General features: G+C 45.9%; 1 long non-coding RNA gene across 1 annotated transcript; it reads left to right on the top strand.

The window, feature by feature from the left end:
- Positions 1-3,731: 3,731 nt before the first annotated feature.
- LOC147109364 (uncharacterized) lies at positions 3,732-7,276 on the top strand. The gene is made up of 2 exons (XR_015080425.1): positions 3,732-4,697; positions 5,283-7,276. It is a non-coding gene; the product is annotated as an uncharacterized LOC147109364 (long non-coding RNA).
- Positions 7,277-72,089: the final 64,813 nt, after the last annotated feature.

Here is a 72,089-nt window from a genome sequence, read left to right on the forward strand (position 1 = left end):
GCCACTGAACCTCCGCCTCCCCTTCACAGGCGAAGTTCCCGAGCTGTGTGCCTCCTGTGCTCATGTCATTAAATTCAGAAGCTGAAGTTAAAAAGCTTGCTAAGGGTCTGATAACAAGGATTTAATGGGGGAGAAATTCGGTTGTTAGCGCCACCGATTAACGCCTAGAGAGGCCGAGAAGTGGGGCGCTAGCCAATTTCCGGGCGGGCGCAAGGCGCCTAGCGCCTCGCCCCATATTGAGCATGCATTTAGCGCCGGCGCTAAATCTTAGCGCCCGCTCATGGATGCAGGCTGATTATGACGTCATTTGAGTGTGCAACGCCTTTTGGGCGCCCCGGACTGGAAATTCAGTGGCGCCCCCCTCCGTAGCGCCTGGCGCTAATAGTGACAGCTTACCTGGGCCTTACCAAGTCGCTCTCGGGCTGGAGGAGCGTTATTTAAAGGGGACTGGTGTGGTTTAAAAGCGGCAGCCATTTTTGGAGCACAACTTCCTCGAGAGCTACAAAGAGTTGCTGAGCTGCACACTGAGAGCCATTTGACCACTGAGCCAGCGCAGGCAGACGATCTTCAGCCTTCTGACCATCACCTTGCTGTTGGTGAGCCTTGACAACGGGGAACCTTCCTGTGGACACTTATTATGGGGGCTGCATTGGAGGGGAACGTCCTGCTGCTGAATCATCTGGAAAGGGCACTGAGACGCTGGGAGAGGGGGGCGGGCATGGCCAGATGGAGGAGGGCCAACAGACGTCGCCACAGCAGACCTTACGCTGGCAGGGTTTTCCGACAGCAGTTTTCCTGCATGAACATGCCGGAGGAGCAGTGTGTCAGAAGGCTGCGATTTAGAAAGGAGGTGGTGACTGAGCTGTGCCAGCTGCTTCAGCCAGATCTGCAGCCTCCGATAAGGTGCAGGACATCTCTGTCGGTGGCTGAGAAGATGCCTGCTGGCCTGAACTTCTACATGAGCGGCTCTTCTCAGGCTGCGCGTCAGAGGCTGATCAGAAGTAGCTTCTAGGCCCCTCTCACGGAATGTTTGCTGCCATTCCAAGAACAGGAATGGAACCGGTATGATATCCCCAAGCCTGTGAAGGGCAAGATGCATGTAAATAGAAGGCATGGCCATTGTAAATGAAGAAAGTGTTTCATTACACAAAATGTGGTTCCTTCAAACATGAGAAAGCCATGGCAACTTGCCTCTCACACCCGGGAGACTGTCCAAAACATAAATCACATTCTGACCATCTTCCTTGGCCTTGATTCTACTACGCCAACCAAAGCATCCAATGCCCCATCAGTGAGGCGTTCCGCCCTCTGCCTCACACTTTCCATGTCTTGCTAGGCTGGTGCACCACAGGTAGGCTCCCACCGCTTTGAAGGCCTACAAGGCAGTGAGTGTGTCTGGTGAAGCCAATTGACCTGCCCCTTTAAGAGCTGGCTGGCGCCAGTGTGTCTCAGGGAAAGTGATTATTGACAGCACCCTCGCTGCGCCCCGCCGCCGCGAAATTGGGTTGCGCCGCCGGGTTAGCGCCTTAAGAGTAGAGTGCAGTGCCTGATTTAGCGCCGCAATCACCTTCAGGGGCACTGCAACCCAATATCGCGCTAGGTGGCGCTAAATTGCGCCTGGCGCTAAACTTTGCGCATCACCAGGACTAGCGCCCCAAGCGTGGCTATACCGAATTTCTAGGCCAATGAGTTTAATTAGATCACCCGCCTCTCCTGATTGGGTCAGTGGCACGCTGGCAAACGCACCCGAGTTAATGTGAGGAGGCGGGATGAAGGCGGGTTCCCAACCCGCTGCCTATTTTTGCTATTTTTACAGCTGGCCTACCTCCAAACCTGCACGCATGGCAATGGGAAAATTCCGGCCTCAGCTTTTCAGGGCCAGAACTGTTGTTCAGTAGTCAATACGCTGTTAAAACCCCAGTCACGCCTATTCCAAAAATGCTTAACATTTTATGGGGTGTTTAACAGCGATATGAGAGCAGAAAAGCGGAAGTTTTTGTCAGGTCAACTGATTTCACTGATTGCCAGCTATGGGGAGTTCCACAGCACAGCAGGAGCAGGGAATGACTAACTGCAACTTCAGGATTTCCACGTTTACCTGCGCATGCGCTAAATTCTGAAGTTATGGTCAGTTTCAGAGCATTAATGACGACTAACGCTGACAGTTTTGTCATCATTACCACTGCAAAATCTGGGCCTAATATTATATTTGTGGAATGTCAAATTTCTCTATTATGATAAATATAGATTTTATAATAATAAAACAAAATTTTACTTCAAGTTTGTTTATGATAGTTCAGCCTCTTGCTTAACCCCACGCGTAGGTCCCAATCTTTATTTTGCTCTCTGTAAATTTTATTAAAAAGTGAATTGATAATCGGTGCTTTTTATTTCCTGGTTTGCTGTCTGCGAGAATTCTTCAATGTGATTGGCTGCTTAGACAGCTTGATGACATCACTGCTAATGTACGCTGGGAATCCCCTTTTGACAGCGCTACAATCAAATTAAGGTCGAGAAAGCTAAGGTTTTCACCACAGAGATTGCAAGATCTTTGTGGGCAGCTTTCTTTGAGGTCAGCAGCGATCGCTGTCGCTTCGCCGCTGACCGCAAATTCCGGGTCATAGACTAGTTGCAAAATCACATTAACTATCTGAGATACTTTCAATGTGATCTCATGTTCATTTGCAGTGCCAGTTTACTGTACAACAATGCTTAACTTTTTATGGCGTGTTTAACAGCGATATTAGAGCGGAAAAGCGGAAGTTTAAGTTGAGCAATAGTCAAACAAATAGAATGGCCACTATCTGTTGGAGAGAGGTGCTAACTACAGTTATGATGGTTCAGGAAATGGGATAGACGTATCGATGGATGCAATTGGCTCTTCAGGGGACAAGAATGCAGTCTGCAGTTTTCTTGATCCTTGGGTTTTAAAAGAAGAAGCAAATCTGCAGTTTAAGTTGTAGGGTCAAAACTAGGAGTCACGCTGAAGGAGTGTGGAGTCAAGGCAACGGAGGAAGGGGCGGCTTTACGGGTGACTGGCGAACGGGACATTTTGGTCGTACCCAGAATAGGAGTGTGGGTAATATCAATTCTTGCACTATTCTGTAAACTATTGCTTAAATACTTGCATGTATTGATCTTTTACTTGTTGACAAAATAGACACTATAAACCGTATTGGTGTCAGTCTCGAGCCAGTTGACCTTTCCTCCGCAAATTAAGAAGGCACAAACTGGCGAGCCAGCGTAGGAGACTGACGAATAGCGGTTTCGTTGTTCTCAAGTTAAATTCCAGGATTGACCTATTCGGCCAGAAAGTCAGTTTGGAAAGGGAACCCTTTGGGAAGTGTGGGAGACACGCGTCTCAAGAAGGTCTGTGTGTGTGACCAACTTGACTGATGTTGAGAAGGCTTTGCTTAAGATATTGGAGAAGTCTATGTGACCGATCTGATCTCCGTTCTTATGAGCGACGAGCGAAAAACTTACAGAAAGGCTGAGTTTCATTCAGAAACAGGTAGATGATAAAACGATTAAGTTAGACAAGGGTAGAAATTGTTGTTCTTCGCCGTTCACTTTTGTGCACACAGGAGTGATTGAATAGTTGAGGAACAGGAAGGAAAAGAGAAACAACTAAAAGTGAAACAATTAATTGAGCAGCATTAAAAGGAAAGAGAACTATTAGAACAATGAAATGCAGATCTGAATTGCATGATTTAGCAGTTACAGTCAGGAGTTGCCATCGCCGCCGCGCAGGGGCTCGGGACGCAGCAGGTGAAGGAGACCATTAGGGAGTTAGAACAGATTAACAATAATCTCAGGGGGAAATTAGAGGACACCCGTGGTGCCCGCCATGAAATGGTCAATCGACCGGGAGGCGGACCATACTAAATGTCGGTTATGAACTTACGGGATACAGGGCAAATTGGAACAAGTAGCCCGAGTGTCAGCTTTTATTACAAGGGGTCCGGGAGATGGGGCAGATTGGGATAAGTTTAATAGAAAGACAGCCTGTTCCGATGACCCAGGTTGTGGAGTTTGTGAACCATGGTCAAGACCAGTTAACGTTGGAACTATCCGGGCTAGTGGCGCCCAAGCCGCTGCAGGTGGAGCTGCTGGGCCGGTCACCACAAGTGTGGTAACAGCCCCTCTGACACCTGAAGCTGCACAGGCTTTAATCAGGGAATTAGGACCCATTAAAGACGGTGATGACCCGATAACAACCCCCAGGGCGTGGGGAGATTTTAGACGACACCGCACTGAATTGGAAGATGTTGATCTTAAACAGGTCCTATTAGCTGCCCTGGCCATGGGAATGAAGCGGTGCATTCCGACAGCAGCTATGTGACCCGGTGCCCATTCACAGAAATTGTCGACATTCTGAGAATAGTTGAGCTGATGGCTCTCCGCTCCCAGACGCTCCAAGGACCCAAGCAGCACCCAGCGGCTTTTGGCAATCGACTGCCGGACCTCTAGGCGAGGACCCAGCCCACGATTCCGCCAGGAAGAAATGCAGTGGCCCCGGGATGATGTCCTGTTTAAACAAATGTTGCTAAGTCAGTTGCAACCACCAGTCCGAATGACATTGCCGTCTGGCCCACTCGCGCGCCAAGCAATGCTGAGTTCGCGGAAGACGCCGATTTGCGCATGCGCGGAAAAGCCCGCCGATTGCAATGTGGAACAATTGAATGGTCGCGTTGAAGGTACATTTCCCAAAGTGCGTCTCCCTCCTGCAATCCGGCCGTCCGGGCTCTTTTTTATTTGCACATCCAAATTAATACTATAACTGGGAAGGGTTCGTACTGCCAAAAAAAACAAGGAGGGAAGATTTTTTTTTAATAAATAGAAAAATACGCAAGATGCAGTTTGCAAAATGAATTGGGGTGAAAGGATAAGGAACGCAACAGGACTGCATGAAAGTGATCTGGAAGGTGGGAATGAGAGAGAGAGCATTGTATTTCATTAGCAGCCATCTCAGCACTGTAACCGTGGTTTTTTTTACAGAGGGGGTGAGAGGGAGAGAGATTTAAATGTATTAATTAATGTGCATTGGATCGATGTGTGTTTCCTCCTGAGCCGCTTTAAAAATATATCAGCACCATCGCAGTTATAACACCATCATCACCATCGTGGCCTGAGGACAGTCACTGCAAATAAAAGAGGCTAGATCCTAAGCCAATAAGCAAGCAATAAAAATATATTGTGTGGCGGTACCACCGGTTGTCCCTTACATTGAGATACATAATTCCCTTTAACTTACCTTTAAATGTATCTGTTACTGCACTCAGGCTTCATTCCTGTACTCTGCGTGATGACGTCATGACATCAGAGCTTGGAACCCTCTGGCAGTTGAGCTCGGAACCTGCTGGCAGTTGAGCTCGGAAACTTCTAGTCAGTCCTCATGGTGTCCCCGCTGGGGAAAGACCTACACCACGGTGCTCCTACAGTCAGCCATCTTACCTGCTACCTTACCTGTTGTATTTAACCTGTTCCTGTAAATAAACAACTTATTTATAGTTCGTCGAAGTCGAACTTGATTATTTAGTGTGATGCACACGAATCTACATTGGTGACCCAACGACATGAGTACGGGAGCTCATCAATTCCAACACTACAATTGGTGAACCCGTATCCGTGAACGATTTTCACGGTAGCAACGCGCGCCTGAACCTCGTCTTCCCACAAGACGACCGACGAACAACCATGGAACAGCAACCGCCTAACACCGATTCCTCCAAAGGCGACCCCGTCTTTGCGAACGTATTCGCAAGGTAAGCGCAGTCTGGAGCAGATCCCGTTTGACACGGACAAAACTCAACCGGACCCCATTTTTTTGTGAGCAATTTTCACAAAAGAAGCACGCCATGGAAGCACCAGCCGTTTTGCTGTCGCTACCGCAATCCAGGGAGCCACAGTCTCCCTCGTGCTTTATAAAGGTAGAAGCCCTGTTTGACGAGAACATTGAATCAGCGCCGACCACGCACTTGCTTACGGTCCCCGTACTCATCTTTCCTACTGCCACACGGATCGTCCGCCTCTACGTCCAAAGCAACAGCAAGTATACATCTCTCCAAGCGCGTGGTACAGCATGTTCGGGCCCACAAAATCGGAGCGCGCCCTGCGGGGATACCACGAGGACTCACCCCCACGAAACACGAGGACGCACTCCTCGCGCACGAGGACCCATCCCTTGCAAACCACGAGGACCTATCCCTCATGAAAAACGAAGACTCCTTCCCCGCCGACGACGCACCAGCCCGTCATCCTGCTGGTTGTGTTACCTACTACAAGTTTCGGCGTGAACGAAAAGCGTTGCTGCCCTCACGGCTGTTTTCTCCTAAATCTACAACAACTACAAGTGTTGCCGCCCTCCAGGCAGAGTTTACCCCTCTCGAAAGCAACAACAACCTGGACCGTTGCCGCCCTTTTCTCCAATTTTCCCTTTAACAAACACAAACGTCTACTGAAGCTGCACACATAGAGGACGGGTCCAACGGGCATCCTGCAGCCGCGATCAGCCACGTGAAAGTTGCTGGCCTCACCGATCGCTGGTCAACGCAGTAACTCTTCACCCTCTGTTGTGTTAACGTCGTAGCACTATGGCACGCACCGTTCCGCGTGTTCCAGCCTCCCTGAAGGTTTTGCTCACCTGTCAGCGAGTTCACCGACCTCGCCTGTCAAGTCCTTCTGGATCGCCTGTCGGCATTCCTGCAGATTTCGTCAGAACAAGGACTTGTTCCAACATCAACAGAGTCATCGCCCGACCTGCCCGTCACTCTGACAAGGCCTGCTGTTTCGCACGTTTCCATGTTCCTTCGCCTGACCGATACGTTTTATTCACCATGACGTACGTAAGGATCAGCTTACCTCGCCCGCCAAGTCGAGACAGCACAACTGCCGAGACCACCAGCTCGTCAGACCATCTCATCCTTGGACTTTCGTTAAAGTGAATTCTGGGGGGCCTATGTGGCGGTACCACCGGTTGTCCCTTACATTGAGATACATGATTCCCTTTAACTTACCTTTAAATGTATCTGTTACTGCACTCAGGCTTCATTCCTGTACTCTGCGTGATAACGTCATGGCGTCAGAGCTTGGAACCCTCTGGCAGTTGAGCTCAGAACCTGCTGGCAGTTGAGCTCGGAAACTTCTAGTCAGTCCTCATGGCGTCCCCGCTGGGGAAAGACCTACACCACGGTGCTCCTACAGTCAGCCATCTTACCTGCTACCTTACCTGTTGTATTTAACCTGTTCCTGTAAATAAACAATTATTTATAGTTCGTCGAACTCGATTATTTAGTGGCGATGCACACGAATCGCTACAATTGCGCGTTTATAACTAGAGGGCTGAGTAACTGTTTTATGGAAATTAGATCCACGCTTGCATAAATCCTTTTTTACTTTTTGTGATCAGAGGTGCAAGGCGCCTATTATTTATTAGTTCATGGGATGTGGGTGTTGCTGGCAAGGCCAGTATTTATTGCCCAGCCCTAATTGCCTTTGAGAAGGTGGTGGTAAGCCGCCTTCTTGAACCGCTGCAGTGCATGTGGTGAAGGTACTCCCACAGTGCTGTTAGGGAGGGAATTCCAGGATTTAGACCCAGTGACGATGAAGGAACGGCGATATATTTCCAAGTCAGGATGGTGTGTGACTTGGAGGAGAACTTAGAGGTAGTGGTGTTCCCATGTACCTGCTGCCCTTGTCCTTCTAGGTGTCTACTAGGATTGTCCTTACACCCTTGAACAATGGTGTCACATTTGCCACTTTCCAATCCTCAAGCAGTGCCCCCGTATCTAGGGAAGATTGGAAAATTATGGCAAGTCCTTCCGCTATCTGCTCCACCAATTCCCTTAGCAACCTGGGATGCAAGCCATCTGGACCAGGCGACTTATCCATTCTAAGCATACCCAACCTTTCTAGTACATCCTGTCCCATCAATTTTCACCCCTTCCATTGCTTCTACCTTTTCCACTTCTACCGATATTTTGTCAGCATCCACCTCCTTAGTAAAAACCGATACAAAGTACTCGTTGGGTATTCTAGCCTTGCCCTGCACCTCTAAGCATATATCACCTTCTTTGTCTCTAATAGGCCCCACCCTGCCTCTTACTACCCGCTTACTGTTTACATGCCGGTAGAAGATTTTTGGGTTCCCTTTTATGTTAACTGCCATTCTACTCTCATATTCTCTCTTTGCCAATCTTATTTTCATCTTGACATCCCCTCTTAACTTACTGTATTTTGTCTGGTTCTCCCTTGAAGAATTCACCTGACATGCATCATACACCCTCTTTTTTTGTTTCATCATCATCTTTATCTCCCTTGTCATCCAAGGAGCCCTTGCATTGGTTCCCCTACCCTTCCCTCTTTAACATCAGTGGTGGGTAAAGTTTTAACATCAGTGGTGGGTACAGTTTTAGAAACAATAATCAAGGAAAAAATTAACGGGTACTTGGAGAGGTTTAAGTTAATTAAGGAGAGCCAACACAGATTTGTAAAAGGCTGATGGTGTTTGACTAATCCAATTGAATTTTTTGATGAAGTAACAGAGAGGATTGATGAAGGGAATGCAATGGATGTTGTCTATATGGATTTTCAGAAGGCGTTTGACAAAGTACCACATAGAAGGCTGGTTAACAAAATTGAGGCTCATGGAATAGATGGGTCAGTGGCAGCTTGGATAAGGAATTGGCTTAAGGACAGAAAACAGCGAGTTGTGGTAAATGGCTGTTTTCAGACTGGAGGATGGTAGACAGTGGTGTTCCCCAAGGGTCAGTGCTGGGGCCACTGCTTTTTTTATATATATAAATGACCTGGATATTGGAATACAGAGTAGAATTTCTAAATTTGCCGATGACACCAAACTTGGGGGAGTGGCAAACAGTGATGATGCAACAGGACATAGAAAGGCTAGCAGAATGGGCAGACAAGTGGAAGATGGAATTTAATAAAGAGAAGTGTGAGTTGATGCATTTTGGCAGAAGAAATAGGGAGAGGCAATATAGACTTAATGTCACAGTTTTAAAGAGTGTGCAGGGACAGAGGGACCTGGGAGTTAATTTGCATAGGTCCCTGAAGGTGGCAGGTCATATTGAGAGAGTGGTTAGCAAAACATATGGGATCTTGGGCTTCATAAACAGATGTATTGAGTACAAAAGTAGAGAACCTTTATAAAGTGCTGGTTAGGCCACAATTGGAGTATTGTGTCCAGTTCTGGTCACCACACTTTAGGAAGGATGTGATGGCCCTTGAGAGGGTGCAGAGGAGATTTACCGGAATGGTTCTGGGGATGGGGGATCTTAGCTACAAGGACAGGTTGGAGAATCTGGATTTGTTTTCATTAGAGCAAAGGAGGTTGAGGGGTGATTTGATAGAGGTGTACAAGATTATGACGGGTTTGGATAGGCTAGACGGGGAAAGGCTGTTCCCACTAGTTGATGGTACAAGGACTAGGGGACACAGATTTAAGGTTTTGGGCAAGAGGTACAGGAGGGAAGTGAGGAAAAACCTTTTTACGCAGTGAGTGGTGATGACTTTGAATTCGCTGCCGATGGAAGTGGTGGAAGCGGAGACACTCAATGTTTTCAAGGGGAGACTGGATAGGCACTCGAGGGAAATAAACTTGCAGGGCTACGGGGATAGAGCAGGGGAATGGGATTGATTGGATTGCACTACAGAGAGCCGGCATGGACTCAATAGGCCGAATGGCCTTCTTCTGAGCCGTTATGACTCTATGGCAGAGGTCGCTGGTTTGGGAGGTGCTGCCGAAGTGCATCTTGTAGATGGTACACACTGCAGCCACAGTACGCCGGTGGTGGAGGGAGTGAATGTTCAAGGTGGTGGATGGGGTGCCAATCAAGTGGGCTGCTTTGTCTCAGATGGTGACGAGCTTCTTGAGTGTTGTTGGAGCTGCACTCATCCTGACTTGTGCCTTGTAGATGGTGGAAAGGCTTTGGGGAATCGGGGTGAGACACTTGCCGCAGAATACCCAGCCTCTGACCTGCTCTTGTTGCCACAGTATTTATGTGGCTGGTCCAGTTAAGTTTCTGGTCAATGGTGACGCCCCAGGATATTGATGGTGGGTGATTCGGCAATGGTAATGCCGTAGAATGTTAAGGGGCGGTGGTTAAACGCTCACTTGTTGGAGATAGTCATTGCCTAGCACTTGTGTGGCGCAAATGTTACCTGCCACTTATCAGCCCAAGCCTGAATGTCGTCCAGGTCTTGCTGCATGTGGGCATGGACTGCTTCATTATCTGAGGAGTTGTGAATGGCACTGAACATTGTGCAGTCATAAGTGAACATCCCCACTTTTGACCTTATGATGGAGGGAAGATCATTGATGAAGCAGCTTAAGATGGTTGGGCTTAGGACACTGCCCTGAGGAACTCCTGCAGCGAAGTCCTGGGGCTGTGATGATTGACCTCCAACCACCACAACCATCTTCCTTTGTGTTAGGTATGACTCCAGCCAGTGCAGAGTTTTCCCCCCGATTCCCATTGACTTCAGTTTTACTAGGGCTCCTTGATGCTACACTCGGTCAAATGCTGCCTTGATGTCAAGGGCAGTCACTCTCACCTCACCTCTGGAATTCACTCGTGTCGATGTTTGGACCAAGGCTGTAATGAGATCTGGAGCCGAGTGGTCCTGGCGGAACCAAACTGGGCATCAGTCAGCAGGTTATTGGTGAGTAAGTGCTGCTTAATAGCACTGTTAACGACACCTTCCATCACTTTGCTGATAATTGAGAGTAGACTGATGGGTCGGTAATTGACCGGATTGGATTCATCCTGCTTTTTGTGGACAGGGCATACCTGGGCAGTTTTCCGCATTGTCGGATAGGTGCCAGTGTTATAGCTATACTGGAACAGCTTGGCTAGAGGTGCGGCTAGTTCTGGAGCACAAGTCTTCAGCACGACAGCCAGGATGTTTCTTATGTTCTTATGTAAGTAATCGGTTAGTGACAGCTGAATGCACTTCCTGTCTGGGAGCAAAGGTCAGCGAGGGGTCAGGTTGGGAAAAAAATAGCAACTCATTATTTCTGTACCAAATCTCATGATTTTTAAGATTTTGTCTCCTGATTAATGAGATGGTGGGATTGGCATTACTGGCATTGGGAGTGTCGATCTCTAAAAACAGTACCTGGGCAGCCATTAATATATGCACCCTTCAGGCATGGGTGAGTCACTAACAAAATGAGTCCAACATGTTACAACTGTTTTAAGGGAGGACATTTTGTGTCCTAAGAGAGGGCTTTAAACTAACTAGTGGGGGGGAGGTTCCTAGAGAGCAAATAATAAAAATGACAACAGAGAAGGTCATAGACTTAGGTAGCAGTGGGGAAATTAAAAACCAGAGTGTGTCAGGAAGGGGCAGAAGGTATGGAGTAAAAGGTAAAGTAATAAAAAGGGCAAAAGCAGGAACTAAGTGTCACAAAACATCTTTGAAAGTTCTCTATCTGAATGCACGTAGCATTCATAACAAAATAGATGAGTTAATGGCACAAATAACTACATATGGGTATGATCTTGTGGCCATTACAGAAACATGGCTGCAGGGTGACAATGCCTGGGAATTAAACATACCAGGTTATTTAACGATCAGGAAGGACAGGCAGGAAGGAAGAGGAGGTGGGGTGGCTATGTTAATAAAGGAAGGAATCACTGTAATACAGAGAAATGATATTGGGTCAAAAGATCAGGATAATGAAACAGTTTGGGTGGAGGTAAGGAATAATAAGGGGAAAAAACACTAGTGGGCGTAGTCTATAGGCCTCCGAACAGTGGCAACTCTGTTGGACGGAGTATCAATCAGGAAATAGTTGAGGCTTGTAATAAGGGAACATCTATAATTATGGGGGATTTTAACTATCATATTAATTGGACAAATCAAATTGGGCAGGGCTGCCTTGAGGATGAGTTCATTGAGTGTATTAGGGATGGGTTTCTTGAGCAGTATGTAACTGAACCGACCAGGGGGCAAGCAACCTTAGATCTGGTCCTGTGTAACGAGACAGGATTAATTAAAAATGTCCTAGTAAAGGATCCCCTTGGAATGAGTGATCATAACATGGTTGAATTCCATATTCAATTAGAGGGTGAGAAGGTTGGATCTCAAACAAGCGTGCTAAGCTTGAATAAAGGAGACTATGAAGGTATGAGAGTGGAATTGAGTAGAGTGGATTGGGAAAATAGATTAAAGGGTAAGACGATACATGATCAGTGGTGTACATTTAAGGAGTTATTTTACAACTTCCCAAAAAAAAATATTCCACTGAGAAGAAAAGAGTGTAAAAGAAAAGACAGCCATCCGTGGCTAAGTAAAGAAATTAAGGATAGTATTCAACTAAAAACAAGGGCATATAAGGTAGCCAAATCTAGTGGGAGGATAGAGGATTGGGAAAACTTTAAAAGACAGCAAAAAATAACAAAAAGATTGATTAAGAAAGGGCAGATAGATTATGAAAGTAAATTAGCAAAAAATATAAAAACAGATAGTAAGAGTTTTTATAGTTATATAAAAAGAAAAAGGGTGGCTAAAGTAAATGTTGGTCCCTTAGAGGATGAGACCGGGAAATTAATGGTGAGAAATATGGAGATGGCAAAAACACTAAATGAATATTTTGTATCAGTCTTTACAGTAGAAGACACTAAGAATATCCCAACACTGGACAAACAGGGGGCTATAGGGGGGGAGGTGCTAAACACGATCAAAATCACTAAGGAAGTGGTACTCGGTAAAATAATGGGACTCAAGGCGGATAAATCACCTGGACCTGATGGCTTACATCCTAGGGTCTTGAGGGAAGTGGCGGTAGGGATTGTGGATGCATTGGTAATAATTTTCCAAAACTCCCTGGACTCGGCAAAGGTCCCGGCAGACTGGAAAACTGCTAATGTAACACCCTTATTTAAAAAGGGCAGTAGACAGAAGGCTGGAAACTATAGACCGGCTAGCCTAACATCTGTGGTAGGTAAAATTTTGGAGTCCATTATTAAGGAGACAGTAACAGGACATTTGGATAATCATAATTTAATAGGACAAAGTCAGCATGGCTTTATGAAGGGGAAGTCATGTTTGACAAATTTGCTGGAGTTCTTTGAGGAAGTAACATATAGGGTGGATAAAGGGGAACCAGTGGACGTAGTGTATTTAGACTTCCAAAAGGCATTTGACAAGGTGCCACACAAAAGATTATTGCTTAAGATAAAAAATCACGGGATTGGGGGTAATATTCTGGCATGGATAGAGGATTGGCTATCTAACAGAAGGCAGAGAGTTGGGATAAATGGTTCATTCTCAGAATGGCAATCAGTAACTAGTGGTGTTCCGCAGGGGTCAGTGCTGGGTCCCCAACTCTTTACAATCTATATTAATGATTTGGAGGAGGGTACCGAGTGTAACATATCAAAGTTTGCAGATGATACTTGATGGGCCTTCAATAACCACAAAACTAGAAGTTATAGACTTAAACAAGTTGGCTTTTAATCACTAAGATCAGAGCTAACATCTCAACACGCCGACTGGTTCACAGGAATGAGTCATACAGATCCTGGGATCTTTATGTAAGAGAAGTCAGGGGCGGAGCCAAGAGCCAAGACCTGGAACCTCCCAGGTTAGTCGGGAAAGAGGAAGTGAAACTATACACAGTGGGGGAGGGTAATATACATGAGTGCAAAACGAATACAGGACCAAGACAAACAGATTTCATTACATTCACCCCTTCTATAGATTTAGTACATCGGGGTGATGTTTCTTAAGAGTTGGTATAAGTGAGTCTGTCAGGAGGTTTTGCAGTTCTCAGTGATCGTCGCAAAGCCGGTTGGGGTGCCTCTAGGGGAGTGGATTCTGGTTCCTCCGCTGTCCGGGCCTCCGCAGTGTCTTCCAGGTTAAAGTTGGGTATTGATACCTCTGGGCGTCCTGTCTCTTTGTAGTGTAGGTCTTCATCGGGTAGTCTCCCATCGTTCTCTCCGCTCCCCGAGGGAGCGAGGTCTTTTATGGAAACAGTGTCCTCTCGCCCGTCAGAGTATTCGATATAGGCGTACTGAGGGTTTGCATGGAGGAGCTGTACCTTTTCCACAAGGGGGTCCGTTTTATGGCCTCTCACGTGCTTCCGCAATAGTACTGTCCCCGGAGATGTCAGCCACGCGGGTAGAGATATGCCCGAGGTGGATTTCCGGGGGGAAACGAACATCTTTTCGTGAGGGGTAGCGTTAGTGGCAGTACATAACAGAGACCTTATGGAGTGGAGCACGTCTGGGAGGACTTCCTGCCAGCGGGAGATCAGAAGGCCTTTTGACTTTAAGGCTAACGTGACAGCCTTCCAAACAGTAGCATTCTCCCTTTCCACTTGCCCATTACCCCGGGGGTTGTAGCTAGTGGTTCTGCTAGTGGCTATCCCCTTCGAGAGTAAGAACTGGCACAGCTCGTCACTCATGAATGACGTCCCCCTATCGCTGTGTATGTAGTTCGGCATGCCAAACATGCAGAATAGATTACAGAGACACTTGATGACCGTGGCACTGGTCATGTCTGGGCAGGGAATGGCGAAGGGGAAGCAGGAATATTCATCAATGATATTGAGGAAGTATACGTTATGGTCGGCAGAGGGAAGGGGTCCCTTGAAGTCCAGACTTAGGCGCTCAAATGGCCATGTGGCTTTGATAAGGTGTGCACGGTCAGGACTGTAGAAACGAGGCTTGCATTCCGCACAGATGCGGCAGGCTCTGGTCATTGCCCTGACCTCCTCGATGGAGTGGGGCAGATTGCGGGACTTTATAAAATGGTATAGTCGGGTGACCCCTGGGTGACAGAGGTCGTTGTGGAGACCCTGTAATTTGTCCGTATGAATGCTGGCACACATTCCCCGCGATAGCGCGTCTGGGGGTTCATTAAGGGCTCCCGGCCTGTACATAATATCATAGTCGAACGTGGATAGTTCGATCCTCCACCTGAGTATTTTGTCATTCTTGATTTTCCCCCTTTGTTTGTTATTAAACATGAAAGCCACCGACTGCTGGCCGGTGAGCAGGGTGAAACGTTTGCCAGCTAGGTAGTGTCTCCAGTGCCGCACTGCCTCCACTATAGCCTGTGCCTCCTTCTCGACAGAAGAGTGCCTGATTTCAGGTCCCTGAAGGGTTCGGGAGAAGAAGGCCACAGGTCTCCCAGCCTGATTGAGGGTCGCAGCTAAGGCAAAGTCTGACGCATCGCTTTTGACTTGAAAGGGAATGCATTCGTCCACTGCACACACTGCAGCCCTTTCAATGTCCTGTTTAATACTGGTGAAAGCCTCCCGAGCTTCAGCTGATAGTGGGAAGGACGTCGATTTAATGAGGGGTCGGGCCTTATCAGAGTAATTGGGCACCCATTGGGCATAATACGAAAAAAATCCCAGGCACCTTTTTAAAGCTTTGGGATTGTGTGGCTGGGGCAGTTCCTTTAGGGGGCGTAATCGGTCAGGGTCCGGTCCAATTACCCCATCTTCCACCACACAGCCGAGGATACAGAGACGGGTTGTGTTGAAGACACATTTGTCTTCGTTGTAGGTTAGATTCAGCTTTAGGGCAGTTTTTAAAAATCTCGCAAGATTTAGATCGTGGTCTTGTTCGTTGTGCCCGCAGATAGTGACATTGTCCAGATAGGGGTAGGTAGCTTGTAGTTTATTCTCGTCAACCATGCGGTCCCTCTCACGTTGGAAGACCGAGACCCCATTTGTTACCCCGAAGGGCACTCTGAGAAAATGGTAGAGGCGCCCGTTCGCCTCGAAGGCGGTGTATGGGCGGTCCTCCATTCTAATGGGGAGCTGGTGATACTCGGATTTGAGGTCGATAGTCGAGAAGACTCGGTATTGCGCAATCTGGTTGACCATTTCTGATATGCGGGGTAAAGGGTAGGCGTCCAGCTGGGTATAAATATTAACAGTCTGGCTGTGGTCAATTACCATCCGTTTCTTTTCGCTATTTTTAACTATGACTACTTGGGCATGCCACGGGCTGGTACTGCATTCAAAAATGCCTTCCCGCAGGAGTCTGTCCACTTCCGCCTTGATAAAGTGTCTCTCTTCCAGACTGTACCGTCTACTTTTGGTCGCTATGGGCCTACAGTTCGGAGCGAGATTAGCGAATAAAGAGGGCGGGCTGATTTTTAAGGTTGATAGGCCACAGACTGTGAGTGGCAGCTGGGACCCGCCATATGCTAGCGTGACACTTTCATGGTGGCACTGGAAGTCCAGGCCCAAGATTACATTAACACAGAGTTCTGGCATCACGAGGAGTTTAAAATCCTTGTAGTCCGTGCCTTTTACAGTCAGTGTTACCACACAGTAGCCCAAAATGTCCGAAGTGTGGGGCTTAGCAGCCATAGCAATTCTGCTCCGTGTAGGGGTTACCGTTAATGAGTGCCGCCGTACCAGGCTAGGGTGGATAAAACTCTCGGTACTCCCACAGTCAATTAAACATTTAGTTAAATTCCCGTTTACCTGTATGTTCATCATGGATTTTGTCAACGGGTGTGGCCTGGATTGATCCACCGTGATCGAAGCCACTGTTGGGCCCTGGGCGGCCGTTGAGTCGGGAAAAGATGGCGGCCCGCACAGCACGCACGAGGCGGTGACGGAGTTGGAAATCAGATTCCCCCTGCAGACTTTGCTAAAATGCCCCTTCTTCTTACATTTGAAGCATGTAGCGTCCTTCGCTGGGCATCATTGTCTGGGGTGCTTGGCCTGGCCACAGAAGTAGCATTTCGGGCCTCGAGACATTGCCACTGTAGTAGGACTCCTGGGTGAACTTCTGTGTGGGGACTCCGGCGGCGTCGAGCTGGTCTGAGACCTGGATGGGGAAGATGGCTGATTCCAAGATGGCGGCCCCCTCGGCACGCACGAGGCGGTGAGGGCCGCATGGCCGGAAGAATAAGAGTCAGAGTTTCTCTGGGCCACGTCCAGCGATCGCGAAGTGGCCACTGCCTTTTTTAAGTCCAGGACTTCCTTCTCCAGCAGTCTCTGCCGGATATAATTCGATTTGAGGCCCGTGATGAAGGAATCGCGGACCAATTCGTTAGAGTACGCGTTGGCCGTCACGGCCTTGCAGTTACAGTCCCGGACCAGGTCCTTTAGGCCCTGTAAGAAATCGTCCATTGATTCCTCTGGTCGCTGCCTGCGTGTAGCCAGCAGATGTCTGGCGTACACTTCGTTTACCGGCCTCTGGTATTGGGCCTTCAGGATAGTGATGGCCTCCGTGTAAGAGGTGGCATCCCGGATGAACGAATAAATCCGATGACTTACGCGAGTAGTCAGTAGACTCAGTTTATCTACCTCGCTAGCGGATGAGGCCCCCGCGAAGAGTTCGAAGCATTTGAGCCAGTGTCCAAATTGATTTGATGCTTCAGCAGAATGTGGATCCAAGTCCAGACGCTCTGGTTTTAGGAGTCGATCCATCCTAGTATTCTTTAGTGATTAAAATTGATGGGCCTTCAATAACCACAAAACTAGAAGTTATAGACTTAAACAAGTTGGCTTTTAATCACTAAGATCAGAGCTAACATCTCAACACGCTGACTGGTTCACAGGAATGAGTCATACAGATCCTGGGATCTTTATGTAAGAGAAGTCAGGGGCGGAGCCAAGACCTGGAACCTCCCAGGTTAGTCGGGAAAGAGGAAATGAAACTATACACAGTGGGGGAGGGTAATATACATGAGTGCAAAACGAATACAGGACCAAGACAAACAGATTTCATTACAATACTAAGGTGGGAGGGAAAGTAGTGAGTGAGGAGGACATAAAAAACCTGCAAGGGGACATAGACAGGCTAAGTAAGTGGGCAGAGATTTGGCAGATGGAATACAATACTGGAAAGTGTGAGGTTATGCACTTTGGCAGGAAAAATCGTAGAGCAAGTTATTATCTTAATGGCAAGAAACTGGAAAGTACTGAAGTACAAAGGGATCTGGGGGTCCTGGTGCACGAAAATCAAAAGGTTAGTATGCAGGTGCAGCAAGTGATTAAGAAGGCCAATGGAATGTTGGCTTTCATTGCTAGGGGGATAGAATATAAAAATAGGGAGGTATTGCTTCAGTTGTAGAAGGTATTGGTGAGACCGCACCTGGAATACTGCGTACAGTTTTGGTGTCCATACTTAAAGGACATACTTGCTCTCGAGTCAGTACAAAGAAGGTTCACTCGGTTAATCCCGGGGATGAGGGGATGGACATATGAGGAGAGGTTGAGTAGATTGGGACTCTACTCATTGGAGTTCAGAAGAATGAGAGGCGATCTTATTGAAACATATAAGATTGTGAAGGGGTTGGATCGGGTGGATGCGGGGAAGATGTTCCCGATGATGGGTGAAACTAGAACTAGGGGGCATAGTCTTAGAATAAGGGGCTGCTCTTTCAAAACTGAGATGAGGAGGAACTACTTCACTCAGAGGGTGGTAGGTCCATGGAATATGCTGCCCCAAAAAGCTGTAGAAGCTACATCATTACATAAATTTAAAACAGAAATAGACAGTTTCCTAGAAGTAAAGGGAATTAAGGGTTACGGGGAGCGGGCAGGAATTTGGACATGAGTCTAGGTTCAGAATGGTCATGGCCCTGTGGGTAGCGGAGCGGAGCGGGCCCAGGGGCCGTGTAGCCTGATCCTGCTCCTATTTCATGTGTCTAATTCTGTTAGATTCAGGAGATGGTTCTGTGGTAGTGGATTGGCGGTTAGGATCAGATCAGCCATGATCTTATTGAATGGCGGAGCAGGCTCGAGGGGCCGATTGGCCTACTCCTGCTCCTATTTCTTATGTTATGTGATATATTACAGATAGGCTAGAGGGCTCCTTCCCCCATATTCAGGATCTAGCTAGCAGAAACCTAGCCCAGGACCAGCACCAGGAGCGATGGAATCTAAAATTGACAAACTATTGGCCTTGATGACTGCCAGTAACATGACTGGAACTTTTACTGGTCAAACAAACTAACAAGTGGCGACGGTAACTATACCATCTGCCACCCCCCTGTCCAGAGAGAGGGACAGTGGCCTCAATCTCAGAGCCAATGAAGGGAGTCAGCCCCCTGCCCCCCGCCCCCCCACCCCCAACAAACTCAGTAGTGGATGATGGCCATGCTAGACCTGTAATCTCTGTTGTTATTGATGGGGGCGAACAACAGACTATGCTTGTAGACACAGGATCAGCAGTGACCATCATTCATGTACCATATCCCGAAGGCCACGGTGCGGCCTGAGGGAAGTGCATGCTTTTAACAGGCTTTGGTAGCTCATCACAGCTTGGGTTCAGCTCGACTATCATTGCAGGGTACGGAATGTAAAATAAGCTCTGTGGTGGCAATGTGAACAAACAACGGGACAGGTATACTGGGAAATGATGTGTTAAACCAGTATGGGTTTATTGTAGACTAGCTGAAGTGCCCGGCGGTGGGGGGGGGAGGGGGAGGAGGGGGGGGAATGGGGGGGGTGGTGAGGTGGGGGGTGGGGGGTGGAGAGGGAGGAGGGTGGGGTGGGGTGGGAGGAGTGGGGGGGGGTGGGGAGGGGGAGGGGAGGGGGGGAGGAGGGAGGGGGGAGAGAGGGGAGGGGAGGAGGGGGGAGGAGGGAAGAGAGGGGAGGGGAGGAGGGGGGGAGAGGGGAGGAGGGAGAGAGAAGGGGGGGAGGGGAGGGAGGAGGGGGGGGAGGGAGGGGGGGAGCTACACATACTTGGGCTTAAAAATCAGTTCTACGGGAAACTTCAAACTGGCTGTGAATGAACTGAAAGAGAAAGCAAGAAGGGCTTTCTATGCCATCAAAAAATCAATCCAAATAGAAATCCCAATTAGCATTTGGCTCAAAATTTTCAAATCAGTAATTGAACCAATTGCACTCTATGGCAGTGAGGTATGGGGACCGCTAACTCAACAAGATTTTGCAAAATGGGACAAACACCCAATTGAGATCCTACATGCAGAATTCTGTAAAAGTATCCTCCGGACTCAAAGGAAAACAGTAAACAATGCATGCAGGGCGGAACTAGGCCAATATCCATTAATAATCACTATCCAAAAAAGAGCCACCAAATTTTGGAATCACCTACAAATGAGCAATCCCCAATGCTATCACTACGACGCCCTGAAATGCCAAGAGCTGACCATAAAGAAGAATACCCTCAGTCAACTAGTCCTGGGACTCAGTGAAGTAACTACTAACAATACTAACAATAACCAGCCCCAGGACAGTGACAGGGTAACACAAAGAATTCGACCCAACACAATCGTCGCTAAGCAAAAGGAAAAATATCTGACATTGGGCAGAAACAACAAAAACCCAAAGCAAACTCAATTGCTACTTGGCCCTAAACAGACAATACAACATAGCTGATTACCTGACCATGGTAAAGGATAACAAACTGAGAAGAACCTTGACAAGGTACAGACTTAGCGAACATAGCCTAGCGATCGAAAAAGGCAGACACAGGCAGACCAGGCTGCCAAGAGAAGACAGGATATGCTCTCACTGCAGTCAGGGAGTGGTGGAGACAGAGATGCACTTCCTCACAGCTTGTGGAAAATATCAGGGCATCAGGGAGAATTTCTACCAAAAATTCTCACAAATATGCCCTGATTTCAGAAATCTGAATGACAACCAAAAACTCCCATACCTACTGGGAGAGGAGAGAAGCTGTATAACACTGGCGGCACACTATGTTACAGCTTGCCATGAACAGAGGGACAACCAGTAAACTAAGAAAAGAATATATATAAACAATGCGAATGTATATTTATACACTCAGGGATATACCTGTTTATACACTGTATGAATAGAACTGCGTTTATGTGCTAAACCATAAATGTATTTTGATGCTTTGGCAACATAAGATGTAACTTATCATGCCAATAAAGCGATGTGAATTGTGAATTGGGAGGGAGGGGAGGGGAGGGGGGGGAGGAGGGGAGGGGAGGAGGAGGAGGGGGGAGGGAGGGGGGGGGAGGGTGAGGTGGGAGGGGGGGTGGAGGGAGGGAGGGAAGGAGGGGAGAGGGGGGAGGAGGAGGGGAGGGGGGGAGGAGGGGAGGGGGGGAGGAGGAGGAGGGGGGAGGGAGGGGGTGGGAGGGGGGGTGGAGGGAGGGGGTGGGAGGGGGGGGTGGAGGGAGGGGAGAGAGGGGGGGGGGAGAGGGAGAGGAGGGGGGGGAGAGGAGAGGGGGGGGAGAGGAGAGGGGGGAGACGGGGGGGAGAGGAGAGGGGGGGAGAGGGAGAGGAGAGGGGGGGAAGAGGGTGGGGAGGGAGAGGGGGGGGAGAGGGTGGGGGGGGAGGGAGAGGGGGAGAGGGGAGGGGGAGAGAGGGAGAGGAGAGGGGGGGGAGGGGGGGAGAAGGTTGGGGTGGGGGGAGAAGGGGGGGTGTAGGGGGGGGAGAAGGGGGGGTGTAGGGGGGTGGGGGGAGAAGGGGGGTGGTGGGGGGAGAAGGGGGGGTAGGGGGGGTGGGGGGGAGAAGGGGGGAAGATATGGTGGGGTGGGGGGAGGAGAAGGGGGGGAGAAGGGGGGGGAGGAGGGGGGTGCGGGAGGGAAGGGGAGGAGAAGGGGGGGAGAAGGGGGGGGAGGAGGGGGGTGCGGGAGGGAAGGGGAGGGGAGGGGGGGAGGAAGGGGAGTGGGGGCGGGGGGGTGCGGGAGGGGAAGAGGGGGGGAGGGGGGGTGCGGGAGGGGGGTGCGGAAGGGGGGGAGGGGAAGAGGGGGGAGGGGGGGTGCGGAAGGGGGGGAAGGGGAGGGGGGTGCGGAAGGGGGGAAGGGGAGGGGGGAGCGGGGGGGGTGGAGGAAGGGGAGGGGGGAGCGGGGGGGGAAGGGGAGGGGGGTGCGGGAGGGAAGGGGAGGGGGGTGCGGGAGGGAAGGGGAGGGGGGTGCGGGAGGGAAGGGGAGGGGGGTGCAGGAGGGAAGGGGGGAAGGGGAGGGTGTGCGGGAGGGGGGCCCACCCCCCAGGTGAAGACCGCCGATTGCGGCTGTGCGAGACGGCCGGGGGGCCGGTTGCCAGGGTGACGGTTGACGCTCAGCAAGCCCCGCCGAGCCAGAGAGAGACGCCGCGTCCCAGCTCCTGCTGCGCGCGCACCCTAGCGCCGCTGGGCTGAGGCTCGGCCCTCCAGCCTTCGAGTGGGGCCGGGAGGTGTCTAGCTCGGGCGTGGGTGCGGAGGAGAGGCCGAGGCTTCGAGGCCTACCTGGAAAAATGGGGAAAGGTAGGAAAATTAATGAGATTAGATAAGTTAATGACTTTCTAAATCATTTTTTTTTAAAACAATATGTGTTTTAAAAGCAACGTTTTTTTTAAAGACGCAGAAAGCAGGAAAAAGAAAGGAAAAGTTTGGAATCAAGATGGCGGCGACTCACCTCGGTTCAGAACGATAAGGCCCGGCCACACACGCACCGATTGGCCCGGCGGCACACGCCAGCAACCCGGCGTACGATTGGTCGAGCTCGAGGTCACTCTGTCGCTAATGAGCGGATAATGAGATGCTAATGAGCGGAACGTTGAAGGTTTTTGGGATACCGCGGGCGCGATTTTAGCCCGGCCGAAACGTAAATACGCTTAAAACTGTCTCGGAAGCGTAAGCTTTCTTTGGAGGTAACGCGCGCGTAGGTACGCCCTGTAACTTTCGAGCGCATACCCGACAGACGCACACGCGATGACAGACAGAATGACAGACAGAAGTACCGATTTATATATATAGATTATGCCAATAGATGTTGGTGATTCAATACAATTGGTAGTGATTCGGTTGTGGAACTTTCAGACATATATTCAGTATTTGTTATTTAAAAAAAGCAGAAGCACATGCTTCTCTGGTTCATGAGAACCCAGAGGTAAAGAATATGCTCTAAAAATGGGCAGATGCATTTGCCAAAAGTAAATATGATTGTGGACAAATGGAAACAGAGGAGTGTAGCGATTCGTGTGCATCGCCACTAAATAATCGAGTTCGAATTCGATGAACTATAAATAATTGTTTATTTACAGGAACAGGTTAAATACAACAGGTAAGGTAGCAGGTAAGATGGCTGACTGTAGAAGCACCGTGGTGTAGGTCTTTCCCCAGTGGGGACGCCACGAGGACTGAGTTCGCAGTCCTGTGGAGAGCATGATGACGTCATCGCGTTGTTCGCGTTTCCCGCGCTTACGGCGTCACGTGATGCGTGTCGTTGCATCGCTGGCCGCTGAGGCTGAAGTCACGAGCACGGGAGCGGGAGCTGGAGGCCAGGCTGAGCCGGTGCTTGCCGCGGGAGCGGAAGATCGCGTCGCTCCCGTCGGCTGGCCGATGCGGCCGAAGTCGCGAGGCTGGGCTGTACCGGCGGCCGTCCTGGAAAGCCGAGTCGGGCCGGCGGCCGCCGCACGTACGTCACGTGGTACGTGACGTGACGTCGGCGCACTAGGGCGCGTCTTAAAGGGGCAACGGCCCAAACAGGTAGGTTAAAGGGGCAACGGCCCAAACAGGTAAGTTATACATACAGTAAGGTAAGTTAAAGGGAATTATGTATCTCAATGTAAGGGACAACCGGTGGTACCGCCACAGGAGTCTATTAACGGACCTCCACACCCATTCGCCAAACAATTTCAGATCCCCAAAGAAAGCCATCTGTATGCGGAGGCTACTATTCAATCATTGGTACAACAAGGTGTTGTTAGAGTCAGCACATTCACTACAAATTCTCCAATTTGGCCTGTAAAGCAACCAGATAATAGTTGGCATTCGACCATTGATTATCCTAACTTAAATTCTGTTATGCCCGCCTGCTCACCCGTGGTAAGGGAGACACCAACGTTGTTATCCCAGGTACCGATTGGTTCCAAGTATTTCTCCACCCTGGGTATTGTTAATGGATTTTGGAGTATTCCCGTTAAACAAGAAGATCAGTATAAATTTGTCTTTACCTTTGAGGACCAAAGTTATACATGGACTTGCCTGCCCCAAGGCTTTCATAATGCTCCAACTATCTTTCATAAGCAAATGGCTATTAAGGGTTTTTCTAAACCAGAATGCCTGCTGCAGTACGTAGATGATTTGCTGCTAGCTACAAAAACAAAAGAGGAACATTTAAGAACATAAGAATTAGAAGCAAGAGTTGGCCATACGGTCCTGCTCCACCATTCAATAAGATCATGGCTGATCTTCGACCTCAACTCCACTTTCCTACCTGATCTCTATATTCCTTGATTCTCGTAGAGTCCAAAATCTATCTATTTCAGCCTTGAATATTCTCAATTTGCCGTTGTTAGATGAGCTGCTTGAAATGTTAAAATGGGCAGGACTAAACCTTAACCCTCAAGGCTCAGCTGCTACAAGAGCAAGTAACATTTCTCGGCGTGTCCATCTCTGCTGCTGGACAAACCCCAGAAAAGCATAAAGTAGAAGTTATTCAACGACTACCCCTGCCTGTGTCTAAAACAGCCCTCCAATCATTTCTGGGCTTGATGGAGTACCAGGGCTTTTATACCATGTTTTGCTGATCTCGCTAAACCATTTTATGAGTTGCTTAAAGGAAAGGAAGGCAAGGTGCAATCACAATGGACGGAACAACACACTGAGACTGTACAACAACTAAAGGAAGCTGTGATGCAAGCGACTTGCCTGATCACCCCAGACCCGAGTAAACCCTTCCATTTGGAGTTAGGAGCAACTGATCAGAGCTTAGCAGCTGTCCTGTGCAAAGCTGTGCAAGGTAAACTCTTACCCATTGCTTAGGCATCACGAATACTGACTGGGGTGGGAAAAACTTACGACCCATGCAAGAGACACCTGTTGGCTACCTTCGGGGCAGTCAAACATTTTATATACATTACCAGGCTGCAGACGTTGGTACTCCACTCTCCGCACACTACGCTGTTTGCTCATGAAACCCGGAGACACCCTTGTCTCCTCGGCTCGGCTGAGCCACTGGACACATTTTGTTAATGGAGCAACATTTGAACATTACTGCAAAACAAACTACCCTACCACCACAGTTGTTGCAGTGTAGGGGCAAGTCACACGAGTGCCCCCTATCGTTGTTGGATTTCGAGGCACACCCAGTTCAGAAGACTGCAATAACTGGTGCCCCACATGTCTACATGGACGGATCATCATCGCATTATGAGGGAAAACCAGGGTTTGCAGTAGCTCTCCCAGATCAAGTTATCCAGCATAAGTGTGTGCCACACGTGGTGCAATATGCCAAGATTGCGGGCCATTTGATAGCTCTAATTCAGACGAGGGACCAGTCGGTTAATATTTGGTCTGACAGTGCCTATGTTATCAACACCATGTTGTCACTTCCTTTGTATTGTAAAAATGATTATAGAACTTCTGATGGCAAATTATTGGTACATGGCAATTTGTTTAGATCATTATGGGAAGCATTGAGAGATAGGAAGCAACCGTGCTCTATTGGTAAAGTAAAAGCCCACAGCAAGGCAACTAACCCACACTCAATTGGTAACTCGCAAGCTGACAAAGCAGCCAAAGAGGCCGCACACAAACTGTAATGTATGTACCTTTAAGGGGGGAACTACTTTCTGCAGCTCATGTATACTGTAGTACCGGCAGTGACCACACCTGTATATAACGCTGAGTAGTAATCTGTTGTTTCAGTTGCAGTTTGAACCACGTTGAGTAAACACCTGTTGTACCGTTCTCTGCAGTCCTTTTCTTATTATTACACGGACGTAACACAAACGTTATTCCTATGGCCCATTTTCCTCTGGTGCCCCGTAAACAAAATCGAGCCACAATTAAGGCACTTTGACTTAATTACCATATAAATGTCATGGCCATCATATGAACAAACCATAGCCTGGCATCAAGCAGGAAAACCGTTACTCCAACCCACTGCATGGGCACACCACACTATCTGTATCTCAAGGGGAGAGTCTCACCACGCATAAAACCCCCCTCTTATGTACCAGGCTAAATAAGACTCATTCCCAGTAGTGTGTGTTCCACCCACCATAGCAGAGGACTTCTTTGACATGTTCCACAGCCACGCTGTCGGAGGACCCTGTTTGGCAGAAATCACTGCTGACAAAATACAAAACGTAGCATGGTGGCCCATCTATAAGGAGATATCAGTCGGAGGACAGCACCCTGTCTAGTGTGCCTGCAGCACATCCCAGCATTGCACACAGATAGAGCATTCCTCAGAAGTGGTCCGCCCCCTGAGGGACTGTGGACACACTTACAAATTGATTTTATAGTCTCTTTACACCAAGCACCTGCAGGCTACTTACATTGCCTGGTAATTATTGATACATTTACAAAATGGATGAAAGCATTCCCATGCAGAAATATTACGGCTATCACTGCAGCCAGAATTTTATTGAGTGAAGTGATCTGCAGGTGGGGAGTACCTATACAGGTAGATAGTGATCAAGGATCACACTTTACGGGAATAATTTTCATTGAACTCCAAAAACTTATGGGCATTAAGCCCAAGTTACATACTTCGCATCACCCGCACTCTTCGGATGTAGTAGAAAGGAGAAATCGGACCCTGAAAACTGTGTTAAAGAAAATTTGTGCAGATCACCCCACTCAATGAGCAAATATGTTGCCTATGTGTCTGATGGCAATCAGATCAACTCCACATGCTGCCGCAGGTATCTCACCATACCAGGCAATGACGGGAAGACTGATGCACATGCCAGGACACTTGTTGGTACCCACAGCAACTCCTTTGCTGTTGGGGGCAGTAAGAATTAAATGGTTAAATCAGATGGCAGAGTATGTAAATGAGACCAATCAATTTATGGCTAAAAACATTGGAAAATCTAAACAACAATAACAACTTGTATTTATATAGCGCTTTTAACAGTAAAAAGTCCCAAGGTGCTTCACAGGAGTATTAAAAGACAAAAATTTTGACATCGATCCACATAAGGATAAATTAGGGCAGGTGACCAAAAGCTTGGTCAAAGAGGTAGGTTTTAAGGAGCGTCTTAAAGGAGGAAAGAGAGGTAGCGAGGCTGAAAGGTTTAGACAGGGAATTCCAGAGCTTCGGGCCTAGGCAACAGAAGGCACGGCCACCAAAGGTTGAGCGATTTATAATCAGGGATGCTCGAAGGCAGAATTAGAGGAGCGCAGATATCTCGGGGGTTGTGGGGCTGAAGGAGATTACAGAGATAGAGAGGGGCGAAGCCATGGAGGGATTTATAAATAAGGATGAGAATTTTGAAATCGAGGCGTTGCTTAACTGGGGGGAGCCAATATAGGTCAGCGAGCACAGGGGTGAACAGGACTTGGTGCGAGTTAGGACACGGGCAGCCAAGTTTTGGATCACCTCAAGTTTACGTAGGTTAGAATGTGGGAGGCCAGCCAGGAGTGCGTTGGAATTGTTGTCCCGTGATTCACTGGTTTCAGTCTTCCCAATATTTAATTGGAGAAAATTTCTGCTCATCCAGAACTGGACGTCAGACAAGCAGCCTGACAATTTAGAGACTGTGGAGGGTTGAGACAAGTGGTGGTGAGGTAGAGCTGGGTGTCATTAGCATACATGTGGAAACTGACGCTGTGTTTTCGGATGATGTCGCCAAGGGGCAACATGGAGATGAGAAATAGGAGGGGGCCAAGGATAGATCCTTGGGGGACACCAGAGGTAATGATGCGGGAGTAGGAAGAGAAGCCATTGCAGGTGATTTTCTGGCTATGATTAGATAGATAAGAATGGAACCAGGCGAGTGCAGTCCCATTCAGCTGGACGACGGTGGAGAGGCGTTGGAGAAGGATGGAGTGGTCAACAGTGTCAAAGGCTGCAGACAGGTCAAGAAGGACTAGGCAGTATTTTGAGGTTGGTGATGTAGGATGGTACTAAATTACAGTAAGAAAGCACACGTATTTGAACCAAAATGCAAAGAAGGTTTTCCTATTGTGGACAGAGCAAGTCCAGCCATTTACCTAATCCGGCGTATAGGTAAAGGTAACTAAATGGTACCATATCAACCAGCTTAAGTCAGTCAGAAGTGAAACTTTTAATTAACGCATAATATGCTTGATTTACAGAACTAAAACTGGAAATGGAGATTGGACGGTATCTACTTTTCGGAATGATATCCGACTTGGGGGAGGGTCCACAACCAATGGCTCAAGTGTGCAACGCCATGGTCGACGAAGATGAAGTTTAGAGAGGAACCAACATGCAGCTGGACCAGTCACTACCGGGGCTATAAATATTGGGGACAGAAAGCTTATGAGTTATGCACTGAATGAAAACATAGTAACGACTTAACAGATCCCTGAAGGGTCGGGTCTTTGCATTCAATGTTTAGAATCGCATCACATGTCTTGGTGGTGTTGCAAGTGGCTGTTATTGTTATATTTGTATTATGATATACTGTTTAAAGTGTATGCTTAGAAGCTAACCAACATGCTAATAATCTGGAGCTAGCTGCCCTTGCATAGGAAGGTAATTGTTAAGTCTGTGTGTTCTAGTTGTATTTAAGATTAATTACTGACACAGACTACAAGAATAACGTTTCAACAGGTCTTTACTAGTTGGAGGTCAGGGCTATACTAACAGCAATATCACTACACAGTACTTATATACCGGTGGTCACCACCGGTATTACGTATACAGCAGCCAGAGAAAGTAGTACATCTCTTAAGGTGGAACAGGCTTAAGTTCTCTTAAGGTGGAACAGGTTACATACACCACAGTAATGACTGGTCATCCTGAGGCTAATCGGGAGATAATAATTATGAGAGATTGGCACCAGCAGTTCTGCACTCTCAAGGTGGGGAATGTAAGAATATTGGACATAGCAGCAAAATGAACACATTTTGCTTGGCAATAATTCTTCCTGCATTGCAAATCATCTAAGTAATATTGTTTAAACCCACAGACTGCAAGTCAGAAAGCTGATCACATCATGGGATCGTTGATTAGGATATGCTAATATTGTTGATTAGGGACAATGGGGAAGCAGGAACAAACAGACGAGCCGGCAACATCCCATGTGAGGTGTTAATATCAGATTGGCCAGAAAAGTGGAGACACTAAAGATAGATTAGCTGCAAAATCACATTAACCATCTGAGATAGTTTCAATGTGATCTCATATGCCTTTGAAGTTTGACTCGAAATTACAGTTTAAGTTAAGCAAGTCAAACAAAGAGGATGGCCACTATCTGCTGGAAAGAGATTGTTAACTACAGTTATGATGGTTCAGGAAATGGGATAGAGGTATTGACGGATGCAATTGGCTCTCCAGGGGACAAGAATGCATTCTGCAGTTTTCTTGTTCTTTGGGTTTTGAAAGCAATAGCAAGTCTGCAGTTTAAGTTGTAGGGTCAAAACTAGGAGTCACACTGAAGGAGTGTGGAGTCAAGGCAACAGAGGAAGTCACAGCTTGATGGGCGACTGGTGAACAGAACATTCGGTCTTACCCAGAATAGGAGCGGGTAATACAATTCTTGCCCTATTCTGTAAACTTCCGCTTAAATACTTGCATGTATTGATCTTTCACTTGTTGACTTTAAAATAGCTACTATAAACTGTGTTGGTATCAGTCTCAAACCATTAGATCTTTCCTGAACAAATTAAGAAACCACATTAGATGTGTAATGATTATAGAATGACGAGCTTAATCAAGTTAAAAAAAGAAATGAAGAAAATCCAATGTGGAGGCAAGAAATGGAGTCAGTGGGCACATGATGGACTGGCACAGCACGTGACCCTTCCTCCTTCATGGCTGGCAAAATGGAAGTGCTGCTGTATGAGGTAGGTGCAAGAAGAGTTTGGATCTCCGCCATCCAAAATTTATCAGTCTCAGGACCATAACTATCTTCAGTATAAAGGCCAGTGAGGACAGTTCAAACCCAGAATTACCACCCCTTCTATCAGTATTACCTGTGGAACTTGGCTCCCAACATAACATAGGGTGTAGTTTTTGTCCTGACCACCTGGGCGCCAAGGATCACCTAAAAATAAGAAAAACCCAGCAGGTTCTGTATGGGGCCTGTGATACGCCCACCAGTTTTTCCTTTCTGCTCTCCACCCAGGTAACACTTACCCCTAGATGGCAGATGCAAATCTATCCCCAGGTCTCTTGGCTGGTTCAAAAATCACAAAGGTCACATCTGTTGTTTGAGATTATTTCATCATACAATGTTATGATGAACTGAAATTATTTGAATTGCAACCAAGATATTAGCAGAGATGGGCCAGAAGCTACTGTCAACAGATCCATTAAAGTGATGCTTTATATTGATAGATTTTTGTTAGGCAAGGGTATTAAGGATTATAGAACCAAGGTGGGTATGTGGAGTTAAGATACAGAGCAGCCAGGATCTAATTGAAAGGCGGAACAGGCTCGAGGGGCTGAATGGCCTGCTCCTGTTCCTATGCTTGCAGAGAGTGCTATGAGGCAACCACTGTAGATGGTAGTGATGACAATGTTGCAAGGTTTATTGGCAAACAACCATGCAATTGTTCCTGGGGTGAGGCCATCACATTTAAACTGCTGGGGAATTTTACCAACAGTGGGGAGGGACCATGGAGGCAACAGTGAGGGAAAAATTTAGATGATTTCAACAGCACTTATTTTCGGTCTCAGTGTTGTTTAATTCTAAATCTTAAAAAAAGGGGAAAGTAGAAAAAAAAACTGTCCATGCTCTAATTCCCTACAAACATGTTGTACACTGCTTCAACTTTCTTTTTGGCTCTGTCTTTGAACTACATTGAAATGAAGTAAAACCAAAGGATAAATACCATTGAACATGCTTGAATCCAATAAAGAATAGAGAGGGCGGGATGGCTGACAGTGGCTGTTTTCATTTGCACTGCAGATTAACCGGTAGAGTTTGCTGACGCTTTTACTGGTGGAAGCTGCCTTTTTACAAAACCAGAAAGATAAATTTCATTTCATTGGAATGGTTTAAATTCACTGGTCTAGAAATTTGGATGGTTTGCATCACCCGTTATCGCCAAGAAATGGTGAAAAAATGGCGGCTGGAGCTTTTCTGTCAGCTGGTGGCAGGTCCCGTGGCAGCTGCCTCTTTCGGCAGGTCAGCAGCACTGCCATTGCCTGCTATCAGCGAGAGTATTTTAATGAGGTGGAGCGTGATGTCGTGCAAGGCCGAGTTGACGCCAGCTCATCCATTTTGGAGTTCTCCTCTCACATTGCCACCTGCACTAAATCACGCCAGTGACTGGTGCCGCTAAAAGGTCTTTCAGCAGCGTTAATGGCCATGAGGAGTCTGGCAGGACTTATGAGGATGGATGCCGGAACTTCAAATGCCCCCTTTGCCAAGGTTCTTCTTTTAAACTTTCACTTTTTGTTCATCAGCGGTGGGGGGAAGAAAGTGAGGTTTGCATTTTCTGGCAGCTTTCCAGGAGGCCTACAGTGTTTGTGGGTCAGTAAATAATTTCACCCCTCAACAAAAACACAGCCATTTCCTATCAATACTCGACTCAACAACTGAACCTAAACAGTAGATGTTGTTCAACGTCCGCAAGAAACATAACACTCGCAGTGAAATTCACATCCACTTCCGTTGATGCAGCCCTTGGTAATTAAATGTTATTCCATTTATTGAAACAGGTCAATAGTATAATTCCATCTGCCTAAACTGAAAACCAAACATGATCGCAATACATTGGCAACCTGTGGTGGTGGATTCAGACTATTATATGACAAACCTCACGGTTGGATTTCAGATGGATAGACCCAGATAAACAACAGGTCCCATTAGGCACAGAAGCAAAACTAAATCTAATGATGAAACTCTACTGGACCTGTTCCCAGATTAGATACTTATACAAGTATTCTTCATAAACCCTTTAATAAATGAGCAGACACCACAGGATTCATTGTTGGGAACTACATTTGCAGTCATATGCCTTTCAGTCTTTGCAACACAACAGGGAATATATAATTTCAGTTACTCATTTATTATATGAAGAAATATATGTAATGAGCCAGCATTATATGTTCCAGGATATGTATTATCTAAGAATAATTTCACATCATTATTGAGCCTTCATGAATTATGCAATGCGAATCGACCATATGTTTTTACCAATCAATCAATGGGTGAACTCTATTGCAACAATTGAAGGTGATCTGTGATAAGATCTCTTTTATCTGCATTCATGTCATAAACAAATAAAAAATCGACATCGGGTGCATGCTAATATTTTTGGAGCATGTACGGCAACTGTTCGGGACGCTCCTTTCTTCCCCATTCCATTCATTGCAAGGGGGAGACAAAGGCAACCTTTGGCCTCCTTCTGAGATTAGCACTGCAAGTTTTGAAGAAGGGTCAAACCCGAAACGTCAACTCAAATTTCTCTCCACGGATGTTGCCTGACTTGCTGAGTTTTTCCAGCATTTTCTGTTGTTATTTCGGATTTCCAACATCTGCAGTATTTTGCTATCGTACTGCAAGTGGCACGTTGCACTAGAAAATCACCACCACACTGTTAGAAATTAGGGGTACCTAAAAATACATATCGTTATGCAGATGAAACTGTAAAGCAAATAATACCGTGTTGAAATGATTGTATTAGTACTCGAGACAAGTAAGGGGTTAATGTATAAGTTGAAGAGATCGCAAAGTCTCTGAAGAATGGACTCAGTCGAGAATATTTTTGTGGACTTTATGGGATTTTTCTGAGGGCATTTTCCCTGTGGTGGAATTGCCCTGTGCAAATGCGTGGGGGACTGGTTTGTTAAAACTCCAGAGAACGCATGGCAGTTGGCTGTGGCAAAAGAACCGTCAGTCATCCAGAATGTATGGGTTCGCCCGACAGTCCTGGAAAAAGGAAGGGGGCCATTGAACTTGAACTTATTAGAAAGCCACTCTAATATGCAAATGCACTTCTCACCTCCATCTCAGAAGAGAAGCAGAACAATGAAGCCACTAGCCTCAGCCAGCCGAAGAGGGGCCAGTTTTTCCCAACACAAAGACCGAAAGATATGTCCCAGACTTAAGGCCATTCGTCCAATCATGGAATACTCATGGTCCGATGATGACCCATCACTGATTAAGCACCGGAGTGCTTAAAAACAAAAGGATTTTAAAGATTGGCGGGAAAGATAGGGGTAGTCAGACTCCGATAAAGATAGATTCTTTTCCACCATTCTTTCTTTCTCTCGCTCCCGCACCAACAAGATCGGCCTAACAAGAAGCACCAGAGAAGCCACCGAGCGGAGTGATCGAAACCGACCGTGTGTGGAGGTAAGCATAGTCTCGAGTGACCCAAGCCGGTAACCCGATATGCCAGGCGAGCTGGGTGAGCTGTAAGGGCTCTCAAAAGTGACGTTTTTGGGCTATTCCGAGGGTGGGAACTTCGTTTGGTTCAGCCAGGCGAAGGGGTTTATGCGACTGGGTAATTCATTGGTAGGGGTGGAATTAGAGTCCACCATAGCAACAAGGGAATTACTGCTTGTTATAGACCCCAGTTTTGCACTGTATGTATGTTGTTTGTAACACAGAGACAGTGATTTCATTTAGTAGTGCATGTTTTAGCCAGTGTATGTTAGACCAAATAAATATAAGTTTGATTTTTCACCGAGCATTCCTGCCCGTGACTTATTCCATTTACACTCTGAATAATAATTCCCGGGTATCGAACTTTCGTAAGGCAGGGGCGATTCGAACCGTCCATCTAGCAATTGGGCTAGGATCAAAAACTACTTACAAAGTTGTGTCTTACTGGAACTGTGTAAGTTTAGTTTTCCTGGAGACTTGTATTAGACTTTGAGACAAAATGTCTTCAGTTAGTTAGATTAGATGAGGCATAACATCCCACATAGGGACACACAGCATGACCTTACCTCAAGGCTTAGCTGTCTGGTGTTTGTAAGTTTTGGATTTTGACTTAATCTTTCATTTGGCCAATGAAGGCCCAACCTATGTTTCTTCCATTATTACTAATAACCTTATTATAATGCTAAGGTAGAATTTGGAGTTTGTTTAACAGAACTGCTTGTGAAGATAATTAAAAGTTCATTAGTATAAAGGACATAGAATAGAAGGAATTTATAGGAGTTAAGGTACCATCTCAGGATGGAATAGTCTGTTAGATTAAAGAGAGATAGTTTGGATTGCAGCTGGTTGAGTAAGACAGCTCTAGCTTGGGACCTCTGATTTAATGGCTCAAAGCTGTGCCTGCTACTCGCACTGGCTGCACCGGGGGGACAAGACAGGATGCGATAAGTGACTATTGCTTTGGAAGGAAAGGGCCAGATGAGATAAGGGAAGACAGTCCTCAAGATGCTGTAAGGCTATGATTGGTTAAGTACAGATTGTGGTCTGATCTGATGGACTCTTGCATTCGAGCTTGGGACCGAGTTAAATTGCCCCTCACTCCTACTGAATCCAAAGTGTCAGCGGTGGAGGGTCCTCTGACTCCACAAACCCCTCCCCAGTCGGGAGACAAATGCCACGTAATTTGTTATAGCTGTTATAAGCTCAGATATTATGCTTGCGACCGCCACGATAGTCGCTGTCTGAATAATGGCCCACGCTACCAACCCCCAATCTATGAAGGTAACAGGTCTGATTTGAACTCTGTGCAGCAGCTAGAACGCCTTTCGGTGGTAGTTAAGGCCATGAAGCACAGACAGGCAGCGGGGGGGGGGGGGGTGCAGGGGGGAACGTTTCAGCTGCTTCTTGTAGTGGAGATGCGCTCCCAGACTCACGGCCGCAGTGACGGTCAGAGGCCTCTGTGGTGACCACGTCTTCTCCTGTCTGGTACAGGGAGGATGGACGACCCTTTGTCCGGGCCACTGATCATGGAGGCCACTGCCATGTTATGTTTGTGGATTCCGGTTCTGCCATGACTATTTTACATCACCCCGCTCCCTTTTCCCATTCTGACACCACCCTAAACCTTTCCGGCTTTAAAGCTTTTACTCAGTTAGCTAATCAGGGATTGAGCTCCATAGTCTTATCCGTCGATGGGAATTCCGTCGATGTCCCCTCTCCTGTATATATGGTCACCCATGACCAGAAAGGTATCCTCAGAAGTGACGCACTGCATAAACACCGTGCTGTCCTTGACTATGCTAATAATTGTCTTTGGTGGAGGGACCACCAACACCTATTTTGGATGCCAATTCGGAATATGCGATTAAAAAACCCAAGGACCTCATAGTCAATACACTAATTCATAAATTTTCAGAGGTTTTTGCTAAGTCCAAACATGATTGTGGTAGGATGTCGTGAGATGAGAAGATTAATGGACCCTCCCACCCTACTGTTAAGCAGTATTCCATTCCGGCTGAGAGTAAACCTTATGTTCGGTCTACTATTGATTCCTTATTAAAGCAGGGCGTTATCTGCACTGGCACTTTTACCACTAATTCTCCAACCTGGCCAGTTAAGAAACAAGACGATAGCTTGCGTCTAACAATTGTTTATCATAAGCTTAATTCGGTAACCCCAGCTTGTGCCCCTGTTGTTCAGGAGACCTCCACTCTCCTGTCCCAGATTCCACCAGGTAGCTGCTACTTCTCCACATTTGACATTTCAAGTGGGTTCTGGAGTATTCCTGTTCAGGCGGAGGATCACCTTTGAAGATCAAAGTTATACATCGGCATGTTTGCCTCAAGGCTTCCACAACGCCCCGACTATATTCCACAAATGGATGACTCAGGCACTGAAACCTTTCTCGAGACCTGACTGTCTGCAGTATGTCCATGACCTTTTGCTTGCTATATCTGACAAACAAACTCATAATGGAACTGTTACTAGACCTTCTTCTGAAGGCTGGACTAAAAATTAATCCAAAGAAGGCACAATTGTTACAACCAGAAGTGACATTTTTAGGGGTTACTGTGGAACCGAAGGGGCTTAGTCCCGACCAGCATAAGATTGATGTGATTCAGCGTTTACCATTGCCAGCATCCAAAACCGCACTTCATTCCTTCTTGGATCTGATGGGATGCCAACGCTCGTTTATTCCCAGATTTGCGGAGCTGGCCAAACCTTTATATGAACTATTAAAGGACAAAGAGGAATCTGTGGCCCGTGACTGGACACCCGAACATACCACAGCTGTGTCCCTCCTTAAGACTGCCATTATGCAAGCCACATGCCTGACAAGTCCTGACTGGGACAAGCCTTTCCACCTGAAGGTGGGATCCACCGATCAGAGTCTTGCTGCCGTTCTGTGCCAAGAGGTACATGATAAACTTATGCCAATTGCGTACGCCTCTCGCACTTTGACTGGCGTGGAGAAAAATTACACTATGTGTGAGCGACATCTGCTGGCCACTTTCTGGGTGGTTAAACATATCACATTTATTACCGGATTGAACAAAATGATCATCCACAGCCCCCACACTCCTTTGAATCTTCTACTCAAACCAGGGGACACTTTGGTCTCCTCTGCCCGACTCAGTCATTGGACTCTTCTGTTAACTCAGAGAGATTTGGAAATAATGCCAAAACAGACACTCTACATTTTTTTTATTCATTGATGGGATGTGGGCGTCGCTGGCTGGCTAGGCCAGCTCCCACTGTATGAGGGGTGAAGCCATGAATGCCCCTTCCACCACTGAAGTTCGACCGCCACCGCATCTCTCCTACTTCGCTGAGTGATGCCCAAGACGTCTACATTGATGGATCATCCTACCACAGGGATGGAAAGCCCCTTACTGGATTTGCGGTAGTTTTGCCTGACCGAAAACTCATGTATAAATGCATTCCTGACTCGCCCAATATGCTGAAGTTGCAGCCCTGGTGACTGCAATCCAAATTATTCATGACATACCTGTCTGGTCAGATAGTGCCTATGTGATTAACACTTTGCTATCTTTACCGCTGTATGCTCGGAATAATTTTTGTACTGTCGATGGTAAGACCCTATTCCATGCAGACCCCTTTGGGACTCTTTAAATTCACAATCAGCTCCTGACTATGTTGGTAAGTTGAAGTCCCACTCACTTTCTTCAGATGTACACACCCAGGGTAACTCACAGGTAGATCGTGCTACCAAGGACGTCGCTGTTAACTATGACCTCTGGCAAGCCCCTACCCCTCCCTTAAGGTCAGTCTCAAGTATCCTAGGTGGTGACATCGACCTCCCCTCCCTCCAGTCCAGTTATCTCCCCTCTGCGGTTGTTATCGCATGGCATCAGAATAGATGTCCGTTACCTCAGCCCAGGGCTGCGAACACACAATTGGCTCCGGATCAGTCTGGGGAAGCTGCTCCCCTGTTAATGTTCAACCCCCCGCTTGCGGTGGCTATCGCCTGATCTCCCAGTTGTCTGTGTCCCCCCATCCATGGCACCTGAAATTTTTGATCTCCTCCACTCACATCCGGTAGGAGGACACTATTCAGCTGATGTAACTGTTCAAATTTGCATAGATGGATGTTACTCATAGGGTGAATCATTGCCTGCCCTGTTTACAGCACAATCCAAGTGCCCACACTAATCGGGCACTGTTGCGTAGTTTCCCTCCTCCCGATGGGCCATGGACCCACCTTCAAAATGATTTTATAGGGCCCTTACCTACAGGACCTTCTGGTTTGCGGTATTGTCTGGTTATAGTTGATAAATTTACTAAATGGTCAGAGGCTTTTCCATGTGAAACGAACACCGCATTGACAGCAGCTCACCTTTTATTGGGGGAGGTGATCTGCAGGTGGCGAGTGCCAATTCAAGTTACTAGCGATCAGGGATCACACTTTACCGCCCAAATTTTTACCAAACTACAACGGATAATGGGTATCTCACACAAACTTCACATCTCTCATCACCCACAATCATCTGGAGTGGTGGAAAGAGGAAACCGAACTCTGAAAACTATGTTAAGCAAATTTTGTGCAGATCACCCCACCAAATGGTCCAGTATGTTGCCAATGTGTCTAATGGCTATTATATCCACAATGGGTACCTCACCCTACCAGGCTATGACCGGGCGACTAATGCGAATGCCAGCCCATCTGTTAACCCCTTCAGCCACACTCTTAGTACAGGGAATTGCCAACCAAAAATGGCTTGAAACAGTGGTAGAGAACATAGAACAAACTAACATGTTTGTAGCTACACAAACAGGCAATTCAAAAAACCAGGCAAAGAAATACTTCGACAAGAAGGTCTGACCATTTGAGTATCAAGTGGGAGATGTTGTAATGGTACTAAACTATGGGAAGAAGCAACATTGCTTTGAACCAAAGTGGAATGACCCTTCCCGATTATTGACAGGGCCAGTCCTTCGGTCTATCTGGTGCAATTCCCTGGGGAAAAGGGGAGGGCCAAGGTGGCTAAATGGTATCATATCAATCAGTTGAAAACTGTGAAAGAATAAATATTCCTGGTTAGATGTTAAACTGTAGCTTTCTTTACAATTTCTGTATTCTTTGTCTGCATCATTGTCGCTTGAAATGTAATACTTAATCGATGTGCTAATGATTGTAAGACTGAATTATAACTGTGACTGTAATAATTATGTTTTGTAGGTAACAGAGCGTGGGAAAAGCCAACACGATCCAGTATGAGCTGCACAGTTATACAGTGGTACAATTCGGGTACGACATTCTCCTGTTGTTTGAGGGCTTCAGTGAGCTTGTGATGCGACGGAACTCCCCCCTAAAACATTTTAATGTTTTGGAGCAAGACAATTCGAGAATAGATATTGAAATTGACAGCATAGGGGATGATTCACACTGGTGGGATATTGGGCTTTATATATCAGCACACCCTTGGGTTCGCATTATTTCACACACCCTGGTAGTTCTCCAACTTGTAATGATAGTGTATTTGATATATGTAACCTGTGTAGTAAGAGGAGCGGAGGAGCGACTACAAAAGGCCCCAGAGGCTCAGGTAGGCCTCAGTGCAGCAGCGGCGGCGGCGGGAGGAGTCTCGGAGCGGAGGAGCGACTACAAAAGGCCCCAGAGGCTCAGGTAGGCATACCAATCTCAGGGAAGGAGAGAAGTAAATAGTAATCGAGGTGTGACGTCACCACAAAACAGGTAAGTGATTGGTTGGAGTATTTCTCTCTTTTTAAAACTTTAAGTCTGTGGTTTATAGTTTTTAAGGTTTCTGTGCTGTAGCGGGGACAGTTTGTAAACCAGGGCCCTTAATTATATCATTTAACTGTAGTGACATTGGTGGGATTCATTTGTTTAATTTAATTGCAATTAATTAAAGGGTAAGTCATGTCAGGACAGCCCAGCCCCGTGTTATGCTCTTCCTGCGCTATGTGGGAAATCAGGGACGCTGCCGGTGTCCCTGACGACCATGTGTGCTAGAAATGTATGCAGCTGCAGCTACTAGCAGACCGCATTGAGGCGCTGGAGTTGCGGATGGATGAGTTTTGGAGCATTCGCGATGCTGAGAGGGTCGTGAATAACACGTTTAGTGAGTTGGTCACACCACAGGTAAGGGCTGTACAGGCAGAAGGGAAATGGGTGACCATCAGGCGGAGCAGTAGAAGCAAGCAGGTAGTGCAGGAGACCCCTGTGGCCATCCCCCTCTCAAACAGGTATACCGATTTGGATACTGTTGAGGGGGATGACTTACCAGGGGAAGGCAGCAGCAGCCAACTTCCTGGCACCAGGGGTGCTTCTACTGCTCAGGAAGGGAGGAAAAAGAGTGGGAGAGCAATAGTGGTAGGGGATTCTATCGTAAGGGGAACAGATAGGCGTTTCTGTGGCCGTAGACGTGACTCCAGGATGGTTTGTTGCCTCCCTGGTGCCAGGGTCAAGGATGTCACTGAACGGCTGCAGGGCATTCTGTAAGATTCGCAAAATTCGAACATTGTCCTATAAGTGTCTATTGGCAGAAGAGGCCTTAATTTTTAAAGACTGTTTTAAAAGAAGCCCAGAAAAAGGGGCATACAAAATGGCCGCCAGACCCCGTGACCAGCTTTTTGGGACACTTTAAAATGGTTCCTGTAGTCGCCAGACAGCCTTTGTGGATTCAGCCCACAGTAAGTTCTGGAAGGCCGTTTCGGAGAAAACGAAACCAGACAGAACCACATACATATGGATTGGATGCAGATCCAGTCAGATCAGCCTGTAGATAAAGGCCATCTAGATGTTTACCCAGACAAAGGAAAACAGTTTCAAATTCATAGGGGGAACATCAAGAACCGTTAAAGGCATCAAGAGGACATTAAAAACAATACAGGGTCATTCCAGACCAGAGATGGCCGTTACCGGCCATCCCAAAGTAGTTTAAAACATAATAACTACCCCGCTGTGCTACAAGCCCGCCAAAAGTTAAACAAAGACTAACCTTGATTTGGCGGGAGATAAAGGCCTCTTTTGAGAAGTATATCTGGGGACCCGGGGTAGCGATCGAGAGCTTCAGCTGGGCTTCTACATCATTACATCGCCAGCCATTGAAAAACGCAGCTCTGTTCGGTGCAGAGTTCGGGTGGAGATGACGGAGGATCGAGGTTCGAGATGGGAGGTTGAGTCAGCATCTAGCCCCGGGGTAACTGTCGGGAGATCATCGACCAACCCCGGGACGCTAACAAAGATAGGTGAAACCTATATGAAAACGGTGACCCAACTGGGCTGTGCGACGAAACCCATGCGAAAATGGTAAAACAGTTGGTTTCTCCCCGCACCGACTTCCAGGCCTGCTGACATCCAGCCTGTCCATGACCTTCGAAGAAGAAGAGAGAGTGTCGCAGGCCGCAGTGCTGACCATGTGGAGACAGGACGCCTGAAAGGATCAAAACCCAGACCGTTTTCAAAACTCTATACTTTCCAACTGGATTGGTGAGCATGTTTCTGGCCCCTCACAATCTGATCTAGATAGGCTTAGGGGGTGGGCATTTAAGGGGTAATTTTAACAATGAGTTGTTGTCCCTTGATGTTCCGTGTGTTTCCCCATTTCGTGATGACTTTTGTAAAGTATAATATGCCTGTATATATCTTAGCCAGTACTGTATTATGATTTGTTTTTCCCTCCCATGTACCTTATTGGCTTGCAGTTTGATTTGTTCCTTTATGCAATAAAGTTTCATTTCATTTTCATTAAACCTGGTCTATAGAGTTTTCTCTGCATTGTAGTTCCTGCCTCAAAGTCCAGTGTATAGAATCTAAGGGGGAGTGGGTCGAACCACTCAAAAGTTTACTGTGCAAGAGAGAGAGGCATCTGGAGAGAGAGAGAGACCTCTGCGATCTAAGAAAACCCCTTACAATTCTGAAGGGGGAGGGTGAACAGTCAGAGGTCGTGGTTCACATTGGGACCAACGACATGGGTAGGAAAAGGGATGAGGTCCTGCAGCAAGAATTTAGGGAGCTAGGTAGCAGATTAAAGAGCAGGACCTCAAAGGTTGTAATCTTTGGATTACTCCCAGTGCCACGTGCTAGTGAGTATAGGAATAGGAGGATAGAGCAGATGAATGCATGGCTAAAGAGTTGGTGCAGGAGGGAGGGTTTTAGTTTCCTGGATCACTGGGTCTGCTTCTGGGGAAGGTGGGACTTGTACAAGTCGGACGGGTTGCACCTGAACCAGAACGGGACAAATATCTTTGCGGGGAGGTTTGCTAGCACTGTTGGGGGGGGTTTAAACTAGGGTTGCAAAGGGGTGGAAAGTTTCCGGTAAATTTCCGGTAAATTTCCGGAAATTTTCCACGGGAAGTTTAGCTTGGGAATTTGGGGAATTTTGCCCAAAAAAGCACATGCTAGCATAATATTGTTTTTTTTGTATTTCTTTCTTTTTTTTCCACAGGTCCTCTCTTAAAATTACTAACAGAGATGGAATCTTAATTATTAAGGAATTTCTTAATCAATATATGTTTATCTTCTTACTTGGCTTGTTTTAATAATTACAAGTTTTGTGTGTGACTGTGAACAAATGTGTCCTGATTGGTTGGATGAGTGGATGAGCGATTAGCTCCCTCTATTTGTAATATTTGCATATTGAATTGTGATTGGCCTGCAGGCATCTGTAAGACTGCTATAGTTTTTTTAAGATCCAGGTTAGGGGTCCTGAGGGAAGTCATTTTGTTTTCTGCTGATGTTGTGATGATGCAGTAAGTAAATCAGACTTTATACCAAATAAACCAGTTACTTGTTGAACTCTGTTGTCCTTCAATTTAAAATATACAAAATAATACACTATTGGTGATGTAGCGTCGTGTGTGTACAGGTCATGCTTCCATCACATGGAGCATCAGCAAAAATGTACTCACCCTGTTGCAATCATGCTGATCGATCGCAGTTCGACACAGAGATGAATGCCCTTTATTTCTCTGCATAGAACAATGCCACGTTTACTGTCGGATGTGTGGAAGCATTTTACCCCAGGCATTAAAGATGGAAAGACTGTGTACATGTGCAAACACTGTAGAAAGCCATATGTAAAGAATGCCACAAAGATGCAGCAGCATTTATCCAAATGCAACAACTTCACTCAAAGCTCACAGCAGTCAGCCCAGAGTTCCTCTGCTTCCATTCAAGAATTTTGTGTCAAGCCAATTCATGCTGCAGCATACATGCTGGACCCAAAGCATGTTGGGAGACCAATACTTTCTGGAGAACAGATCAACAGCGCTTACAGTGTGATTTCTACCCTCTCACACCATCTCAATCTGGATGTGGGCAAAGTTCTGGGAAGTCTGGCAAAGTTCTCTACCAAGCAAGGTCTTTGGAATGGGGATGGGATATGGGAATCATGCAAGCATATCAGTGCACATACCTGGTGGAAGGGACTTTGTGCATCTGAGGCCCTGTCACCTATTGCATCGGTGATACTCCAAATCCCACCTTCATCAGCGGCCTCTGAACGAAACTGGTCACTTTTTGGGAATACGCATACAAAGGTTGACTAACAAGAGAGTGGAGAAACTGGTGGCTATCCGGGCGAACCTACAACTTATTGAGCCAGATACAGAAGTGTCCACCACACAGCTAGACACTGACACAGAGGAGGAAATGGACACGTCAGAGCCAGAGTCAGAGAATCAGGAGGAGCAATGAGGAGTAGAAGACTCAGAAGACTCATGAGTAGAAGACTCAAAGGGACAAAATAAGGACAAATTACAGGCTAAATAAGCTGACGCTCTTTTTATTTTATTTTAGATGGGTCTTTTTTGTGGGGGTTCAATAAAGTTCAAAATTATAACCTAAATAAAGTTTTGAAAGCCTGTTTTTATTTGTATGGAACAGTATGTCTATTTTGACGACAAAGATAATATAAGGGTCAGAGACAAAAACCATCAGTGTGCAAAAAAACTCAAAATTCCCATAAATTCCCATAAATTCCCAAAATTCCCATAAATTCCCGAAAATTCCCATGGAAAGTTTCCTCTTTTAAAAATTCCCAGAATTTTGCAACCCTAGTTTAAACTAACTTGGCAGGGGGATGGGATACAGAGTGGAGCTATAATAGGGGGTGATGTACAGCCAAATATAGAGGAAAAAACAAGTCAGCTTGGAAGGCAGAGCAAATATGTAACGGCACAAGGGAGTAGGGCAAGGCTGGATGGTATTTATTTTAATGCAAGGAGTCTTGCGAATAAGGTGGATGAACTGAAGGTGTTGATGAACACATGGGAGTATGATATTGTTGTTATCATGGAGACATGGTTGAGGGAGGGGCAAGACTGGCAGCTCAATATTCCGGGGTATAGAATCTTCAGGTGAGACAGAGGGGGGAGTAAAAGAGGAGGGGGTGTCGCAATATTAATTAAGGAGTCAATTACTGCTGTAAGGAGGGATGATATATTAACAGGTTCCTCTAATGAGGCCATATGGGTAGAACTTAAAAACAAAAAGGGGGCAAGCACTTTGCTGGGAGTGTACTATAGGCCCCCAAACAGTTAGGGGGAGATAGAGGAACAGATATGTAGGCAAATCTCAGAGAAGTGTGCAAATAATAGGGTAATAATAGTGGGGGATTTCAACTTCCCCAATATTAACTGGGATAGTCAGACTGTGAAAGGCTTAGAGGGTGCAGAATTCTTAAAGTGCATCCAGGAGAGCTTTTTGAGCCAGCATGTAGAAAGTCCTACAAGAGAGTGGGCGGTACTGGACCTAATTCTAGGGAATGTGGCTGGGCAAGTGGTAGAAGTGTTAGTAGGTGAGCACTTTGGTGACAGTGACCATAATTCGGTGAGATTTAAGGTAGTCATGGAAAAGGACAGAGATGGACCGGAAATAAAGGTTCTAAATTGGGGGACAGACGATTTTACTATGATAAGGCAGGATCTGGCCAAAGTGGACTGGGATCAGCTACTTGTAGGAAAATCCACATCGGAGCAATGGGAGTCTTTCAGAAAGGAAATTGAGAGAGTACAATGGCAACATGTTCCCGTAAAGGTCAAGGGTGGGACTAACAAGCCCAGGGAACCTTGGATGTCAGGGGATATACGAGAATGGATTAGGAAAAAAAGGGGGGCTTTTGGCAGATACAAGGGACTAAAGACAGAGGAAGCCCTAGAGGAGTATAAAAAGTGCAGGGGGATACTTAAAAAGAAATTAGGAGAGCGAGGAGGGGCCATGAAATAACACTGGCGAGCAAAATAAAGGAAAATCCGAAGGTGTTTTATAAGTATATTAAGGGCAAGAGGATAACTAGGGAAAGAGTAGGGCCCATTAGGGACCAAAGTGGCAATCTGTGTGTGGAGCCAGAAGATGTAGGTGGGGTTTTAAATGGATTTTTTGCATCTGTGTTCACTATGGAGAAGGACGATGTAGACATAGAAATCAGGCAGGGGGACTGTGATATACCTGAACATATTAGCATCGAGAGGGAGGAGGTACTAGCGGTTTTAGCAGGCTTAAAAGTGGATAAATCCCCAGGCCCGGACAAGATGTACCCCAGGCTGCTGTGTGAGGCAAAGGAGGAGATTGCAGGGGCTCTGACACAAATTTTCAGAACCTCTCTGGCCACAGGGGATGTGCCAGAGGACTGGAGAACAGCTAACGTAATACCATTATTCAAGAAGGGTAGTAGGGATAAACCAGGGAATTACAGGCCAGTGAGCCTAACATCAGTGGTAGGGAAATTATTGGAAAAAATTCTGAGGGACAGAATTAGTCTCCAATTGGAGAGGCAGGGATTAATCAAGGATAGTCAGCATGGCTTTGTCATGGGAAGATCATGTCTGACCAATTTGATTGAATTTTTCGAGGGGGTGACTAGGTGTGTGGATGAGGGTAGTGCAGTGGATGTGGTATACATGGATTTCAGTAAGGCTTTCGATAAAGTCCCGCATAGGAGACTGATCAAGAAGGTAAGAGCCCATGGGATCCAGGGTGCCTTGGCACATTGTATCCAAAACTGGCTTAGTGGCAGAAGGCAGAGGGTGATGGTCGAAGGTTGTTTTTGTGACTGGAAGCCTGTGTCCAGTGGGGTAACGCAGGGATCGGTGCTGGGTCCCTTGCTGTTTGTGGTCAACATTAATGATTTTGATGTGAATGTAAAAGGTATGATCAGTAAGTTTGCAGATGACACGAAAATTAGTGGGGTGGTAAATAACGAGGAGGGTAGCCTCAGTCTGCAGGACGATATAGATGGGTTCGTCAGATGGGCGGAACAGTGGCAAATGGAATTTAACCCTGAAAAGTGTGAGGTGATGCATTTTGGAGGGACTAACAAGGCAAGGGAATACACAATGAATGGTAGGACCGTAGGAAAGACAGAGGATCAGAGGGACCTTGGTGTGCATGTACATAGATCCCTGAAGGCAGCAGAACAGGTGGATAAGGTGGTTAAAAAGGCATATGGGATACTTGCCTTCATTAGCCGAGGCATAGAATATAAGAGCAGGGAGGTTATGATGGAGCTGTACAAAATGCTGGTTAGGCCACAGCTGGAGTATTGTGTGCAGTTCTGGTCGCCACACCATAGGAAGGATGTGATTGCTTTGGAGAGGGTGCAGAGGAGATTCACCAGGATGTTTTCCTTGGAGCAGAGAAGGCTGAGGTGGGATCTGATTGAGGTGTACAAAATTATGAGGGGCATAGATAGGGTAGATAGAAAGGAACGTTTTCCCTTAGTAGAGGGGTCACTAACAAGGGGCATAGGTTCAAGGTAAGGGGCAGGAGGTTTAGAGGGGATTTGAGGAAGAACTTTTTCACCTAGAGGGTGGTTGGAATCTGGTACTCACTGCCTGAAAGGGTGGTAGAGGCAGGAACCCTCACAACATTCAAGAAGCATTTGGATGAGCACTTGAAATGCCATAGCATACAAGGCTACGGACCAAATGCTGGAAAATGGGATTAGATTAGAAAGGGCTTGATGGCCGGCGTGGACGCGATGGGCCGAAGGGCCTCTTTCTGTGCTGTATAACTCTATGGGCTAGAAATTCAGTAGGCTTTGCGCCCAGTTTTCGCCCAAAGAGGGCTTTTGCGCCACTTGCTGAGCTTTTGCCGATATTCAGCGCTGCGGTAATGGCGGCATTAGCCAGTAGCGCTGCGCCGCCACCGATGACATCATCGGTGTGCGCAGTGCCCCGCTACCGGCCCGGCCGCCATATTGAGTTGCGGCCGCCTCTTCCGCAGCGGCCACAAACAGCAATCAGAAAACGGGGCCGCACTGTAGCGTTAGTGGGGCGAGTTAAGGCGGATGTGCGGCCGGCCGCTTTTTTGGCGGCCGCCTGCCCGCACCTCCTTCCCCGGCCTCCTCCACCCCCCCAGTCGAACCAATAATCTAGAGTTGGCACGGTTGGTAGAGGGTCGAAAATGAGAGGTCGAAATAGGGTTTTTCTCCCTCTCAAGGTGGGGAGTCTGTTAGAAATTAGGGGTACCTAAAAATATATATGGTTATGCGGATGAAACTGTAACGTGAATAATACTGTGTTTAAATGATTGTATTAGTGCTTGAGACAATTAGGGGGTTAATGTATAAATTGTGTCTTACTGGAACTGTTTAAGTTTAGTTTTCCTGGAGACTTGTATTACACTTTGAGACAAAATGTCTTCAGTTAGTTAGATTAAATGAGGCCTAACATCCCACATAGGGGCTCAAAGCATAACCTTACTTCAAGGCTTAGCTGTTTGTTGTTTGTAAGTTTTGGATTTTGACTTAGTCTTTAATTTGGCCAATGGAGGCCCAACCTATGTTTCTTCCATTATTACTAATAACAATATTATAATGCTAAGGTAGAATTTGGAGTTTGTTTAACAGAACTGCTTGTGAAGATAATTAAAGGTTAATTAGTATAAAGGACATAGAATAGAAGGAATTTATGGGACTTAAGGTACCATCTCAGGATGGAATAGTCTATTAGATTAAGGGGAGATAGTTTGGTTGGCAGCTGGTTGAGTAAGACAGCTCTGGCTTGTGGCCTCTGATTTAATGGCCCAAAGCTGTGCCTGGTACACACACTGGCTGCACCAGGGGGGACAAGACAGGATGAGATCAGAGACTATTACTTTGGAAGGAAAGGGCCGGATGAGATAAGGGAAGACAGTCCTCAAGATGCTGTAAGGCTGTGATTGGTTAAGTACAGAAAGCATGTGTAATGGTTGTGAAGACCCCTTGAGGGAGGGTTTTCATCTGTAGGTTTAGACAAAGAACTCAACATGCACCTTGTTTTAAGGGGAACCTCTATAGGTTAAATGGTATTGTCCATTATCCTATCTCAGGCCCACCTCTAAAAGAGAATAAAAGAACTCTTAGCTCAGACCATGGAGCGGTGGTCTAACACTCTTCAGAGAGTGAACACATGCGGACCCTAGTCTAACACTCTTGGGTAGTTCAGAGAGAGAGAGAGAGAGAGAGACACGTGAGACAAGCAGGAGAGCGAATAAGAAGAGTTGTTCGTGCAAGCCAGCCATCTGTCCGATCGGGTCCAGTAACAGCTATTGGTTACAATCGTATGTTTTTGCTCCATAACTAGTGTGTTATATTCTGTCCTAAACTCCGATTAAACACAATGGCCTAGAAATTGGGTTGGGGCGCCAAAGTGGTGCAAAAGTCGCCTGAGCGCAGGATTTAGCGCAGCGATCGGAGTGATACCGATCGCCAGAAATTCAGTTTCAGTGCCCCTCGAGGGAGACGGGGTGAGGCTCGAGGCGCTCCGCGTCCCTCTTAGGGCGCTGAAACTGATTATCGCAGCGCAACGTGCCGCAGCGCCACATGCTGCGGCACGGCACGCTGCGGTACTGCAGGCCTTCCTCCCACTGTTAAGGGGGAGGTGCCTGCAACAGCGCGATCCCCGCTCGCGAGTGCTGGCAAATGAGCCCGGCACCAAGGAGAAGTGCCGGGCTCTCGGGAAACAGCCGGCAATGCCGCGGGGGGCGTTAGGAGGCCGGGGACGGAGGTGCTGGCAGGCGGCCGCCAAAAAAGCGGCCGCCCCGCACCTCCACCTTAACTTGCGCCGCTGCCGGCATAGTAAGGCCCTGTGAACCGGGCGCGGGTAGCGAGCGGTGCAACTGCGGCGTTCGCTACCAAATATCACGAACGGGGCATGAATGGGGCGCTGCGCACACCGATGACGTCATCGGTGGCGGCGCAGCGCAAATGCCTAACGCCACCATTAGCGCCCCTACTAAATATCGCCGGAGACGCAGCCAGTGGCGCTACAGCCACTGACTGCCTCTTTAGGCGCTAACAGGTGGCGCTACTCACCCAATTTCTCCCCCAATATACCCACCATATTGGTTTGCACTCGATCCTGCTTACCAGAGATATGCGAATCTCTACAACACTGATGTTAATCAGCAGGCAGTACCAAAATGCCAGTACTGCCTGCGCTCTCTCAGCCATTATCCTAGGCCGCCAATGTTACCGGCAGGTTTACAGCATTACCCAATTTCTAGGCTATTGTTTATTATAGTAAAACGAATCTAATTTCTCAATTCCTCTTTTTTCCACAAATTCACTTCCTGTCATCACTATAGTTATATTGATATTGATATAAGAGTTGATATGACTCAACTTATGGAATTCCCATACAGAAAATGATTCATCAAAGGGCATACACGCATTGAAGGATTCTCCCATGATATAATGGCCCTGAAATTAGGATCAGGAGCTTGCCGCGCATGCAAGCCCCCGATGTGCACTCACCCTGCGCGCCGACATCTGAAGCCCGGGCCTGCTTGCATTTCCTGTCACTGGCCTGGTTCAGATGTCGGCACGCTGTGCTTACCTGATCCAGCGGCGTAGTTAGTGCGATGTGCCGGCTGGGATCAGGTGAGCACTGTGCAGCCAATCAGGGGAGGGGAAACTCATTCATGAGTTTGAGAGTAAGAACTGTCAAACTCATGAAAAGTATGGGCTGCCAAAACACTACTTAAACTTAAAATAAAATGTTTAAAAACATCCCACTGATTATATTAACTATAAATAAGTTTTTTTTAAATGTTTTAAACAATTAATCAAATTTTTGAAAAAAATAAATTTTTTAAAAATAGTGTCTAAAACTAAACTTACCTTACTGTAAATTCTTTAAAAATAATAAACCTGTGGAAAAAAAAATTCTAAATTGTACTAAAAGCCCACTTACCTGTAAAACTAAGTACTTACGTCTGGTTTTTCCACGCGTAAAAACCAGAGGCCTTTACACTCCGGCAACTCTGAAAAAAAAAAGGAATTTCACTGCGCACGCGCTGCCTGTGCAGTCGCACGTGTTCTGCCTCTTAACCCCTTGGGTCAGAGGACAGGAAATGCCGGTTTTCAGCGTATGCGCTGTGCATGCTGAAAACCGGCAATTCCTCCGGGCACACGCGTGAGTACCCCGTCCGTACTCACGCGTTGGGAGAGTAATTACTGGGCCAATGTAATTGTTCCATGCAAAGGAGTTGGTACAGTTCATTTACTTCACATGCTTATAATGTTAAATTTGAACCTGAATATTTAGGGACAATAATGGTCTGTAAAGTTTAAAATATAGAGGAATGGCAGCTTGCTATTTAGGAAAAATGAATTAAATAATATTATGTTTGATTAGCCTGATCTGTAGTACTGCTGGTACTGCTTGGTGGTGCACGGTTGTACCATTTAAATGGTCAACAGTGCAGAAATTCAGTCTGAGGATGTTGAGCGCTTCCAAAAAAACTTTGCTCATAATTGTAGTTGCACACATTGGCCCATATTTTCCTGTCAAAATAACAGTGAGGCTAATGGTGCTGGCTGTTATTTATGCACAAATGGTGCGGTAACTTCAGGCGAGGGGCAGTTGCGCGGTTAAACTCGAATATCCAAAAGTTGTTGTCCGAATTGCGCCACTCCTCCGTTAACTTTGTGAAAATTACATCTCACTATCTAGCTCACCATTGAAATGCATTGAATGTCATGAAGTTGCTGTAGATAAGAACTAAACTCGCCACAGAAAGTTAAGTCTTGCCCATTCCAGTCTAACTACCCTTTTAATGATGTGATAGGTGTTAATGACTGCCAATCAATCTATCTGGCACTGAAAATTAACTATTCCATGTGTGGAGTCTCATTCTTCAAGTTGTAATTGTTGTTGGAGATTTAAAAAATGTAAAATGTAAAATTTTTAAGGTATTTTTTACATTTACTTTCTGTCTTTTTTTCTCTCTCAATCCAATCTTTCTTTCCTTCTCTTTATTTTTCTTTCTGTACTTGATTTGACATTGAATTCACCCACTCTCATTTTCATTTCCTACTCAGTCCTTGTGCTGTTAATTTCATAATCCTTCAATCTGATTGGTTAAGGAGACACACAGTCACTTGTTCTGTTCACTCAGATCCCAGATGCCCTGTCTCCTTCGCTGCGCTGTTATCAGCTCGCACTTTCAGCAACTTGCCACGCAATATATTTAAAAACCTAAACATGCATGGGCAAGTCTAACTAATGGCAGAGGCCATTAGATGCCCTGCCACAGCAAAATTTGGCCCATTAAGAATTTTCTAAATTCTGAGTAGTTCAGTGTATGATGATCAAAAACTTGGGGTTGGTTTTAACTCCCAGAAGGTTTTGGGCAGGTGGAGCGAGTGCAACATACACTTGCAGGCCCAGATTTCAGCCCCGGTGTATTTAAACTCCCAGGCCTCACCTGTACGCCGCCAGTCGGTTGGTGGCCCAAAACGGGCACAAAGCAGAATCTGGCTGGTGGGCGGGAGCAGAATTTCGGGCAGTCGTAGGCCGCTGGCTGGCATTAAAGGAAAGGCTCGCTGGGTTTTCAGGAGGTCCTTGTGGGAGGGGTGGAGTCTGGGCCAGGGGAGGTTGCGACTTTCCTTGTGGGGCCCAGAGGAGCAATGGGACTCTGAATTACATACATTTATGAAGCTTCCGCCTGTTTCCTTAGCCACCGAGTGGTTAAAATGGTGGCCAGCAGGATTTCAGTGGGAATGGGACGGTAAGGCTGAACGCTCCATTTTAAAGGCCCCATGCACCCCGTTGCCGTCGGGTGGGTTAAATTCCTCCCTGGTATATGTTTACATTGACAATTAACTTGTAGTTCATGGAGAATAACCTGTTTAGTGTAATGTGTCAAAGTATTCATCTTTCAAATGTTATTAAATAACTAATGGGAGTTGACAATCCAATATTAAATATCAAAGAGCAATATATATTTTTAGTGCCACTGCTGTAAGAAGTTAGCTAAAGAGGCTTTTGCCTGTAAATTATAGGTTTGTTGCCTCATCAGTACTAATTGCTAACTTTTAGGGTTGGACAGAATTAGTTCTTCCAGAGGTCACCCACACAGATTATTGTAATTAGATAGCTTTTTGGACTGATTCACTGGAGTCAACAAGTTTGGGGATTATCGTACTAAGAATGCCATCAGTACACAGGTAATCTTCATTTCTTTATAAGGAAAAAGGAATCCTTTGATTTTTTTTTGCACATCAGGAATTCCAGTGTTAGCCAAATCTTTTATCACTAAAGAAACTTTTCAGAGATGAAGTGGTTCTGTCTTTTACTTTTTTGCATCTTTACATGATGAATATAATTTTTATGCAGACATTGGCTTATGTTGGTTTTAGAGACATTCCATTATTTTACTTCTCTTATTTATGAGGGTACGTTTCTCTTTCCTTAGAAGTTCCACCAAGACCAACACTTGCAGCTGAGAGGACAGGACAGAGAGCTTGCTTGCAGGCTACATCCAACAGCCATAGTGGGGCTTGTGAAATCAGCCTGGTGGAGACTCTGGGGGAGAAATTCGTACAGCGCCGGAAACCTGTGCGAAATGGGCATCGCAACTGGAACACGCACCCAAAGATGTCATCCCAAAACTCGCTGGAAATTGGGCCTCGGGCCTCATCTATGAAAAACCAGCAATCTGTGGATGCCAATCGGGTGGCCCAATGCAGCTCACTGGCCTTAGGAGATAGGAACATAGGAACAGGAGTAGGCCATTTAGCCCCTCGAGTCTGTTCCGCCATTCAATGAGATCATGGCTGATCTACGACCTAACTCCATATACCCGCCTTTGCCCAATATCTCTTAATACCTTTGATTAACAGAAATCTATCAATCTCAGAATTAAAATTAACAATTGACCCAGCATCAACTGCTGTTTGTGGAAGAGAGTTCCAAACTTCTACAGAGAGTTCCAAGCTTCTACCACCCTTTGTGTGTAGAAGTGTTTCCTAACTTCACTTCTGAAAGGCCTGGCTCTAATTTTTAAGCTATGCCCCCTAGTCCTAGATTACCAAAGCAGCAGAAATAGTTTCTCTCTATCTACCCGATCAGTTCCCATTAATATCTTGAAAACTTTGATCAAATCACCCCTTAACGTTCTAAATTCCAGGTAATACAACCCTAGTTTGTGTAATCTCTCCTCTTAACTTAACCCTTGGAGTCCAGGGGGGAAAAATTGGTGATCGCCAGCAAAGCAGTCAGTGTCACCACCAACTGCTGTTAATGGCCGTCTGAAATGGCCGCCATGCTAACCGACCTAAATTGGTGTGAGGACATGGAGGTAGGTGGCGCAGCGCTAACCTTAGGCGCAACACTGTGCTGGTGGCATTGCGTGAGGGATCCGGGACCAATTTGTAGTCCTGGCGTTGCTGCTTCCCCTCGCGTCTGTGTGCGAGGCTGTGAAGCTTGCAATGCATTGTGGGCAGTGAGACGCTCTGAAATTTAAGGGGGCCATGCACGTTGAAGCAAGACAAAATAAAATGCACTGATTCAATACATTTTTCAGCCCTTTTTGTCTTTTTACAAATATTCAATATTTAAAAGAAGTTCCAAATGTGATTATTCAGCTCTTAAAGCTGAATTACCTTAATAAACTTAACAAATGGGGAAACTGCCTTAGCACTAACATAAATGGCTCAGCAAGCCAGGGAAGGGGAACCTAGGGTCTCACATGCAGCACTCCAGCTTTGTGCAGGGGGTCAACACTGCAAGACTAGCCCTCTACCCACAGGAGCCAGGAGGCCCTCCAGAAAGAACAATGTGGGAGTACATTACCAAGGCCGTCACTGCCAGCAGTGTCGCCCCCACCACCTGGCTCCAGTGCCCAAAGAAACTTCATGACCTCAGACCACTGGTCAAGGTCAGTGAATGCATCTTCAAAAGCCGCCTCCTACCAACTGCACCACTAGCCTCACACACTGTTCAATGCAGGACCCCCAATCACTCACCTACCAACAATCTGCACCAATGACGAGGCACATCTCCTATTCCTAGCCTCACCTCACCCCCTTGGTGGAGACGGTGCAGGCCATTCTTGACAGGGGCATGGCTGAACCCTTGGCCAGCGGCGGGGATGAAAGGATACAAGATTCTGGTATCATCGTACGTTATCCCCCTTCTGGCATATACCTCTAGGTTTCCCACGCTCCCGTCAGCACAACTGCACCCTTGTGTCTTCCTCATTTCACACACCCAAGAAATGCAGCCTGCCCGACCAGTGGGTCAACAAGAAGAGGCAGCCTGCCCAGTCAGTGGGACCACAGGTGGATAATTCCATCCCGGATATCCCGGCCACAAAGGGGCTGTCTGGCATGCATCTTTCCATCTGATTCCTCCTCTTCGGCTTCCTCCTCTTCTGCGTCTTGCTGTCCTGCGTCATCCTCTTCTGCATCTTCCTCTTCCCTCTGCAAGTAGATGCTGTAAATGTGAAATAACAGCATAAGATGCTGCAAATACTCAGTTGGTCAGGCAGCATGTCGCCCTGAGACATGAACTCCACGGATGTAGCGCGACCTGCTGAGTATTCACAGTATGTTCTGTCTTCTCAAAGGCGTTCACTTACCATCCAAGCCCTTGCAAGCATCCAGCAGCACTCCCGAAACACTTAAAAAACTTTTCACATATATTGCAGCAAGCCAGCACTTCAATAAAATCCAAAAAACCAGGGCCAAACCCTTCCATTCAAATTTACCTGATTGATGTGTGTGTCCCTTTAACAGCTGCAGATATCGCCCCATGAGCATCTGTCAGCCTGCTTGCACGCCAGGTTAACCTGGCATGCTTAGGAATTGTAGTGTATGTACTTTGCAGAAGGAACTATATTCTGCAGCCCCTGTATACTGCAGTACCAGTAGTGACCACCCCTGTATATAAGCCTGTGTAGTAACTTTTGCATAGTAGTTCCAGTTTGTCTCCACTCAGTAAAGACCTGTTATAGCCAACTCCTGCAGTCCGTGTCTCAATTACACACGGACATAATACCGGCGACGAGCAGATCCGAACTTACCTACAGTCTGCACCACCTCATGGGGATCCATCCCTGAAGCGAAGTTGTCAGAGGTCGAGGCCAGAAGGAAGAAAGAAAATAAATAAATAAATAAAACAAACAGAAGAAACGGGCGTTGACCGTGGGCAACCGCCTCTGATTCATCGGAGTTGAAGATTTGCAGGAGAGGCTGTCGAGAGCGGGGCTTGGTTATCCTGTCGATGCTGTTCCAGCTAATCGGGCTGGTGGCAGGTAGTACACTGATCCTTCCTGGGCTGCGGCGGGCTAGAGCTCGATCGGGTGGCTTTTCAACGGGGCCGAGCAGCGTTGTCGGGAAGAGGAGAGAGAGAGAGAGGGTGGAGCACACAGGGCGCGGCCGGTGCTACGAAGCCGGGCAGCGTACAGACCCGAGAAGAGGGAGGAAAGTGTCCCACAGGGTTGCTCCGACGACGGGGAAATAAAAGAAATTAGAAGCGCAGAAAGCCGCGAGGAGCTGCAGTTTGCCACGGGAACCGCGGAGAGTGGCATTAGCAGCAGCGCGGGGGGAAGTGCGCGAAGACCATAGGGCGTCGCCATCAAGGCATAAAACGGCAGCAACAGCGCTAGCAGCAGCGGGGAAGACGGAAAGCGCGGGAGGCGCCATTTTGTTAAATCGGGGAAGAAGGCAAAGCGCGGGAGGCGCCATCTTAGATTTCCAAGATGCCGAAGACTGGCAATATCACTGCCTTCGATAATGCAATAGAAGACTGGACCACGTATGTGGAAAGAGTCGAAGTATATTGCGAGGCAAACGAAGTAGCCGATGAGAAAAAGGCATCAGTACTACTAAACTTAATGGGCACAAGAACGGACGGCCTATTGCGGAACCTGATTACTCCAGCCAAACCGATGGCGAAGAGTTTTAATGAAATTGTTGATATCCTACAGGAACACCTAAATCCTACACCGCTGCTGATAGCAGAAAGATTTAAATTCCACAGGAGAAATAAGCATAAAGATGAGAGCAATGCTGATTACCTTACGGAACTACGCAAGCTATCAAAGCACTGCCAGTTCGGAGCAGGACTGGCAGATACCCTACAGGACAAATTTGTCTGTGGACTCCTGAGTGAAGGAACCCAGAAGAGGTTACTCTCAGAGAAAGAGCTGACGCTAGATAAGGCTTTCAGCATGGCAGTATCATACGAAGCAGTAGCAAGGGGAGCTGCGGAAATACAGCAAAAGCCACAGGAATACGGCACCCACGAAATGACACGGGGATTTGCAAAATGTTATCGCTGCGGCAGAACAACCCATGACCAGAAGGACTGCTGGTCCAAGGACAAAATATGCAGGCAATGCGGAAAGATGGGACACATTGCACGAGTTTGCAGGTCTGGGAAGAAGACTAACGACAACAAAAAGGCTACTAAGGAACAGTACAGGAAAGTACAAAAGATGACGGACAGTAGTTCCGAAGACCAGATGAGCGATAGTGAATCCGGGAACAAGAGACTAAGCTGTCTCAAACTTCACAACGTAATCGCAAAAGAGGATCACCGAACCATTTGGATCACCCTCATGATAGCAGGGTCCCAAGTCAAAATGGAATTGGATACAGGATCAGCCCTGACCGTCATGAATCGACGAGGCTACGAGCGGCTATTCTCACACATACCCTTGAAAGAGACATCCATTGTCTTGAAGACGTATACGGGGCAAAAAGTATACCCCAGAGGGAAAATAAGGGTGCCTGTCGAATACAACAGCAAGGAAATACAGAAATTGTATCTGTACATACTGCAAGATGGTGGACCACCGTTATTGGGATGTGAATGGATCAGAAAGATAAGTTTAGACTGGCACTCCATTCAGGCACTGACGGTGGCTGGTAAAAAGGATGACGACGTCACACCTGGACGATTGTCAAAAATCTTAGCTAACGCCAAAGAGGTATTTCAACAAGAACTGGGAACTCTTAAAGGCATAACCGCCTCGATAAAAATAGAAGAGAATGCAATTCCCAAGTTTTTCAAAGCAAGACCGGTACCATATGCAATTCGCCCAGCCGTCGAGGCAGAGCTGGAGAATCTGGAGAATGCAGGCGTGTTATCTAAGGTAGACTGGAGCGAGTGGGCGACACCCATCGTTCCTGTCATGAAGAAAACGTTAAACAATAAGTCTGAGGAGCCAAGGAAGGATCGCATCTGTGGGGACTTCAAGGTGACAGTGAACCCAGTCCTTCACACAGTACAATATCCTCTCCCGAGGATAGAAGATATTTTCGCCTCACTATCTGGAGGGAAGCGTTTTACAAAAATTGACCTAGCACAAGCATATTTGCAGATGGAGGTTGAAGAATCCTCTAGGAAGTATCTCACGATAAACACTCACAAAGATCTTTACCAGTATAATCGACTGGTATTTGGAGTAGCATCAGCTCCGGCGATATGGCAAAAAGCGATGGAACAAGTCCTGCAAGGGATTCCGGGGACTCAGTGTTACTTGGACGACATCCTAGTGACAGGTGAAGATGACAGTGAACACCTTGCCAACCTAGAGCAGGTGCTCACTAGACTAAGAGAACATGGGCTACGAGCCAATCGCCACAAGTGCGAGTTTTTTAAGAAACAGATATCGTATTGTGGCCACGTGATTGATGAAGAGGGGTTACATAAGTCCCCTGACAAAATTGAAGCGGTAGTTAAGGCTCCAGCGCCTGAAAATATGTCGCAACTGAGGCCATTCCTCGGATTGGTGAATTACTACCATAAGTTTTTGCCGAATTTGTCCACAATTCTGCACCCACTGAACGCCCTACTACAAACTGGAGTAGCATGGAAATGGAGCGATGAATGTAAGCGGGCCTTTCAGAAGAGTAAATACCTAATCACTTCAAGAGAAGTATTGGCTCACTACAACCCATCACTACCAATAAGATTGGCGTGTGATGCGTCTCCCTATGGCATTGGAGCGGTACTGTCACATAAATTCCTTGATGGTTCAGAGAGGCTGATAGCTTTTGCGTCATGCTCGTTAACTTCAGCCGAGCGTAACTACACCCAGATTGACAGAGAGGCCCTCAGCCTGGTGTGGGGGGTGAAGAAGTTCAATCACTACCTGCACGGTCAGAAATTTACTCTACTAACTGATCATCAACCTCTTGTCTCCATTTTCAACCCTCAGAAGGGCGTCCTGATAATGACAGCACAACGGCTACAGAGGTGGTCCCTTTTCCTAGGGGCACACCAATATGACACCGAGCACAAAGGAACTAAACAGCATGGAATGCTGATGGATTGTCGCGCCTACCGTTGCTGACGGTGGAAGAAGCACCTGCAGTGGATCCAGTGGAGATATTCCACTCGACCATAGTCGAATGTCTTCCTGTGACGAATGCAAACATAGAAAAGGAAACACGAAATGACCCGACACTCTCCTGGGTCTATGATTTAACGGTGAAGAGATGGCCAGCACATGGTGAACCACTGTTGCCAGCATTCTCGCCGAGAAGAGAACAGCTGTCAGTGTGCAGAGGAACCTTGATGTGTGGATCCAGAGTACTAATTCCACCCAAATTGAAGGATAGAGTGCTCAATGAGCTTCATGAGGGTCATCTCGGAGGGGTAAAAATGAAGAACTTAGCCAGAGCGTTTGTGTGGTGGCCGGGAATCGATAGAGAAATCGAAGAGATGACCAAGAGCTGTACAGGATGCCAGAAGGTCCAAAATGCCCCACCCCAAGCCCCTCTACATCCATGGGAGTGGCCCTCATCTCCATGGCAAAGGGTGCACATTGATTTTGCTGGTCCATTTATGGACTCGATGTTTTTAATTGCGGTGGATGCACATTCAAAGTGGCCAGAGGTAATAAAAATGTCCTCAACCACCACAGAAAAAACTATCACAGTCTTACGAACCATATTCACCAGAAATGGGCTGCCTGAACAGATTTGCTCCGACAATGGACCACAGTTTGTGTCTGAAGAGTTCCGGAGGCTCTTAAAGAATAATGGTGTTAAGCATTACACATCCGCCCCATATCATCCAGCCACCAATGGATTGGCTGAGAGGTTCATTCAAACATTCAAGAAGGCTATCAAGGCAATGTGTAATGAAGACATACCCCTACAACACAAGGTGGATAACTTTTTGTTTGCCTACCGGAATGCGACACATGCGGTTACCAACCAAACTCCAGCCATGATGTTCTTCAATCGAAGACTACAATGCCGCTTGGATTTGGTTAAACCAAACATCAGAAGAGATGTGGAGAACAGGCAGTTTCAGAATATGAATGAAAGGCCGACCAGGAGTTTTAAGATAGGTCAACCAGTTTTGGCCCGGGACTACCGCACAGAGAAATGGCAGCCAGGAACGATCTGTACATGGCAAGGACCTCTAATGTATACCGTGGACGTTGGAGAGAGCATTGTAAGGCGCCATGCTGACCAGATTCTAGAGTCACTGGAAAACGTCAATTCCACACCACGATCCGATACACCTGGTGATGAAACCGAAGTACCAATTGCATCTACCTCAGAATCGGTGATATTGGAAGCAGACGAACCAAACAACGACGTTGATCCCGAATCAACTTTGCCAGAAGAACCTGATACCCCAAAGAGGCGTTATCCAGACAGAATCAGGAAGCCTCCTCAAAGACTGAACTTATAATTGCTTAACTTCAGCTAATGTATCTAGCAACTGTAATTGTAAATATGTTATTTAATTATTAATCGAATGTTATGTACTGTTTAGCTAAAAGGGGAGGAATTGTAGTGTATGTACTTTGCAGAAGGAACTATATTCTGCAGCCCCTGTATACTGCAGTACCAGTAGTGACCACCCCTGTATATAAGCCTGTGTAGTAACTTTTGCATAGTAGTTCCAGTTTGTCTCCACTCAGTAAAGACCTGTTATAACCAACTCCTGCAGTCCGTGTCTCAATTACACACGGACATAATAGGACCCAGCGCAGAATTGAGCGCTAGGGTTAAAGTTTGCGTAGGTGACGTTAAGTTGGCGTTGCACGCCGACTTGATGTCACCACACCACCATTTATTTTTACAGGGTGCTGCTGGTTACTGGCAGCGCGAAGGGGCCCACGAATATGGCGGCCGATTAGAGTACCTGCCCTTTAACCCTACTCTCTGTCTTCTGCTGCTCAGCCAATCTACTAACCAGATCAATAATTTTCCCTCAATTCCATTAGCTTCAACTTTAGCTAGCAATCTTTTATGAGGGGCTTTATCAAATGCCTTCTGAAAGTCTATATAGATAACATCCATAGACATTCCCCTGTCCACTACTTTAGTCACCTCTTCAAAAAATTCAATCCGGTTCGTCAGGCATGACCTACCCATTACAAATCCATGCTGGCTCTCCCTGATCAGCTGAAAATTTTCGAGGTGTTCAGTCACTCCATCTTTAATTATAGACTCTAGTAATTTCACAACAACAGATCTAACCAATCTATAATTCCCTGGTTTCCCTCTCTTATCTTTCTTAAATAGTGGAGTGACATGTGCAATTTTCCAATCTAAAGGAATGGTTCATGAATCAAGAAAACTTTGGAAGATCATAGTTTGGGCATCTGCAATCTTCTCACCTACTTCCTTTAAAATCCTGGGATGAAAACTATCTCGTCCTGGGGATTTGACACTCTTTAGTGCCATTATTTTCTTCATTACTGTTAATTTGCTTATGTTACTTTTGGTGAGTCCCCATCCCTGATTCAATATTAGTTTCATTGGGATGTCTGGCATGCTATCCACTTCCTCTACTGTAAATACTGACGCAAAGTAATTATTTAACATGTCCGCCATTTCCTTTTAATTTATAATATCACCATTGTTAGTTTTTAAGGGACCCACATTGCTCTTAACAACCCTCTTTTCCTTAATATAATTGTAAAAAATGTTTGTGTTGTTTTTGATATCCCTTGCAAGTTTATTTTCATACTCCCTTTTTGTAGCTCTTACTATCTGTTTTGTCACCCGTCTCTGATGCCGAGCCAGCCTACGGGTAGCCTATGGGTGAAGCGATAAATGCAAATGAATGTGAGCAATCTCCTTCCAAAACAAAACCAAAACATTGAACTCCTCTATGTGGTATAATGAATGAGGTGCATTCCACTTGATTTGGACAGAGCTGTGGGACAGAGAACAATACATCTGAAGCAGCGTCCAGCATGTTATGTTCAGTGCCGGGTTATGATTGGTAAATTCAAAACTTATTGTAAGATCTATTTAAGTATTATTTATTTACTCAGTTTGGGGGTTCTGGGGAGTGGTACAGTGTGCTGCAGGGGGCAGTGGTGTACCCTGTAAAACTGCCTAGGCTGTGCCTTTTTGGAAAGTTTTATTTGAATGTCTTGTAAAAACATTAAAAATGCATGTGCAAACTCTTCCCTGGGTGTTTTGACAACCCCTCACTCAGTGTGCAGTGTCCAGTCCAGCCATAATATTAGTTTAATTCTCAAAAGAATATTAAGATGAAGAACTTGTTTTTCAGCATTCTGAAGTAGATGGAAATGAAAAGAAAGATTGAAACGTAACAATTTTTTAAGATTCTCAGATCTCAATGTCTGGGGCGGAGATCACGTCTTATAAAAGGTAGGTGAAGTATCAAATAATATAAGCACTGTAATATAAGGACTAGTGTCAATCACCTAAGGGGGTTGGAGAGGAATTTCCCAAATTTTTCCCCTTAATTAGCCTTGGGTTTTTATCTCTTTTTTCTGCCTCTCCCAGGAGATTCCATGGCTGCTGGTGGGTAGGGAGTGTCTAATCAAGCTGCTCCAAGGCATCACGACAGTGGGACAGGCTTGATGGAGCAGCTGGTCTTTACCTGTCTGTCATTTTAATATGTTCGTAATGTCCTCCAAATGCAGGGAAAATAGCAATCTGAATATTATAGCAACATAATTGACATTATTGCTGCCATGTTGAGGGAGTGTGTAAAGTTTGTCTTTCTGCCTCTGTTACAGTACGTGATGGAACAAGATTGGAAATTTTCATCCTTTCTGTCCCCACAGAGGATCTTACTGCTTGGACTCAACGATAAAATACAGTGGCCTAGAAACTCAGTAGCCTTTGCGCCCAGTTTTCGCCCAAAGAGGGCTTTTGCGCCACTTGCTGAGCTTTCGCCGATATTCAGCGCTGCGGTAATGGCGGCGTTAGCCAGTAGCGCTGCGCCGCCACCAATGACATCATCGGTGTGCGCAGTGCCCCGCTACCGCCCCGCTACCGGCCCGACCGCCATATTTAGTTGCGGCCGCCTCTTCCGCAGCGGCCGCAAACAGCGATCAGAAAACGGGGCCGTCCTGTAGCCTTAGTGGGGTGCTTTAAGGTGGAGGTGCGGCCGGCCGCTTTTTCAGCGGCCGCCTGCCCGCACCTCCTTCCCTGGCCTCCTCCACCCCCCCCCCCCCGCGGCATTGCCGGCTGCTTTCCGCGAACCCGGCACTTCTCCGTGGTGCCGGGCTCATTTGCCGGCACTATCCAGCGGCGATCTCCCCATTGCAGGCACCTCCCCCTTAAGAGAAGGAGGAGGCCTGCAGTACCGCAGCCTGCCGCTCCGCAGCGGGTGGCGCAGTGGCGCCTAGAGCGCTGAAATTCAGTTTCAGCGCCCCAAACGGGGGCGGGCACACCCTGGAATAGCGCCCGGTTCCGACTTGGGGCGCAAAAACTGAATATCTGACGGGCGCAACTGGCTCCGCGCTCAGCGCTAACTTTTGGGCGCACGCCAGCTGGCGGGCCCAAAGTGAATTTCTAGGCCAGTGTCTTCTAAAGGAGTGTAGAGCCATCTGAATATCAGATTACAGTTCACAAAAATGACGGTAGTTTATGAAACCACTTAGTTTCATGTGCAAGTGTAACATCAGTAGCACGTGCTTCAGACCAAAATAAAAACCTCACTTACTACAGCTGACCGATATATACTGGAGCAATCTTTGTAAGGCATTGATAGTCTTTCTTGCCTGTTATAGGTTGTATTATTTCCAGTTACTGAGCTTTTCTTCTGTTATTGCTTGTGCACTGATCATTTCTTTCTCTCTGAAGGTTAGATAGCATCATTTCTTTCCCTCCTGATGGGACATGTTTCACCTGATTTTCAGAGCGATTTTTCACAATTGCTTTGAAGAATTTGTATTATTAACCTGCATCTTGGCAACTGGTTGTGATTTTTATGCATTGTCACTGAAAATATGGAAAATGTGGGGGGGAAAAAAAATCACATAGCACCTCAAGTTGATAGAATTGATTGGGTAAGCAAAAATGTTAAAGACTGACTCCTCAGGGTGGACAAATGTAAGAAGTCACACAACACCAGGTTATAGTCCAACAGTTTTATTTGAAATCACAAGCTTTTGGAGCACTGCTCCTTCGTCAGGTGAAGTGGAGAGATGCATAAAGACACAACCTATAAGGTCAGAGAATAATGCCAGATGATTACAGGTAATCTTTCTAACTGCCATTTATCACACCACGGCAGAGAGATAATCACAGCAATCAAAGGTGTGAATGGTGTCCAAACAGGTTAGTCAGGAAAACATTACATCAAAGAACAATGAGGTGGGGTCACAAGGGGTCAAATGTTGCAGATGCTGGGGTCTGTATGAAAAACAAAAAACAGACAAAAAAACATTTTTTTTGCTGGAAATCACAGCAGGTCCGGCCACATCTGTGTAGAGAGAACAAGCCAATGATGACTTGAGTCAGGATGACCCTACGTCAGGTGGGGTTACATGTAGCATGACATGAACCCAAGATCCCGGTTAAGGCCGTCCTCATGAGTGCGGAACTTGGCTATCAGTTTCTGCTCTACGATTTTGCGTTGTGCAAACCCCAGGGTTGGACAGTGATTTGATATTTAGCCATAGCATGTTGCATTGTTAATACATTGAATCAACCTTTTAACTCCTTTTGAGTTGTGTTTTAAATCTGGAAACCAATTAAATATATATAATACAGTGCTCCATATATGTAATCTGTGTTTATTGCTTAGTATTCAGTTATTTAACATGACTTTATTTGTCTTTCTGATAGTTCACATTAAAAAGGAATGCTAGTTAGGAAACTCAGATTTTTGCCCAGGTTGGAAATGGCCAAACTCAACATCCTTATCCACTCGCCTACACTAAGCAAACCCGCAATTTACAAACTATGCTTATCAGATTAAATTGCATGGTTTCAAAGAATTATCCATGGCATTTCCCTCATTATTCAAGCATATGTGATTAATGCTTTCCGTAGCTTGGCTTTGCTATCCACATGTCAAAAAGCACAGCACCCTCCTTTCACCTGTCTCTTGTTCCAGGGCTGATTGATAATGACCCCTCAGTGCTCACAGGATAATGTTTCCCCTGGAACACCATTAATAAGGTACCAGATTCTGCGGTAGCATTGACACACCTGGGACAGGTAATATTCACCATAAGTATATCTTAATGAAATCCCTGGACTCTCTGCGTCCCACCCACAGTGTCTATTCTTTGCTTACTTTTTTAGAGGGTAGCACCTGTGACTTTTAACGTGGAGGGAGTTGGAGTCTTTGTACAATAAGTTTTGAATTTACTGATTTTCTGTAATGTCCAAGCAGACTCCTTGCATCTCTGAATACATGACCCAGTTTCAACACCACAATAATGAAATGCTTATTCAGATCTTTGAATTTTATGTGGGTACCTGACTTGTTTGAGCAGATGGCTGTTTCACATTGGTGTAGACAAATTGTTTTTCACTGTAGACAACAGTATTCCCAGGGTAGTGAAAAAGAATTAGCAAGACAACTAAATAAGTTGTCAATATTTCAACGCATTTAAGTTTACAGCCAGTAGAGGGCATAGCAGACAAGTGATTTGCAGGCATTGTTAAACTGATTTTAAAAAGAATGTTAGGTATCAGAGATTTGTGGTAGCATGTCTTGTCTACATTTTTCCATGCTTGTATGTGGGTTCAAAGAAAAGCTGTGGATAGCCATCTTATTTTTAAGTTTGCGTCATACGAGTAATCCTTAATCTTTTATTTATTGTACCTGCATGGTTAAGTTTTAAATGAATAATGTTCCACCTACACAGACTATTCAGCAAACAGTGTGGAATTTTAACTGGATTTGCAAATATCTTATTTCAAACAAAATAACTCCAAATCTGTTGACTCTTTATATGGTAGTACGACAAATAAAATGTAGGGATTGTAATCTGGATACAAAATTCTATTTGGGCTTTCAGTACTTGCTATCTCTTTTAGTACATTTCACTAGCTCAATTGACATCAACATACATGCTCATTAGATATTTAATTCTAATGATATTAAACTATTAAAGTGTAAAACCTCTACCTACCCATAGTGCAAAATAAAAAGTGCAAAGAACATCTTAAAACAAAGTACAGCAGCTTGAATGTTGTTATTTCAGTCCCATTTCTAATCCATAAATTCACACCAATACATGATGAGTACCAGTGGGACATGCAATTTATCGCAGGGTTTACCTCTCCAGGTGACTTGAACACAATTAAATCTGTTATGCACTCTGTGTATGTCACATGTCATCATGCAGGTGGTGAGAACTATGTTTTATTTTCTAAATGCCAAGCATTGGGTTTGATGAGTGTCTGACAGAAAACATGATTGCCACACCACATTTCTTTTAGATGCCTGATGGTATCAGGTTATGCGTGTTTGGAATTAAACAAAACCAGCAGTACATACAACATGATTAATATTTAAAAATAGTGCTTCAGTGCTATTAATTCATTAAAATATCATTGCTTATTCTTATTTGTGATTATAATGTTGCTATGGCATTTTCTAGAATTCACTGGCATTGCAGACTTACACAAAAATAAACCAGTCTATTAATAGAAGTGTTTTCTGCCTTGCTGTCCTCAAGGTATTGCTGACACTTGTTAGGATGCAGTTCTATGGGTGCCTGCCCTCTAATACCTCACCCATGTAACCATTCATCACGTGTGTACCTGGCCAGTGAATATCAGCAGACTGTTGGACTGTGAATGGATGACAGCTAAACCCAATCCAATCTTCACCCAATGGTCACACTCGTGAACCTCCAGCAAAGGTCACTGCATCGTGATTAGGAGCCTATCTGATTTTTTTCCTAGCCCAAGGTTGCTGAGGCTAGTTTTAGCGTTCCAATTGCTTTGAGTCTAACAAGAGCATCCTACCTACATTGGTCTCACTTCTTAAGGTGATTATCTATTGCCTAACCTTAGGTAGTGAGCTACAATGGACTTATTTCCCCTTCCTGTATTGGTCTACTTGTCCCTTCCTGGAAGTGGCTTAGTTGTTGGAGAGAAAAGGTGTTGTGCACATGAACGATCAGGGTGGGGCCTTTGGGTTGTCAGCTCCAAGCAAAGGCCAAATATCACTTAGTTAATCAGTATGGAGTGATAATGAGAGACTCAAAGAGTGAGAAAGACCTTGGTCAATCCAATTGTTCATCTATAACAACAACTTGCAATTATATAGTGCCATAAGAAAGAAAGAACTTTCAATGGTCACATATAGCTCCTTACATGTCCTCCAGATGTCCCAAAGTGTTTCACAGCCAATTCATTACTTTTGAAGTGTCGTCACTGTTGTATGTAGGCAAACATGGCAGCCAATTTGCAAATAGGAAGATCCTACAAACAGCAATGAGAAAAGGACCAGTTAATCTGTGTTGATAGAATTGACTGAGGGAGGAATGTTGCCTAGGACACTGGGAGAATTCCCTGCTCTTCTTCAAACAGTGCCATGTGATCTTATATGTCCACCTGAACAGACAGAGAAGACCTCGAGTTAACATTACATCCAAAAGATGACACCTCCGACAATGTAGCACTCTGTTAGCACTGCACGAAAATGTCAGCCTAGATTATGTGCTCAACAGTAAACATCCTAAGGTGCTTCACAGAGGCAAAGAATGAATGCTGAGCAATAACAGGGTAGCTAAGGGTAATACAGTAGACATAATATATTTGGATTTTCAAAAGGTCTTCGATAAGGTACCACATAGTAGACTCATGACTAAGGTGCTGTGGAGTCAGGGGACAAGTAGCAGAATGGATAATAAGCTGGCTACAAAACAGAAAACAAAGAGTAGAGGTTAAAGGTAGTTACTCAGCCTGGCAAAAGATGGATGTGGTATTCCACAAGGTTCAGTGCTGGGACCTCTGATGTTCACTATTTACATACACGACTTGGACTCAGGAATCTGAAGTACAATTTCAAAATTTGCAGAAGACACCAAATTGGGGGTATAGTTAATACAGAGGAAGACTGCGATAAAATACAGGAAGACGTTAATAAGCTTGCAGAATGGGCATGTAATTGGCAAATAAACTTTAATGTAGATAAGTGTGAGTTGGTACATTTTGGTAGGAATAATAAGGAGGCCACATACTCTGGAAAAGAAATGTGGAAATGGGGTAGAGGAGCAGAGGGATCTAGGGTTACAAATATAGAAATCACAAAAAGTAGTGACACAGGTTAATAATGCCATAAAAAAAGCAAACAAAGCACTGGGGTTCATTTTTAGGGGGATAGAATTGAACAGCAGAGAAGTTATGTTAAACTTGTATAGAACCTTGGTTAGACCACACTTGGAGTAGTGTACACAGTTCTGGTCTCCATATTATAAAAGGAAATAGAGGCACTGGAGAAGGTGCACAAAAGATTTACTAGAATGATACCAGAACTGAAAGGTTATACCTATCAGGAAAGATTGAACAGGCTGGTGTTCTTTTCTCTAGAAAAGACAAGACTGAGGGGTGGCCTGATAGAGGTCTTTAAGGTTATTACATAGGATTACATAGGATATACGGCACAGAAACAGGCCATTCGGCCCAACCAGTCCATGCCGGTGTTTATGCTCCACGCGAGCCTCCTCCTGTCTTTCCTCATCTAAATCTATCAGCATAACCCTCTATTCCCTTCTCCCTCATATGCTTGTCTAGCCTCCCCTTAAATGCATCTATGCTATTTGCTTCAACCACTCCCTGTGGTAGCAAGTTCCACATTCTCACCACTCTTTGGGTAAAGAAGTTCCTTCTGAATTCCCTATTGGATTTCTTGGTGATTATCTTATATTGATGGTCTCTAGTTATGTTCTTCCCCACAAGTGGAAATATTCTCTCTGTATCCACTCTATCAATTTTTTTCATAATTTTAAAGACCTCTATTAGGTCACCCCTCAGCCTTCTTTTTTCAAGAGAAAAGAGACCCAGCCTGTTCATCCTCTCCTGATATGTATATCCTCGCATTTCTGGTATCACCCTTGTAAATCTTCTCCGCAACCTCTCCAGTGCCTCTATATCCTTTTTATAATATGGCGACCAGAACTGTACGCAGTACTCGCAGTGTGGTCTAACCAAGGTTCGATACAAGTTTAGCATAACTTCCCTACTTTTCAATTCTATCCCTCTAGAAATAAACCCTAGTGCTTGGTTTGAGTTTTTTATGGCCTTGCTAACCTGTGTCGCAACTTTTAGTGATTTGTGTAATTGTATTCCTAGATCCCTTTGTTCCTCTACCCCACCTAGACTCGCAACCTGCAAGTGATAAGCGACCTCCCTATTCTTCCTACCAAAATGTAATACCTCCCATTTATCTGTGTTGAACTTCATTTGCCAATTATATGCCTATTCTGTAAGTTTATTAATGTCCTCCTGTAATTTGTTGCAGTCCTCCTCAGTATTGACTATCCCCCCCAATTTGGTGTCATCCGCAAATTTAGAAATTGTGTTTTTGATTCCAAAGTCTAAATCGTTAATGTAAATTGTGAACAGCAGTGGTCCCAGCACTGATCCTTGTGGAACACCACTACCCACCTTCTGCCACTGTGAACAGCTACCCTTTACCCCTACTCTCTGCTTTCTGTCCTGAAACCAGCCAGCTATCCATTCTGCTACTTGTCCTCTGACTCCGCATTCTCTGACCTTGTTCTTCAGTCTATTATGGGGTGCCTTATCGATGGCTTTTTGAAAATCCAGATAAATTACATCTACTGCATTATCATTGTCTACTCTCTCTGTTACCTCTTCAAAAAATTCAATAGGTTGGTCAAGCAAGACTTTCCCTTTTGAAATCCATGCTGACTATTCATTGTTATATTTTGGTTTGTAGATGTTCTTCTATTTTCTCCTTTAGTAGGGATTCCATTATTTTTCCTACCAAAGATGTTAAGCTGACTGGTCTATAATTCCCTGGACATGTTCTATCCCCCTTCTTAAATATTGGTATTATGTTAGCTATCCGCCAGTCCTCTGGCACTACACCTTTTTCTAATGAATTATTAAATATGCATATTAATGTCTCTGCTATCTCTTCCCTAGATTATTTTTAAATGTGTGAATGCAATTCGTCCAGACCAGGGATTTTATCCTCTTTGAGTTTGATTAATTTATTTAATATATCCTCTTTTTTTATTTTAAATGCGCTTATCTCATTACTAAACTCATCATTCAATGTCCTCTCCACCTGTTCTATCTCCCTAGTAAATACTGAAGCAAAATTATTATTTAATATTTCTGCCATCTCTCTATTGTTACCTGTGGTATTATCTTGACTAATCCTTAATGGCACTATTCCCATCCAACCTTCCTTTTTCTATTGATGTGCCTATAAAATATTTTACTATTTTGTTTTATGTTCCTTGATCATTTAATTTCATAGTTCCTCTTTGTCTCCCTAATTGTGTTTTTGACTTCTCTCCTAATCTTTTCGTATTCTCTCTTATCATGCACTCCCCTGCTGTCTATGTACTTAATATATGCCCCTTTCCTTACCCTCAATTGTTCACTTGTGGCTTTATTCATCCATGGAGTCTCATTATTATTTAGTTTGTTCTTTCCTTTTAGCAGAATATATATGAAAGTGTTTGATAGGGTAGACGTAGAGAAGATGCTTCCATTTGCTGGGGAGACCAGAACTAGGGGCCATAATTATAAGATACAGGTACAACAAGCAGTAGTTGGGGCAACTGGCATAGATGCATTTAAGGGGAAGCTAGATAAACACATGAGGGAGAAAGGAATAGAAGGATATGTAATGGGGTTAGATGAAGAAGGGTGGGAGGAGGCTCATTGGAGCATAAACACCGGCATGGACCTTTCGGGCTGAATGGCCTGTTTCTGTGCTGTAAATTCTCTGTAAATCTATGACGGCAGGAAAAAGGTCAGGGAGGTGACTCCATGCATTATCAGAGTCTTTCAAGTCTTTCAGATGGAAATTTTGAGGAGGCTTTTGAAGGAGTAGAGAGGAGTAGCAAGGTTGAGGGAGAGAATTCTAGAGTGCGGGACCAATGCAGCTGAATTGCCTCATATCAAAGGTAGAACAGGGAGGAGGAGGTTTTGCAAAAGAAACCAGAATCAGAAGAGCTGAGGATGTGTCCTGGCATTTAAGGCAGGCCAGGGTTGTAACGGGAGCAGCAAGGCCATGGACAAGGATTTTGAATTCAATATGTGATGGACAGGGAATCAATAGAAGTTTACAAGGAAGGGGTAGTCGGGGAATGGGGCTCAGTGTGGATCAAGATGGTGGCGGCAGCGTTTTTGACATGTTGGGAATTTAGAAAGCCAGCTTTGAAGATATCAAGCCTAGAGGTGACAAAACCATGGATGAGGGTGTTGCAGGAGAGGTCGGAGATGAAACGTATGATTTTGATGAGGTGGGAATAGTTGGTCGTGGTGATGGATAGGATATGGGACTTGACGCTCAGCTTAGGGTCGAACAGGATACTGAGGGTGTGCACTGTTGGATTCAGCCTGAGAGAACAGCCAGGGACGTAGGTAGCATCAGGGGCTAGGTTGCAGAGTCTTCAGTTATAGGTAAGGTGGCTTCAGTCTTGCTGATGTTAAGTTGGAGACAATGTTGGCTCATCCACAATTTGATGTCACATTTGCAGCCAAATGCTGTACTTGCTCATCTATAGCCTACACTAAGATGTAGTTTCTTTTATCATCCTCAACCAAGCCTTTTCAAAATTGCTGATGTAGGTTTTTTTCTAAATATAAAATGGCACAGGACTAAAAGCAGCGGAAATTTAGAAGTAAAATGTATCATTTCCCTTCCAAGAGTGGAAATTTATGCTACAGTTTGACGTGTTAATTTCGAGAATACTCCTATTTTACAGTGACTTATCATCTTTAAACTTAAGGGCTGATTCCGTGGTGGTGCACTCCAGGTGCTGTTCTTTGTCATTTCTATTTGATAATTGTTTTTGTACTGTTCAAAAATGTAGCAGGGCTATTGGAAAACAAATTTCCTGAATCAGTTTCCAGATACAAAGCACGGTTTCAATTTGTTTTATTTTTTTTTAATATGGAACAAGACAACTCTGTTTATCTGATGTCTTTCAACAAGTTTAATTCTGTTTGTAGATTAGCGATGGAAGTAGCATTTCCACTCAGTTGCAGAGCGGGCATTAAGCAGACAAGCCGCTCATTGTTTGCCCAGCTCCCATTCTTTCTCCCCTCCACCACCCCTTGCATTAAGCCCTAGGTGGCATTCTTTACATCTGACATCACAGCACTTTCTGTGAGGTGGTTTATCTGACAGGATTTACTGTGAGACCATCTGAGGTGTGTGGAGCCGCGAGAAAGAACAAAACACTGTTGTGAGGCGGGCAGTCAGGGAGATCTGCGGCGATCGGGTGACTGCTGGGTTTTCAAGCCGTGTAACCGAAGATCATTAGAAAGCATCAAAGGAAATTAATTGGGAGGGAAACAGAAAGTGCTGCTTACATGTTTTATCTTCTCACTGATAGTAAAATAACTCACTTTCAGCCCATAGATCGTTAGTTTATTGCAATCCTATTGCAATTTTTGAAAGCAGCATTTGCTCGTGGTGCTGCGTACTTGAGTTATATTTTAAATGGGCATTTGGGATGGATTTCCTCGGCCATTCTCCGTTAGCGCTTGTTTCCCTTTTTAAAAAAAAACCTGCTACCAGCTGATGCACAGTGAAGATTTGCAATGGCAGTCGGTGTTACTGCGAGGCAGGTTGTCACCATGGTTTTTTTTTGGTGCATTCTATTGTGGACCGAGATTTTGTTTGTTTATGTGGGCAATAAGTTAAATCCGTTGTGGAATGTGGGAGTTTTGATTCGGGTCAATCTGTAAGTGTGCTTGAATTCTCCCTCTGGCTGTGTGAGGCTTTGGACCAAGAAGCCCCATAACCTGGAATAAAGGGGCTAGAGTTTGTACTTAAGTCGCAGTTCCTATTTTCCAAAGTAAGAGAACACGTGCATTAAATAAATGCAGTACATCTGTGCGCCTTGCTGAGACTGGTGAGAAACATTTTCAGCCGTTCCTTGAGACCGAACAGTTTTTTTTTAATCCACCAATAAACTGGTAAGCTAATGAGATTTCGTGTGAAACCCACATTCCAACATTTCCTGCGCATATACATTCTAGAACATTCTATGAATGTATAGGTTTAAAGGCTACTGTTGTCAAGAATTTAAGGCTTGGAAAGCAAAAATTCTGTAAATTCTGTACATGAAGAGCAGCGAGTTCAGGGTGTCAAAGACAGTGGCAAACAATTCAGTTTGTCACAAATGTTACAATAATGATATTTTGGAACAGTTTCAAGAGTTTGCCTCACAAGGCAGGTGGTTTGTCCCCATACCTCTGGGTGCTGCTAAATGGTGTATGAGACAGGTGTGGAT

The sequence above is a fragment of the Somniosus microcephalus genome, chromosome 12 (genome assembly GCF_052327205.1).
Source record: "Somniosus microcephalus isolate GS21.2 chromosome 12, FLI_Smic_1.0, whole genome shotgun sequence".
Classification (NCBI taxonomy): domain Eukaryota; kingdom Metazoa; phylum Chordata; class Chondrichthyes; order Squaliformes; family Somniosidae; genus Somniosus; species Somniosus microcephalus.